The sequence below is a fragment of the Eulemur rufifrons genome, chromosome 16, assembly GCF_041146395.1.
Source record: "Eulemur rufifrons isolate Redbay chromosome 16, OSU_ERuf_1, whole genome shotgun sequence".
In the NCBI taxonomy this organism is placed as follows: domain Eukaryota; kingdom Metazoa; phylum Chordata; class Mammalia; order Primates; family Lemuridae; genus Eulemur; species Eulemur rufifrons.
The window spans coordinates 53,909,169-53,981,047 of NC_090998.1; the positions used below are offsets into that span (position 1 = coordinate 53,909,169).

At 41.2% G+C, this 71,879-nt stretch overlaps 1 protein-coding gene across 3 annotated transcripts; it reads right to left on the bottom strand.

Annotated features, from left to right (window-relative positions):
• Nucleotides 1-20,404: 20,404 nt before the first annotated feature.
• On the bottom strand, nt 20,405-58,376 carry BEST3 (bestrophin 3). Of its 3 annotated transcripts, XM_069490748.1 has the most exons (9): nt 56,518-56,669; nt 53,261-53,355; nt 52,566-52,799; nt 40,906-41,060; nt 39,747-39,824; nt 39,496-39,648; nt 36,385-36,465; nt 34,962-35,113; nt 20,405-21,311 (listed from the first exon to the last, which is right to left on the bottom strand). In XM_069490748.1, the coding sequence occupies exons 1-9, from the start codon at nt 56,667-56,669 to the stop codon at nt 20,405-20,407; spliced, it is 2,007 nt and encodes a 668-aa protein (XP_069346849.1). The 3 variants fall into 3 exon arrangements, with proteins under 3 accessions (XP_069346849.1, XP_069346850.1, XP_069346851.1); XM_069490749.1 differs by lacking the exons at nt 20,405-21,311; nt 34,962-35,113; nt 36,385-36,465; ... (2 more) ...; nt 40,906-41,060; nt 56,518-56,669 and adding exons at nt 44,684-45,461; nt 58,272-58,376; XM_069490750.1 differs by lacking the exons at nt 20,405-21,311; nt 34,962-35,113; nt 36,385-36,465; ... (3 more) ...; nt 53,261-53,355; nt 56,518-56,669 and adding exons at nt 44,684-45,461; nt 58,272-58,376.
• Nucleotides 58,377-71,879: the final 13,503 nt, after the last annotated feature.

Genomic DNA, 71,879 nt, shown 5'->3' on the forward strand with positions numbered 1-71,879 from the left:
TGCCACAGGAACGTCTGGTGTGTGCAGGATGGCACTTAGGTGACTCTAGGATGGAATTTTACTTCTACCATTTCCTGTCTGTTCTTGGAGAAGTCTTTGAAAGTCTAACCTCTTTGAAAGTCTTTCTATGTCTGTCAAATGGAGATACTAACAACATCACAGTGAGGACTGAATAACAGTAATGTACCTGGAATACAGCAGAAGCTTAATACATGTCCATTTCCCCCTCCCCCTCCCAGCTTTCTCTCCGGCCAGCTCAGTACTTGTTTGGCTTCACCGCACGTCTTTAAGGAATGTCAATATTTGCCCAAGTCTGGGGTCAGCTCCAGCCACATCAATAAAACTGCTGCCAAAGTAGAACCTCCTGGAACTGGTAGAGCAATCTCACAACTCTGGGAACCAGTGAGCCATCGACGAGCCTGGAAGTGGGGAGAGGCTGGTGAACGAGAACAGCGAAGCTGACCCAGGTGGCTCCGGTGAGCGTCCCGACTGCGGTGGGTGTGGGGGACGTGAGGGAATCTTGGCACAGCGTGATCTCCTTGGTTGTCACCTCTCATCTCCCACACACTGCTGAGCTGACAATGGAATGGGACGATCTGAAGCCGGGGATGGGGCCAACACCGTGAGCTCACTCATCCCTCTCTCTGCAGGGTTTCTTTGATCCAGTTTATGTTCCGCAGCCATCATCTCTGGGAAGCAGGGACCCTGGAGTAGCTCACGGAAGGCCACCAGCTGGATGTTTTTGCTTGGAGACATCTGTGATGCTTCCCTCAGGAAGTGTATTTATGTACGTGCCAGGACGACGAAAGAGCGCTGGTGTGACTATGTGAGTAGGTTGTATGAGTCGAATGAGGATGCCTGGACTCCCCAGAGGTCCAGGACGAGCAGGGTTTTTCTTTTGTTAGTTTTTCCCATTTACCTTTGGAGGGAGAAGGGGCCTCGGTTCAGTGTCGTCCCGTCTCCAGCGTCTTTGAGACGGTGGGGCTCAGTTTGAACCTTTCCTGGATCCTGCCCCGCTGGAGTCACACTGACAGGGTGGGAGTGGTGCTGTGGGAAGGGTCCCGCACTTGGACTCTGGAGATAAGTGTTTGAATTTTTTAAATTGCTGTGTGACCTTGAACGAATTGTTTAACTTCATGATCTCCTTTCCCTCATCTAGAAACAAGACGGTGGGACCCGATCGTCCCGAGGGACACCATTGAGCTTGGCAGCATGGATTACCCATTAGGTGACTTTGGTGTCACCAAACACGCTGCATCACTCAGCTGCAAGTGTAGGTTAGGGGTGGCGCAAATGGGGTGGGGATTGTGCTTGAGAAAAACATTGTTTCATTTTAGTTAACTGCTGGGCCACAAAGTTAAAGTTGGCAAAGACCTTGACTCAGCCTTCCTTTTGTGTAACCCCCAAGATGCTTAGAGGGGCCAGCATGACAAATGGAAAGAGCAAGCCTGGGCTTTGGAGCCAGAAAAATTTGAGTTTGGATGTCATCTCTGCCATTGACTAGGGCAAATGAACGTCTCTGCAAAACTGGAATAAGAACACTCATTGTGCGGAGTTGTCCTGAGGTCCCTAAGATAATGTGTTCAAAGGATTTTGCACACAGAAATTGCTTGCAAATGGGCTTGTATCATTGTCCTTTTCTTACTAGTGTTACAGTCGGGTTTTGGGCTGGGCTTATCCCAGGGAGTCCCGATGGATCCTCACATGAGCCGGACCTGGGCCAGCTCTGTGCTGTTTCTCTCAATTCCTGGGTCCTATCCGGCCTCCTGGTTTGGTGTCAGGAAGGCCTAAAGCTGGCTGGGCCAACTTTCAATTCACTATCCACTCCCTCAACTCCTCCTCCCACCATAACGTATAAAATATAAATTACTCCTATGATCTCTTGTGCAGATATTTGTTTCCTTTCAGCAAAACAGCATTTATGTTTTTTTGCGGCTGAGGACAGAGTCTCACTCTGCTGCTGGGGCTAGAGTGCCATGGCGTCAGCCTAGCTCACAGCAAGCTCAGACTCCTGGGCTCAAGCGATTCTCCTGCCTCAGCCTCCCGAGTAGCTGGGACTACAGGCACGCGCCACCATGCCCGGCTAATTTTCTTCTATATATTTTTAGTTGTCCATCTAATTTCTATTTTTTAGTAGGGATGGGGTCTCACTCTTGCTCAGGCTGGTCTCGAACGACTGAGCTCAAACGATCCACCTGCCTCGGCCTCCCAGAGTGCTGGGATTACAGGCGTGAGCCACCGTGCCGAGCCAAAACAGCATTTTATTGACTTGAATGGTATTCTTTGAAATATTAGCAAGATGCTATTGTTTCAGCAGTACCTGACAATGTCTCATGTCCCCCTTTCTGGGGCATAAAGTGTTCAGTAAGTCTTTTGGTTAAATGCTCTGGAAGGTGGTCCACTAACCTGCAGAAAATGAGCCCCAAGTGAGGTGAACGAGCGGAAGTGGCTTGATCTTCACTGGCTACGCCGTAAGATGGAGCCGGCTTGCTCCTTTGTCAGAAGCACAATCCCGAAAAGAATGCCTTTCTCTAAAAATAGGGCAGCTGGCAGCTAGAGAGGCTTCCCAGCGGCTTTGGGACAGGCCAGCTGATAAGCTTTCGGCTCCGGGTGCCCCAGATTACTCGCAGCTGTTTCCAGACCAAAGGGCCGTGGGGATGCTGGCCTCGCGCCACACGTCAGGTGCTTGTCATCAGACACCACATGGGAGGCCAGTCAGCCTCCAAGCCTCGCCTGAACTCCAGAATGATTAGGAAGTGTTGGCAACCCGAACTGGAACCATATTCCCAGCAGTCTCCGTGTCTCACTTTACATGTGTGTTTTTTTTCTTTTCAACTTTCAACTAAAGCCTGTTTTTGTTGTTGTTTTGTTTTAAATTAACAAACCATTTTTTTAAAGAGCCGTTTTCGGTTCACAGCCAAATTGAGCAGAAAGTACAGAGAGTTTCTGTATACCTACCCCTTGTCACCACACACACAGCCGTCCTCACTAGTAACATCCCCCAGCAGAGTGGTGTATTTGTTACAGCTGATGAACCTACATTGACAGGTCATTGTCACCCGAAGCCCATAGTTTACGTTAGGGTTCGCTCTTGGTGTTGTAGATTCTGTGGCTTTTGGCAAAGGTATATCGACACGTACCCATCACTGTAGTATCATACAGAGTATTTTTGCTGCTCTAAAAATCCTCCGTGCCCTGGCTATTCAACCCTCCCTCCCCCCAATCCCTGGAAACCACTGATCTTTTTACTGTCTCCATAGTTTTGTCTTTTTCAGAATGTCATAGAGTTGGAATCGTACAGCATGTAGCCTTTTCAGATTGGCTGCTTTCACATAGTAATATGCATTTAAGTTTCCTTAATGTCTTTTCATGGCTCGATAGCTCATTTCTTTTTAGCACTGAATGAGATTCCGTTGTCTGGCTGTACCACAGTTAATTATCCATCACCTACTGAAGGACATCTTGGTCCCTTCTAAGTTCTGGCAATTATGAAAAAGCTGCTAGAAACATCTGTGCAGGTTTTTGTGTGGACGTAAGTTTTAAACTCATTTGGGTAAATAACAAGGAGTGTGATTGCTAGATTGTATGGTCTGAGAGTAGGTTTAGTTTTGTAAGAAATCTCCAAACTCTCTCCCAAAGTGACTGTACCATTTTGCATTCCTACCAGCAACGAACGAGAGTTCCTATTGTTCCACATCATTGAGAGCACTTGGTATTGTCTGTGTTTTGGATTTTTTGAAGAAGCCTGTTTTTGTTACTTCTTAGCTTTTTATGACTTGAGGCAAATTATTAAGCCTCTCTGCCTCCGTTTCCTACTTTGTGAAACACAGAAAATAGCAGTACGTCCATGATTGGGTTGACATGAGGGTTAAATAAAGGAATTCATGTAAGGCATGTAGAATGGAGCTGGTGTTTGGATGTACATTCAATAGACATTAGCTATGATGTTTGGATTAGGCTGGATTTCTGTTCTAAGAAGCATCTGAGATTCCTGAGCACAAAGCAATGTTCAGGTTGGGGATGGATTCCATGAAGTTATTTCTAATAATAAGGGTTGACCTCATACCATCACCTCCCTGAGGACTTTATACTGTATCTCATTTGAGCATCACTACTGGGCTACAAAGTAGACACTAGCATATTCTCCACTTTCAGATGAAGGAGTAGGGGGTGACCCTGGGAGCCGGGGGCTTCCAGAACCCCGTTTCAGCACCACGGCGTCACATTGCATCAGTCTGAGTGCTTATATAATTGGGAATTGCCCCTGTATGGTCCTTCCTGTGTCCTTGGGAAATGGCACAGGGCGGAGGGGAGCGAGGCAGGGGATGCAGGAGGGGACTGGGGCAGTCTCCCTGTTCCCCTGGCGCTCGCACAGTACTGACAGGAGGCAAGAATCTGGCCCTTCCAGACGAGTGATGTGTTGTTTACATGCCCAGCTACCCACCGTACAGAAGCTGCTCCGCACATTCCTTCTTGAGCTGTCTATATGGAGAAAGTTTCTGGAAAACAGCCACCGTTTATTGAGCCCTCACTACATGCTCAGTACTCAGCAAAATGCCCATTTAACACTCTGTGAAGGAAAATTAAAAATCTCAGGACCCCCCCCCAAAACTCATTATGCCAAAAGGGAGACTTGAGCCTGAGAACTGAGTCACACGAGCACTGCCATCCTGTTCCCAATGAGGCATAGGGGTTCTCTTTTATGAAATGAAGGGGCTTAGACAACAATTAAACAGGGGTTCTTTTTTGGTGGACGGGGTGTGGGAGGGAGAAAGGAAGCCTGGTTGGACAGTGGTCTTGTTATGCAGATAAGCCTCATGATAACAGGCCTCTGGGAAATATTTTCTTTTTTTTTTTTTTTTTTTTAAGACAGAGTCTCACTCTGTTGCCCAGGCTAGAGTGAGTGCCGTGGCGTCAGCCTAGCTCACAGCAACCTCAAACTCCTGAGCTCAAGGGATCCTCCTGTCTCAGCCTCCCGAGTAGCTGGGACTACAGGCATGTGCCACCATGCCCGGCTAATTTTTTCTATATATATTTTTAGCTGTCCATATAATTTCTTTCTATTTTTAGTAGAGGTGGGGTCTCGCTCTTGCTCAGGCTGGTCTCGAACTCCTGAGCTCAAACGATCCGCCCACCTCGGCCTCCCAGAGTGCTAGGATTACAGGCGTGAGCCACCGCGCCCGGCCTTTGGGAAATATTTTCATCCAGCACTTTAAGGGTGTCAGACTCTCAGCAAATCTCTCCCAGACCAGTGTTGTCTAATCTACAGAGATTTGTTCTTTCTGAACTCTCTTAAGAACTCATGGTATGACCTTAGGCCAGCCACTTTCCAGCTCTGAGCCTTTGGGTCCTCATCTATAGAGAAGAAAATAGATTAGACATACTTTAAGTTCCCAATGCTAACATTTTGTAATCGATTCAGTGCACAAGATGATATCGATCTGCCTATTTTTTTCACCTAACATCCATCTTTCTGTTTATTTACCAAATGTCCTCACTGTTGGTGCAGAGTAAACTCTACCATCTGGAGCCACTGCTTAGGATTGCTGTCTCAGTGGAAAATCATTTATTTCCTTCTCCAGCCCTCTTTATTTTCTTTATTTTCCCTTTCTTAATTCCTCACCTTTGCTACAATCTAGAATTGCAAGAAAATAAATATTAGAATAAAATTTCACCAAATATCTGGGTACCACGGCCCAGTCAAGTTGACCACAGAAAGTTAGTCATCACCTAGTAACTAATACATTGGCTTTGCTTTTCTTAAAGTGTTTTATATGCTTATTTCGGTGAGTGCTCACAACTCTCTAAGATAAGAAACACTGCGGCAGGGAGGGATGGGAATGGCTTGCCCAAGTCACAATAAGTGACTCTGTGGGGCAAAGCCCCAAATCTTGTCGTCGTGCATTCTGCACTCTTGCTCCCGCATCCTGTTGCTTCTCCACAGTTGGCAATGTCCTCAGGAATGCGACATTCACGGTGATCTGGCACCTGGATGTGAAAGGCCCCTGGATCAGAGGCACAATGATCATCACTGATTTGGAATCTTTGGTCCCATGACATGAAACACAAATGGCCCTGGCTCATACGGATGGTCTTGAGAAGCTGGGAGTTTTTCTGCACCGAGTTTTTCCCATTGCATTTTCTTTCATCGTTGTAAGCAATTTGGCTTTCTGATACGTTTTTTTTCTTTTTCTTTTTTTTTTTTCATTTTTCAGGAATGGCAAGCTCATGATGGTGAGTTGCTTCCGGGAAGTATTAACCATTCCTTATACTCAGGATCCATCTACCGGGTGAAGATCACTGAAAGAAGTTACTGACAAGTTACTGTGAACAAGTACGAACAAAGCCACAGGAATAAAAATGCTTCTGGGTTTTTCCTGGGCTCTTTTACTTTATTTGCTTATTGAATTTTCAGCACCACCTCTTTCAGATGTGTCTAGGAAATGCCTTGTATATCTCCTTATTGCTAAGATTGGTCTAAACTATCAGCTGATAATGAATGTATGGTCCTGGGTTGTTGGGAATCTTCATGATTCAGTTTGAATTAAACCCTGCATTTGGTTCATGGGAGCCAATAAAATTTTTTTTTTTTTTTGAGACAGAGTCTCGCTTTGTTGCCCGGGCTAGAGTGAGTGCCGTGGCATCAGCCTAGCTCACAGCAACCTCAAACTCCTGGGCTTAAGCAATCCTACTGCCTCAGCCTCCCGGGTAGCTGGGACTACAGGCATGCGCCACCATGCCTGGCTAATTTTTCTATATATATTTTAGTTGGCCAGATAATTTCTTTCTAGTTTTAGTAGAGACAGAGTCTCGCTCTTGCTCAGGCTGGTCTCGAACTCCTGAGCTCAAACGATCTGCCTGCCTAGGCCTTCCAGAGTGCTAGGATTACAGGCGTGAGCCACTGCGCTCGGCCTGGAGCCAATAAAATTGAAACATGTAATGACTGGGTCTTAGCTGGACAAAGGGAAAAGCATTCATGTGATAATATTTATGAATGACTAGTACATGGAAGGCATACTATCATGCTAGGGCCTGGGCCTTGGCCTCTGTCTTCACAGAGCTCATGGTCTCAGAGGAGAGACAAATATTTATTAAGGTCCTACTGTGTACTAGGCACTGAATATCTTATTGGTGCTGTCACAGAACGTCGGTTCACTAGGGCATGTGTACTGTGATAGGGGACGCAGAGGCTACGGAATCCCATGGCAGGTCTCCTGCCCTGGGGAACTGGGAAGAGCTTTCTAGAGGAAGGGACATCAAAGCCTCATCCTCAGGGATGGGTGGGAGTTAACGAGATGGAGGCCACTTCGGGTCTGGTGGTTTCACTCAAAAGAAAAACAAATGCTTCTGTTGGAAGAGGCACAGGGCCATCAGTGGAAGTGAAACTGCAGACTGGCTGGAAAAGGCAAGCACAAAGTGAGGTTGGGGAAAGGTTGGGAGAAGGACGAGGGGCGTGGGGAGAAGCGAGGGTGAGGTGATGGGGCCAGGTGATGGGGCCATATTAAGGAATCTGGGCTTCACTTTGAGGTTAGTCCTTGGAAAGATCTAAAAAGTTATGAATAAAACGATGAGGTCTGTGGCTTTGCAAGTTCGCTCTCTCTGCAATTCCGTGTGCCATGTCCTCTAATATACACCACACAATCGTGCTTCCACAGCTTATTCGAGGATGTAGAAGCAAGATAAGGGGGTGTGGGCACAGGCAGGGCTGTGTCTGTTGGTGCCCAGCTCTTGGCTCCCTCTCTGGGGCTGTGGGATCCCTGCGGCGCTCCAGGCACCTTCTCTGATGTCTCTGTCTCATCAGATAGTCCTGTGCTCGGGGCCTTCAGGGTAGATGCTGTCACCACCACCCGTTTTTATCACAGTTTAAGTCCCTCCTGCAACCCTGAATTTCTGGCAAACTTTTCTTTCTTTTTTTTTTTTTTTTGAGACAGAGTCTCACTCTGTTGCCCAGGCTAGAGTGAGTGCCGTGGCGTCAGCCTAGCTCACAGCAACCTCAAACTCCTGAGCTCAAGGGATCCTCCTGTCTCAGCCTCCCGAGTAGCTGGGACTACAGGCATGCGCCACCATGCCCGGCTAATTTTTTCTATATATATTTTTAGCTGTCCATATAATTTCTTTCTATTTTTAGTAGAGATGGGGTCTCGCTCTTGCTCAGGCTGGTCTCGAACTCCTGAGCTCAAACGATCCGCCCACCTCGGCCTCCCAGAGTGCTAGGATTACAGGCGTGAGCCACCGCGCCCGGCCCAAACTTTTCTTTTGATGTGTGTGTACATGTTTCCCATGAGTATAAAAATGAAAGGACAGACTGAATTTTGTCGTGACGGTTGCGAAGCCACTGTGGGTGCAGCTACTTCCCTCCCTGCTGGCCCCTCTTTGCAAATCCAGCCGCTCCTGCCTTGGTGCCAACACCCACTGGAGGGTGAGTCCGGAGCCTCAGTGAGGAGACTCACGTCAAAGCCGAAAAGCAAGGCCGGGCGCGGTGGCTCACGCCTGTAATCCTAGCACTCTGGGAGGCCGAGGCGGGTGGATCGCTCGAGGTCAGGAGTTCGAGACCAGCCTGAGCAAGAGCGAGACCCCGTCTCTACCAAAAATAGAAAGAAATTATATGGACAACTAAAATATATATATACAAAAAATTAGCCGGGCATGGTGGCGCATGCCTGTAGTCCTAGCTACTTGGGAGGCTGAGGCAGTAGGATCGCTTAAGCCCAGGAGTTTGAGGTTGCTGTGAGCTAAGCTGACGCCACGGCACTCAATCTAGCCCGGGCAACAGAGCGAGACTCTGTCTCAAAAAAAAAAAAAAAAAAAAAAAAAGCCGAAAAGCACATGTTCTTTTTCTCCCCATTCCAGTTGTTACTGGCAAAGTCTTACCTCATGGGGTGGTGACAGGAACGTGCTCTCTGGAGACTGACTGGTTTGAGTTCTGGTTCCATTGCCTGATGGCTGTGTGGCTTTGAGAAAGCTGTGAACCTTCCTGACCCTCAGACTCTCGATCTGTAAAACGGAAATCACAGTGACAGACATTGCACGGTTGCTGCGAGACTGGTAGGCGCACCGCGGATAGGTTTAAAGGAAAACAATAGGATCAAGGGCAAAGCTGTCTCTGGTAGTGACCCTGAGGAGGAACTAAGCTGGCATCTCTGTCTTTATTTGATGTTTTCTTCTTATAATAATGCTTTTACTATTTTGATTAAATTCCATTTTTATATTTTTCAATTTTTGTCCAGATGTTTTTGCCTTGGAGTTTTTAGAGTGTTGAACATTGATTGAAAACAGTACATCTAAGGTTAGTCCTTGGAATTCTCATTGTTGCTCTGAGATCTTGTCGTCCTGGTGCCGTGGTAACAGGCCCTGGAATATTACTGAAAGGTAGCACGGGAGAGAAGGTTGATGCCGTGCAGAGTTCCTGAGATGAAATTCCAGGGCATGTTGTTTATTAGTTAGGGTACCAGCTAAAGTGCTGCAGTGAAGAGACCCCAAAATACGGTGCTCACACAAGATAGATGAGTTCTCATGGAACAGTTCGTGAGTCACGAAACAGGTCCAGGCAGGCAGGTGGCTCTGTCATCCTCAACACCTGGCTTCCAAGATCGCCCCAGTCACCCCATGTCCTGGTCGGCAGGAATGGGGCAGGGAGCCTCCAGGGTGGGAAGCGTCCTCAAGGAGATGGGAAGCCGAGCATCGTAACAAGGAGGCAGATTATGCTGCTCTACTGTGCATTGGTGAAAAAAAAAAAATCCAAAAAACCATAGGGAGTATTGTGCTTGCTTCTGGGTGCATATTTGAGGGGAGCCATTTATGAAGGTGTCAGCAGAAAGAGATCAGGACAGTGGAAGGACTCAAGAGCAGATGTAAAGAACAATTCGGTTCTCGGTTTGGCAAGGTTTGGTCTCAAGAACAGGTGTGTGTGTACACTGTGTGTGTGTTGGGGGCAGGTACAGAAGCATCATACTCTTCAGATGCTTGAGGCTGGGCCTGAGTGTGCAGAAGGATGGACTTCTCAGGTGCGGACCCAGGGGCGGAACGCGAACCAGTAGGAACTGCTTGTCAGGAACCAGCTTTCAGCTCAATGTGGAGAAGGCCATCTAACGAGCGTAATGTCCCAGCGCGCAGTGGGTCACCTTGGAAAGGTGACTTGTCTTTCCCTAAAGGCATTCTGGCTAGATGAATCTCGTCAGGGACATCGAAGACAATCCTATCACACAAAGGGGCACTGAGCTAGGTGACACCAAGATTTCCTTCCCACCCCAAGGTTCTAAGAGCTGGCAGATCAGTGCGGTGGAGACCCGACATGAATGCATTTATTCTAACCAGTCTGTGGCCAGTGGGTATCGTCAGCCCCTGAGGTCTGTTCCTTGATGACCTGCAGATGAAGAGAGGCTCCATCCCATAATTTCCCACTGCATTGAAAAGAGGACCAGCTAGATCTGAGGGGCCCTAAGATGTGCTGAGGGCTAGAGCTCCCCGTCTCTGCTCAGTGTTAGACTTTGACTAACAGCCTTGCCTTCTCTGTCCCATCCTGGTCCCCCTCCTCAACCTAACGTCCCCAGGTGCCGAACACACCTGGGAGGGAGCCGCTGTTCCTGACCTCAGATGACACACTCATCTTTGTTCCATCATTTCCCCCTCCTGAGAAGACCCTCAGCTGCCAATTTCTTGGATTCTGCCTTTGGCAAGCAATCCATTTGGAAGGGACTTTAAATGTTAACAAAAGTTTTAAGAACTAACTCAAGAGTATGTGCTTGGGCTGTCAGTCCCAATCTGATAACACCCGTGGATTTGCAGGGGTCGGTGGTATTTTGGCCTGCTGTCCGGAGTTCAGGGAGCGGGCAGGCCGCCCACCGCACCGGGTTACTGAGCGGGCGGGAGATGACGTGGAACACTCTAGCCATTTGCCCGTTCCCTTTCCTCCCACGCCACCCCAGGCTTCCTCCTTTCCCTTCCCCATAGCGCTTAGACCCAGCGATGCAGGACCCCTGCCCCTAAGGAGGCCCGTTCCTCCTCCCAAGACCCTCTGCACTTTGGAGCACTTTTCTCTAAAGTTTCTCATGTTCCAGTCCCTCCCTGGAGCCTGGGGCTGGTGGGGCTGGCAGTGCCATCCGGACAAGGCGCCCCAAGGCTGTCCCACGGGCCCTGGCTCCAGGAGGGACCTGGCTGGCTGATGTGTGGATCAGTGATCACTGTTAGGACTGGTGCAGCGTGTGTGTGTGTGTGTGTGTGTGTGTGCGCGCGCGCGCGCGCGCGCGTGCGTGAGATTGGGCCATCAGAAAGGTGCTGACATGCTGATTTGGGATGGCAGAAATTATTTACATAGACAGGAGTCCTGCACACCCTGGGGCAGCCCTGTCCATCCATGTCCCAAGCCTCCTTCCCCAGAAGCAATGTCAAGTGCATCTGAGAACCTCCCGTCACCCTCAGGGATGAACGTCGCTTTCACCCTCGATGTCAGACAGATTTAACCGGAGGGTCTGCGCTGGGGCTTTGTGAAGCGCAGCATGTAACATGCTGCCACCTGGCGGCAGGCTGGGGCTGGGCTTCTTGGGAACCTCCCACTTTGCTCCCCCTCTGGCCTTTGTCTCTGCTGAGTGGAGTTTGCTACAAGCTGTTTTATCAAATCAGGCCAAGGCAGGAAATTTAAGAAGTTATGTACGTAGATCTTTGACTCCACAAAATAGTCATTTATATACTTTCAGGGAAGAAACGTTAAAAATTCTCAAATCTTTTGCTCCAAAGTCAAGCCTATTTCATTAAGTAATAATAAAAATGTTTAACAATTATTGAGCCATAACTTTGCCTCAGACCCTGTGTTGATTGCTTCATCTTCACAATTTCATTTAGTTTTTAAAACAACCTGGTGAGGAAGATTCCAGCATTGATGCCGTTTTGTAGTTGATGAAATGGAGGCTAAGGGATGTCAGGTACTTGTTTGAGATCTCACAGCTAGTAAATGTCTGAGCTGAATGGATTGCAGTGCCTCGGCTCTTAGTCATACTACTTAGTAATATGATGTTATGAAAAGCAATAGAACACGTTTATTAAGTGTTTACTATATGACAAGCCATGTACTATGAGTTTTGCATTAACTCATTCAATACCCACAATAATAGGTAATACTATTATCCCCATTTTATCTATGAGGAAACCAAGTCACGGAAAGATTAAGTCACTTGTCACAAAGAGTGGTAGATCCAGGATGTAAACTCATGAAATCTGAGCCCAAAGCTTGTCTTCTTACCCTTATGTTCAAAGACCTCTCTTCTTGAAAAAGGTTGACGAGGCTACGTTTGCAGTTTGGTCTTATGCATGGAATGCAAAGTAAAAACAAGAGCTCCCTGGGCCTTCTGTGCCTTCTGTGGACTACACAAGACTGTGGAGTTTGTCTTACATACCTTCACCACGGATCGTGGGAAGTACATGCTGTCACTGAAAAATGTACAGGAAAGGTGCATGGCTGGTACCAAGCCAGCAGGGTGTCGTGGATGCAGGGTGGCAGTGATGCCCATGCCACCCTGTCTGCTCCTTTAGATTCTAGGAGGCCCTGAGGGATAGGATGGTACATATCGCCGGCTTTCAAGTTCTAGATGTCACCATCAACTCTGGACAGCTCCGGATCTTTGGAGCCATGCTTATGTTTGAATTTTACTACCTGTTTATTAATAACTGGAGTAACAACAGAGTGGGATTTGCAAAAGCTGTGCATGGGGGTGGCGTCGACCCCCTTAGCCTTGGGTACTGAAGGCGAGGCAGCTGCAGAGAACTGCCCCGGGTGGGGAAAGGGGCTAGGGAAAGACCCCGTAGACCTTGATGGGCTAGTGAAGGAGAGGATCATTTCTAATCTGACCTCAGGCTTTCTGCTGTTTGCTCTCAAACTCCTCCAAGCTCCTCCCAAGGGCTCTCTCTTGCAGTATTCAGCGACTCTGGACTTGGCGTTGCCTAAGACAAAGCCAGGGCCCATCAGGGAGAGAACTGAACGACTCAGGAGTGTTCTTGCCTCTCATATTTGGTCTTTCCCCTGACACCTACTCTCTTATCAACTTCTGGTCCCTTATGACTTTTAGAAGTTTTATTTCCCCAGCAATGAGCAGGTTTGATCTTCTTCTTAGCCGTCTCTTTCTCACACCACTAGGGTGTGCCAACTCTGGCTTTGCTGTTTCTTCTTCCTCCTTGTACTGGCTTGCCTTTTTCCTTAGGAGAGGAAAGCTGGCTTTGAAACATTCTACTTTCTTTCATCTCCCTCTCTGTGGAGCTGTCCCCATCTCTCGGCGCTCTGGGCCAGTTGCTGTGGGGCTGACCTCAGAGTGACTGATGGGTCTTGAGGTTGATGATGGAAATAGCGAGGGCTCCCGGATGCCCCTGCCCATGGCAAGAGACACCCAGCTTGCTGGGTACCGTGAATAGCAGCTGGGGCTACACGAACCTGAATGGAGAGGCTCGGGTTTCTCCAGTGGGAATGACACAGCAATGACAGGCTGTTCCTGAGTTGTCTGGGATCTGACATCTCTGCAAGGCCTGCTGCCAGCAGGGCTTGGTTGAGCAGGGTTGGCTGGTGCCAGGAGTCCTCGTGTCTCAGATGACTTGCACTGTCACCGAGCCAGGGGGAATACTAAGACTGTACATTTTACTCAGAAAGGCAGGTCAGAAAGAGAAAAGCGTACAGGCTTGACATGTCTGAGTGGTAGCAAGGGGCTGCTGGGAGTTTACAGTAATAAGTAGAAAGATGATCTGAGAACTTTCAGCTTCTGCATTTTCTTATTCTTTCCCTCTTTGCACATTTATGGAACCCATAGTGGTTGAGGTCTCCGTGGAGCTAGTGACGCTTTAGTAAAAGAATTGCAAACTAAAGATACCTACTAGGGTCAGGTGGGCAACAAATGAGTAAAGCAGGCCTAGTGTAGGACAATAGGGAGTGGTGGGGACTGTGGTAAATTGGAGAATGCTGGCCAAAAAAGAGCTATCTGAAAATCAGATTCAGACTACCAGCCACCAACTCCTCCACCGTCACTCCTCCGCCTCTGCTGACCACAGTGACTAAATATATTTACTAGTTTGATCATGGACTCCACCTCTCTGGATTCCATCCTGTTTTCTTTTGAGTGTTGAAGGATCCTGAGCTATCCTTGTAACAACATTTCTGTCTCTTCTTTAGCAACAGCTCCTTATGTATCAGGCTTTACTCTTACAGTTTAGTCCGATAAAAGAGATGGCCTATTTTTAGTAGGCTTTGGGGCAAATGAATGTTAAGAGAATTTACACTCCCCAAGTGCTGAAGGGGGAAAAATCACCAGTCAACAGATAACAGGAGAGAATGTAGTTTGGAGAAAATTTATATTTGGTGGGGAGGAGCTAGAGTTTTATGAGGTTAAAACTCATCTTTGTTTTTTTCCATTCATACCACCCTATCTTTATCTCTCTTGGATGGTGTTTTGTTTCATACCAGAGTATCTGATTTTCAAGAAATATGTGGAACTTATAAACTGGTCATTTAGTAGGAGGAGCTGGGGGGAAGACTGGCTCACTCTATGGAGAAAAATAAAACTGGTCCCTATATAACATTGTAAAGGGAATAGGACAAAAAAATGTAGGAAAATATCATGAGATAAGGACAGGGAAGTAGTTCTTATCTAAAACTTCAAAAGCATAAAACAAAAAATTGATGAACTTGATTATATCAAATTAAGGATTTCTATTCAACAAATGACACCATGGACACATTTAACAGACACACAAAGGACTGGAAAAGACCATTGCAATGTCCAAAACCAACAAGGGTCTGTTATCATTCTAGAAAATAAAAGGAATTCCTGAAAATCAACAAGAAAAATATAGAAACCCTGTTAGATAAAAGGGCAAAGAATTTGAAAAGGTTGATTTTCAGAAGAGGAGTCTCAAAAGAATTAACAAACATTTGAAGAGATGCTTAATGTCATTAGTAATCATATAAATGCCAATTAAACAATAATTAGGTGTCACTTTACATTTGTTAGACTGGAAAAATTAGAAATCGAGGTGATGTCAAGCTTGGGGCAGGGCATTAGAGAGGCCAGGACATGTACATGCTTCTGGGTCAAGGTTGGTCGGCTTGTGGGCCTATACCCCCCAAAAAGCTCTTTTATGGGTCCGTAAAAGAACTCCTATAAAGGTGCTTACTGTGGAGGGAGGTGCCGGCAATTGGGGGAGTAGGTTAGCAAGACAGAAGTCATCTCAGAGTACGCAGTAGTCAGAAGTAATGGGTGAGATATCCACAAGGGAATTTGGGAGGATCTTAAAAACACAATACTGAATAAAAAACAAAGAAACAGATGAGACCTATAATATAAATCATTTGCGCACACAACCGTAATATGCATTTTATAAGAATGCATACACACAAAGGGCTTTGCATTAAACAAACTACGATAGTTGGGGGGGCGGGGAACAGGATTGGGGATGAAGGAAACGAACAAACACAGCAGCGAACACGAGTGAACTTTAGAGGGCATTTTGTTATTCCCTAGACCTGCAGAAGAGAGGGACAGAGCTGTGAGGTGGGGCGGCAGGGTGGGCGCGCTTCATTTGAATGCCTGACACTCAATAGTTGCTTAATGCTTCATGAATGCTATGAATAAAAGTCCAACTGGTGACATCATCCAGGACTTCATCAATCCCCGGATGTTGCTGTCCCATCTGAGGAATCCATGAGGCAGACAATCCATGAGTTTGCTTGGCCCGTGGGAAGGAGGTCAACTGATCCTACCCATTGTAACTATTTTCTACTAAAAAGTGTCTCGTTTATATAAAATACAGTGCCAAATTATCTGTCTACAAGAGACAGTTTGTTCAGTCCTAAGAAAGATGTACGCAAAAGCTGAAGCTGGATCAGTTGTCTATCCATAGTCTAGCAGTTTGTTGGCACCAGTTTTTAAATAATATTTGGTGGAATATATTATTGTCACAACCTACAATCTCACAAAATTACAATCATGCCAGCAATGGCATTTCACTGCTCTCCTGGTAGGAGCCATCCGAGGAATTCTCTAAGAGTGAAGCTCAGGATTCAAATCCAGTTTCTCTGAGTTTGAGGTATCAGGTCCTCCAGCATCAGGGGAAAAATGGTGATTATTTGATAGCTGGTACACGGTATAGGAATTAGGTCATTGCTGGGTTCATCTGTTCTCTTCTAGTTCTATTTCTTTCTCTAGCTCATCCCTTGTTGTTAATCTCCTCGATGGCTGTCTCATTTTTACCTTCCTGTTGGCCTAAATCAGGTTTCTCAAACTTGCTATTTTGGGCAGAATGGTTGCGGGTGCCTGTTCTGTGCATTGGAGGATGTTTAGCAGCATTCCTTGTCTCTACCCCCTAGATGCCACAAACATTCCCTACTATGACAACTAAAATTGTCTCCAGACATGACCAAATATCTCCTGGGTGCAAAATCACCTCTGGTTGAGAAACAGGCTGGGTGCAGTGGCTCAAGCCTACAATCACAGTACTCTGGGAAGCCAACGTGGGAGGATGGGAGGATCACTTGAGCCCAGGAGTTCAAGTCTAGCCTGGGCAACATAGCGAGATCCCATCTCTATTAAAAAAAAGAAAGAAAGAAAGAAACGCTTCCTGAATGAAAGAGATTAGAATCCTGGAAAATAAGAGGATTTTGACAAACAAATATTTAAAGGGGACAAAGAGAAGGCCTTTTTTTTTGAAACTTCATGGTGAATCCATGGAGCCCCAATCTTGGGTCATGCCTATCATCCAACAGTGCTGCCTGGGGTCCCGGCCTTTTCTGAAGACACCTCACAATGGCCCAGTGAAACGATCCAAAGAAGAGCCCATTTACAGATGAAAATATGAAATTCAGAAGGAGGGGAACTTGGTCAAGTTTATAAAGCTGTTCAGAAGGAGTTCACAAACTGGTTTGTCAGTACTTCTTCCATCACACCACATGGGACCACCTGAGCTCAGCAGATGCTCAGAGTGTAGATTTTATGACAATAAGGTCTCAGGAAAATGATATAGGATTGAATCAATTTCTCTGAAGAAGGAGGAAGCTACAGAAGAAAACACTGAAAAAGAAGGGGTGTATGTTTAAATGAGTCTTTACACGAATGATAAATTTTGCATTTCTCTCTTCCTTTTAAAATATGTTTTCCATAGCTTGGCTGAACCAGGTTGAAAGTGGATGCCTGGCATGGTGGAAGTGATGTGCCCAGAAGCAGATGGGATGACGAGAGGAGAGAGAACAACCTTCTTTGTTTTGCCAGGGGCCAGTCATCCCCAAATTCTTAGATGACAGAGAAAAAGTTAGTGAGCCTTTATCTTACCGAAGGGCAGACCCCAGTGTTGGGGCAGAGTATCTGCAGAACAGGGAGAAAATGCAGCAAATATGACTTGGCCTCACCACACTCGCTGGTTTGTGGATGACATTTCATGCAGAGACAAGAAAAAGCCGAGCCTGTTCTTAGAATGGGCAAGCCAAACAGGCTAAGCCACCAGGCCACGTGACCCTTTATCCAGGTGGTTGAAGATTCCAGAGCTTGGGAGAAAATGGGCTAGGCAGGCAATGAAATCAGGCACATGAGAAGAAATCATTTTGTTTTTGCAAACTTAGTCTGCGTTGAGTAAAAACTCATTTTAGAATGAATAGAGAATTTCTTCATCTCCTCTGGGCAATTGCTGGCTTGAATTTATAGCTGAATTCAACCACATGGGTTCACCGAGTATGTCATAATTTAGTTTTCAGTGCAAGGAGAAAATGAGAGGCCATCTCAAAATTTGAAGAAATGTTGAGAAAACTAAATAATTCTCTTGATAAAGATACGTAAGGGATGGATGGAAGCAGAGATAAATGAACACCCTCCTAGCCCTCCATAAAATGTATTATTCTATTTGTGTATAATTTATCACCTTGGATATCGGAATGAAAACTGATTATATTGAAAAGTATCTAAGTGGCAACTTATTTGAATTTGAGCAACACATAGAATCAAAGAGAAGAGAAGAGAAGGACTGAAGTTGAGACCCCAAGAAAAGAGCACGACAAGGCTAGTGACTGAGAGGTTAGGATTCTGCCTTTTACAAGTGTGATATTGGGGCTTGATCCCACAGTCTGTACCTAATGCTTGGGGAATATCGGTGCTTTCCCAGGTGCTACCACTACCAACTAACATAGAGAACCATCACTGCGTGGCATTTTCTCTAATGTTATTTCCTTTTAGTCCTTTGAGAAAAGCCAGTTAAAGTAAATGTCATTGCTGTCATGCAGCTCAGGAGGCCTGGGGAGATTGGAGTTCTTGTGAAAATGTGCTAATCATTAATATGACATATCAGCAGGAGTTGGGGAGGGAAAAGGGGATCCTGCCAGCTTTCTTCTGTCACGAAAAATGAAGAGGACCCCGGCTGGGGCTCAGAGTTGGAGCATCGCCCTCCTCCATGAATGCGTAAAAGATGCAGTTAGACTCAAGCAGGGAGGACCCAGAGAGCCTCCAAGGCTGGAGAGATTTGGCCTGAACCTGGGATTCGGGCACGGCTCCTTTGGGGCATCCTCCAGAATTCTGGGCAAACCGCTGTGGATTCAGGACTTATAGACAACACAGGGCAGTGTGAAGTGTGGGCTCGCTTTGAGTCGGGGAAACCTGGGTTTCAATCTGAACGTGGCCACTTCTTGGCTATGTGATTTTAGGTAAATTACTTTTCCAAAGCCTCTATTTCCCTTATCTTTTCTTTTCTTTTCTTTTCTTTTTTCTTTCTCTCTTTCTTTCTTTCTTTTTTTAAAGAGAGAGGGTCTCACTCTGTTGTCTGGGCTGGAGTGAAGTGGTGAGATCAGAGCTCACTGCAACCTCAACTCCTGGGCTCAAGTGATCCTCCTGTCTCAGCCTCCTGAGTAGTGGGGACTTACAGGCACAGGCCATCACCCCCAGCTAACTTTTTGATTTTTTTTTTTGTAGTGATAAGGTCTTGCTATGTTGCTCAGGCTGATCTCAAACTCCTGGCCTCAAGCGATCCTCCCGACTTGGCCTCTCCAAGTGCTGGGAGTGAGCCACCACGCCTGGCCTTCCTCATCTTTAAAATGGAAATAATAATATATCAATCTCATAGGATTCCTATGAGGATTTGTGGGATCATCTGTGAACTCTACACGCTGCTGCCTGGAATAAATGGTAGCTATTAGGGTTATTTTATTTCTTCAGCCATCTGTAGTCAAGCTTCATCATACGACGAAGGGTGAGAGCAGCACTCATATGGCATGGCCTTCCAGACAGAGCTGGGAGCCCACAAAAAGCAGCCACCCTGAGAGCTCCTTGCAGGGAGCCAGGCAACATCCGATCCCCATTATGCCAGTCCTGGACCCCATTATCCACCCAGCTCCAGTGTCCTACCTCATTCCAAACAACCTGATAGACCCAGTAACTGGTCCCACATTGTGACACAATTGGGGTATTTGCTTAAGAGTTTGAGTTAAACAGATTTGAGCCATCTTATTCTTTGGTGCCACAGCATTTGGTTATGCAAGTTTCATATCCTCTTGTCTTCCATTTTCTCCAGTGTCCAAGACCAAAGAGTGGAAGCAGAAAGAAATGGCAGTGGCCATGAGGGGCTGGTGAGGTGCCGTCACCTCCCACAGCTCTTCCATTGAAGTGAGGCCAGAAGTGAGTCAGGCTGGATTTGTGGACATCTTTGATTATTCTGCAGGAGGCTTGGACAATGCCTCATATTTTGAAAACCCAGGCAAGAAGTAAGCAACAGAGCTGGCAAGAGAGAATATTATAACCCTAAAGGTGGGACAGATTAGGGTCACTAGAGAAAAAGCACAACTAGAGAGAAGGGAGGAAAGAAAGGATGAGAGAATAAGGGGTAAAGAGAGAAAAATGAAAACCTGAAAGTAGAAAAGGAAATTGAAGAGAGACGAAGCTTTTTGGTGCTGATAAAGCTTAAGAATCAGGAAATGATAATAATAATAATAATAGTTAGAGAAAGTGGGAGTGAGATGGTTAGAAAGACTCAAGCAAAGAATCATTAAGTGGGAACAGGCCTCTGTGATCCATCTCCTGTCCTCATAGTTAAAGAGAAGAAAGAGAAAGTGTCTGGGCCTTTGTGCCTAGAGGGGACTGGACTGTGATCTAGAAGGCCCTTTCCACAGGTAAATGTGTAAGTCATATATATTTTTAAGGTTCCTTATTTGATTAAGAGCCGTCACCGTGGCCTGTGTAACTTCCATGAAAGCCACGTTGTGATGGATGATATGGATGTGTTTGCTTTTCCCGGTTCTCACATAGTCAGAATCATAATGCCCTTCAAAGTTCTAAGTAGCTTATGCAGTATGCTTGTTTTTTTGTTTTTGTTTTTGTTTTTTTTTTTTTTTTTTAAACTGACCAGTTCCCAGATTTGTCCTGGGACTAATGCTGAACTTTCGGGAAAGTAAGAATCTCGGCTAGAACCAGGTCCTCGAACCCTGTGGCACTCCTCTGGGCGATTCCTCGGCTTGCTGGTTGTTCAGCTCTATGATATCTGTTTCCTTGGTGTCCAGGTTTTCCATTAAATATAGCACATCAGGAGAGACTCGAGAGCCAACCATAAAGTTGATTCCACTGGTCTCTGAGGATGTTTCTGTGTCGATTAGAAGGGCTGGCTGAGAGCTCACAGGGTCTGGACTCAGGTTTCCCGGGGAGGTGTGGCTGGACTCCAGGAACTCTGGGAGGCTCCACCTTTTTAGAAACCTGTCAGTATCACCAGGGTCTTCTTCATACTTGAATATGTTTCTCTCAGCGTTGGCTGGAATGGTCTGGGGACTGGGGCCCCTGGGAGCTTTCCCCTTCTCTGAGGGGGACAGGACTGACCCTACCGGGCCCTCCTGCTGCCCACTCCCACTTGGCTGAACCCCAGTAAACTCAAGGCTCAGGACGGAGGTAGTGGAGTCATGGTGGTCGCCGTCTGATGTGGGCACTGGTGCTTTGGCCGCTGTGATCAATACCTCGGGGACCTGTGGCATTTTGGTGGGGGAGGTCCTCACACTGGGCTGTGGGGTCAGGCTCGGTAAAGTGCTTGTCTGGCTCGTCTCCCGGATTGTGGACAGCTCTCCCACACCGGAGTGTGTGGGCGAGGCCCTGCTGGGGTTTCTGGAGGGCACATCCAGCAGATCCTTGGCAGGGCTGAGGTGGTCTCGGGGGAAGAACATGGAGCTGTCACTGGTCTGCCTCCTGTAGCTTCTCCTCCTGGGGGTGGAGGGGTGTTCGTGGGTGCTCAGGAACCGCTTGACGCGTCCAATCATGGAATGCCGATGGCCGTGTTTCTCATAATCCCACAGCCACTGCTCGTCAGGAAAGTTGTACTCAGACAGCCTGAAACACACAATGTCAACAGGTGGGCAGAGTAGCTTCAGGCGCCTACCTTTGGGGGCAGAAGCTCAAAGTTAAGAGGTGAGTTTGGTACTTTCACATCACAGGTTACATTTCACATGGGGGTAGAGGGACTTGAACTTGAGATAGTCTAGCAGAGCTTCTCATGCTTTTTGGTCTTAGGACCCTTTTAAATTCTTAAAAATTATTCAGTACCCCAGAGTTTTGTTTATGTGGTTTGTATCTCTCGTTCTTTACTGGATTTGAAATCATAACTGAGGATTGTCAAAAACAAGAATGTACAAGCACACATTCCATTAACTGTTAAGTGATGACATCATCACATATCTAGTAGCCTCTGGAAAATCCCACTATACACTCATGAAAGAATGAGAATGAAAAAGGCAAATAACATTTTAGTGTGTAAGAAGGAACTCAAAATCTCAAAGCCACAACCCTCCCCGCCAACTCCTTATGTAAAAGAGAAGGTAAAAAACTCAGGCATCTGTGAAGAGCTGGCCCCACGGATCATTCATTAAGGAAATTACGTGCTAACCTCCCATAAGCAAGGACATGCAAATTATACCTTTGCCTGGCACCTAAAACCAAAGCCTGTTTGATTCCGCACTAATAGTGAATTACGAGTTTATCCTACAGGTAACAGAACTGGAGACAAGACAGAATCAGGCATTTTTCCACCTACCCAGAGACATCTACATAATCAATGCTTCCTTCACTCCCTTACTTTATGTAAAATGTAGATTTTTTAGGTCTCACAAGAATGTAACCACTACCTCACCAGCACCCCCCACCTCCCTTCGCCTTTTTCCTTCTCTCCGTGTGCCTTTAAAATGCTGACGTTTCCAAAAACTTCCTCTTGGGAAAAACAGCCACAGCTTGTCTGTGGTTTGTGTTTTTCCCAAGTGCATCCTCAAAATCTTGGCTTAATAAGCCTCCATTGATTGAGATTTTTGCCTCAGTCATTTATTTGGGTCAACAAGTGTTATTATGAAAATAGGTTTGACCTTGAGGTCTCCCTAAAAGAGCCTTAGGGATCCCCAGATGTGCCCAGATCATACTTTGAGAATCACTGATCTAGAGACGTGGACATTGAAAAAATACACATGTAGTAGGTGTTCTTTCTTCCTTATTGCAGTTGACTAAGGTCAAGTTTTCCCCAGGACCCATAAAATCCCCCAAACAATGGATCATAAGTAAATTCAAGAGAGCGCGAATAATAGCTAACATTTATTGACTAGTACTAAGGGTCAGCTAAGCACCTCGCATGCATTAATTCATTTAATTACCACAATCATTGTGTGAATTGGTACTGTCATTATTATTCACACTTTACAGATGAGGAAACAGAGGCCCAGAGAGATTCATTAAGCCTGAGTAGTTAGTGGGCCAAACTAGGAAGTCTGACTCCGAAGCTTTTGTTCTTAATCACTTTGTTATAAAGTCTGCTACATGGATGTCAAGGGAAGAGCTAGAGCCCTCGACAGAATAACGAGGTATAGTCCTTGCCGAGAGGTAATTTGTAAACATTGTTGGTGAATGCTTTGCATTTCTGTCTGTTACAATTAAGGTTAAGGAAGGAGAAATGTGACCCTCGTGGAAAGAATATATTCATCTAGGTGGGGCGAACTCACATAGTGGTCGGGCTCCCCTTGTGATTAAGTTTGATAGATTTGCTATGGCTAACAATTTCCTATTGAATTTTTAGCATTTAAAAACTAAAGCCAATAATCCTACCATTTTTAATCTGCTTCAAGGCTGAAATAAAATGGCTAATTGAGATTAAAAAAAAAAAAAAGCCTGTTTGGTAGTGAGGTCTACTCCTGCCTCAGGTTACACAGTTACTTGTCTCACGTCTCACGTTTCTGTGGACTTACAGTCTTCATGGGGTTCAAAGACCGACTTAAAGCCTTGCCCTTAAACTGCAAATGCTCACACTGGTTCTGGGAGCAACAGTAATCAGGCCATCCCAGTCCACTGTTAGTATTGCCATCTCTGGTGACAAGATGCTTTAACTACGCCAGGTGCATTTTATGTGAAATGACGGGAAAAGTTGGGAGAGTATAATGGTGGTGTGCCTTGAAAGTGTAATGTGAACAGCCAGAGAAAATGTTGTTTCTCGTGTTTATGAATAAAAGATGGATGATCGAGACGATTATCTGGCTAAATGTCCCGGGATGGCGTTCGATTACAGCCTGGTGCTGTTATTCTGAAGCCCTAGCATGCCCTTGGCTACCAGATAGCCTTCTGACCCCTCTCCGCTGGGCAAGGCTCAGATCGTGTTACGGCGACTTGGGAAGTGCAGACTCACGCTTCAGCTGCCTGGTGACCCGCTCGCTCGCTCGCTCGCTGGGTCTCCAGTCACTCCTCACAGGAATCCATCTGGTCAGAGAGGTCACCAGAGGAGTGACAAGCACAGTGGTTCGCTAAGACTGCCACACCGGACGTGCTCTGGGGATCGAGGGCGGGCTGGCAACTTCTTTATAGGACAGCCATCTGCCCTCTATTGGGATCATGACTATTTATTTGGGATTTGTTTTCCTCAACTACTTCTAAAGCACACAACCTTGTAAGAATGACAGGATCTTCTAGGGGAAAAACTTCATATTTTCACTGCTTCAAACTTTGTGACTCAAAAGGAAAAAACTTTCATACCATACACTGGTGTGGGACATGTACATTCAACTGCAGCAAGAGGTATAAGCCTCTGGGTCATAGATTGGAGAAAAACGGACAAGTTGCAATAGAAAACCGCAAAAAGGCTAGTGCTCTTGCTAACATTCTAGTGGTTCACTGACTGGCATTGGGTAAATCTGCCAAGGAGACCCTACCACACCTTCCTGCCTCACAAGACTGCTGTGGACCCATGAGATTTATCTTGCTTATTCACTTGACCAAATTTATTGAGCATTCACCATGAACAATTTGTTGCATTAGGTACTTTATAATGTATCATTTAAAAGGAGGGAGGAGGCGTGCATATAAATGTCTACATTTGGGGCAAGTATGTTTTTGAGCTGGACTTTGATAGAGAATTGGGATTGGACAGACAGAGAAGGGGCAGAACATTCCAGGTGGAAGAAGTGACGGCAGAACATTCCAGGTGGAAGAAGTGACGTGAGCAAATAAGCAGCAGGAAAGTCGGGTGTTTGTGAGGAATGGGAGATGCTTGAGTTGGTGTGAAACGCACAGGAGAGTGTTGGGCAGAGGCTGGGAAGATAGTCTTGGACTGTGTTATGAAGAGTCATAGACCAGGTTGAGGGATTTGGACTTTATCACACAGTGTCTTTGGGAACGGAGGGCATGGCTGCAGTTGTGTGGTGCTGGCAGTAGCGTGCAAGTTGGAAAGGCTACACGAAAAGCAACATTGATGAATGCTTTGGAAAAGAATCGTGACTTGAGAACCTTCCACACCTTTAGTCTGAAACTGGGTCTTTGGAAGAACACTTGATGGTTTGTACCTGGGGGCGGGGGGCGGGGGGGGGGCAGCTTTTATGTATCTCACAGTGAAGTGATGAACGATGCCCTCCAGGTCTTTACGCCCTAAGAGAGCAGTCAGCAAACTCCACAGCCTGATGGGCCTAACGACCTTTCTTCTAAATGCTTCCATGGAAGGTCCCATTGCCAACACACGTGCCCATCTCTGCCTTTTTCTGATAGACATTGTTCACAATATGACAGCAGAAACTGGGCCTTAAGAACAAAATGGTTCAAAGCTTAGAGCTCACAGAATAGAAAACTCTAAAAGAGTCTTTATTTCCCAATCGGGAGGTTTGGGTGTACCTTTTAGTCCTTTTATGCTTTCTCCTCCTTCTTATTTGATTTTTAAAGTGTACCCTTGATATAGGGTTAGTACAATCCTGAGGACCAAATATGATACCACTTAAACAATTATAGCAGAAACATTATATGATAGAACGTAAGTGCCAGCATTATATTCCTATATATTAGAGACAGTCAGCTGAAAAAGCTAGGTTTTATGTTCTGGAACTCATTTGGACTGAACAGGCTGGTAATTAGAGATAGGACATTCATGGGAAGTGCCATGTAGCCATCAGTTTCCAGGGATGGAATTTGAGAATTGTCTTTGTGGTAGGAAAAATGATTTATTTTGAGAGCTGGCAGAGCCAGGATTGCTGCTGTCTAGGCTGACACTAACTAGCTGAATGACCTTGGGAAACTCATTTAACCTCTCGTGGCTTAGCATCATACTTGGTAAGCTGGCGATGATAATCCTTCACCTGACTTCCAGGTTGTTTGTGAGCTAAAAAGGGGTAACATATGTAGAACATCTCTGAAGAACAGAGATATAGAAAGGACTCTGTCAATGACTGGCAAATGTTCAGAGGTGGTTTCCAAGTCATCATTGACTTCTTATACAGGGTTGGAGGAAATGGCAGCTTCTGCCTGAAGGGCACTTCCTTTTTTCCTTAAAGATCATCCTTTAAAAAATGTTACTACACCTAAGAGCTGCCACCTAACAGTCAAAACCTTTGAAGGGATGACTTAGCCATTTAATGTGAGACAAGGGCAATGGCTGCGTGTGGAGCAAACGTAAGGACTGGAGGAAGCTCGGCTATTCGAGGGGAAGAAGATATGGTGGATCAAATGGCAGGTGTTGTGGAGAAGGCACTGTCCTGACTTTGCCTCTCAATGTTGTTTTTTGTGCTGTTTGCTAACCATCGCCAAACCCTGCAGGATACATTTACTGTACAATAGAAACCGTCAATACAGAAATACAGAAATCACGAGCACAAGAAAGGTGGTGTCATATATTGGGCTATTTTTGAAAGGGAGAAGAGGGGTAGAAGAAGGAGACTGAGAAAAGGTTATGTCAAGCTAGTTAGGCTAGTTAGTTACAGTTGAGTCTAGAGGGAGGTCGAGCATGCATTATCTCTACAGGTCGGATAGATGTCTGGATTGGAATTATTTTAATCTCAGGTGTTAAAAAACCCCTAATTTCAAAATGTCTATTGAGTACCTGCACAACCATCAGGCCCATGATCTCCCTTGCCAGTGACAAATGTCTGAGGGCATGAGCAGTTGTGATTTAATTAACGACTCTTTAAAAGATGCCTAGACTGGTCAGGGGGGCAGAAGCACACTTTTTGCCCTCTGTTGTGGTAACAAAGAAGAGCCAGGCAGAGGACGGCTGAAGACGATAGCAGACTTCCATACTTCTTGGGGTGTGTCTAAAATGGAAAGACCGAAATAGCTCCCATGACTTGAAGGATTTAATGCGTATTTTTCAAAGCAAGCTTTTCACAAAGCAACCCCCTTCTCATGAGGGTGATTAGGTAAACACAGAGCTTCAAAAAGATTGAAGGATAAAACTGAATGAGGCTTGCCTTTCTTTCTCTGTGCTATTATTAAAGTGGTATTTTTGACAATTTAAATTCAAATAATAAGAGGCCATTTTAACAGAACTGAAATGAGGAATTTAGGAAAATATTTAATATGATGAGTTCACTTCTCATGTCTGATTTATTGTTTTTAAATTGCTAGTGTACTCAAAGTAGGGCAACTACCTCAGAGGGAGCTGATAATTTGCCTGAGAATTTATCAGGGCAGAGACCGTGCATTTATTCATGGGCAAAGCAAAATGTACTCTTCAAACCCATTAGTGGAAAGTGCTGTTATTTTTAACCTTCTGTACTGCAGATCACCATCAAAACTGTAGCTAAGGATTTATAAAATGGACAAAGTAACCCTCACACTGAGCTGGGAGGTGGGGCAGAGGGTTATGAGGAAATTCTGATGGACAGAATGTTGTATCCACCCAGGCTCCCCTCTAGTCCCTTTCTGGGGGACAGTTTCAAGCTAGTGGAGCATCCTGGGAGATACTTTTGCCCTAGAAAGCTGCACTTAGAGCTGACAACGCTCCCACTGCCTCTCTGTTACCTATCTGATAGTCTGGGCCAAGGATTATGGCAAATCTGGTTGAAGAAGTGGCCTACTGCACCTTTAAAGACGCATATCCAGCTTCATGCTACCATGTCGGTTATGTTCTTTCAGCCCTTACTGGCTGACAAAAAAAGATATTGTGGCCAAAAGTGGGAGTTCATTTAAATTCTCACCCCTTTAGTACTATTATATTCCATAGGAGTTTTGTTAGAAGAGGAAATTAAGCCATGTATACTTCTGGTACTATTTAAAGGTGAAAATTGAGCCCCAGTGGTGGCCCCACGTCAGCATATGAAAGAATCCTTAAGTTCTAAAATTATGCACATTTTTAATGCACATTCATATCCTTGGGAGGTTTCATTTCTCCTTCCTTTTTGGTACATTAAGTGAAAAAAAATCAATGTTCCAAGAATACATTTTTGTTGAAGTTAGTGATTCAGAATTTGAGATAATTCAGTAGTTTATAGCATAAGCACGCAATAGTATATATCAGACTATGTATTTTCTTATAAAGCTAAAATATTTAAATATAGTTGGCTAAGAAAGGACTTCTAAATAACATCAATCAAGAAATACATTTAACCACACCTTAATAAGATCTTTGTTGCTGAAATATGTATTTGATATGTTTAAATTTACATCACTAAAAATACTTCTGATTTACTATACAATCCTAATTGTTTTGTGCACATTAAGTATATACGTGTATATGTATAATTACCAAAAAAGTAATTGTATTATTGCTATATATTCTTAGAACTTTTGGAATAAAGATAGATAAATAAAGGTCATTATTTCTGACAAAGTGGTTGTAAGTACTACACAAAGTCAGGTGAATTAAACAACCTGCTGCTGAATGATCCTTGGGTCAATGATATGGAAATCAAAAGATTCCTTGAACTGAATGACAAAGGAGATACAAGCTTTCAAAATCTATGGGATACAGAAAAAGCAGTCCTAAGGGGAAAATTCATACCCTTAAATGCCTACATAAAAAAGACAAAAAGACTACAAATTAGCAACCTAATGTCACATCTCAAGGAACTGGAAAAAGAAGAACAAACCAAACCCAAAGCCAGCAGGAAAAAAGAAATAACAGACCTCAGAGCAGAATTAAATGAAATAGAAACAAACAAACAAACAAAACAATATAAAGGATCAGTAAAACAAAAACTTGGTTCTTCGAAAAGATAAAAAAAAATCAATAGGCCACTTGTCAGATTAATCAGAAATAGAAGAGAAAGGACTCAAATAACCTCAATCAGAAATGAGAGACGAAATATTACAACTGATACTGCAGAAATACAAAATATCATCCATGAATAATATGAAAACCTCTACACAAGCAATCTAGAAAACCTAGAGAAAATGGACAAATTCCTGGAAACACACAGCCTCTCAAGCCCGAATCAGGAAGGAAAAAGTAGAAATCCTGAACAGAGCAATAATGAGCAGCAAGATTGAAATAGAAATAAAAAGTCTCCCAACAATAACAAAAAAAGTCCTGAACCAGACAGATTCACAGCTGAATTCTACCAGACCTACAAAGAAGAACTGGTACCTATCTTACAGAAACTATTCCATAACATTGAGAGGAAAGGAATCCTCCCTAACTCATTCTATGAAGCCAGTATCACCCTGATACCTAAGGAAAGGACACAACAAAAAAAGAAAACTACAGACCAATATCCGTTATGAACACAGATGCAAAAATCTTCAACAAAATACTAGCAAACTGAATTTAGCAGCACATCAAAAAGATAATCCATCAGGATCAAGTGAGTTGCATCCCAAGTATGCAAGGATGTTTTAATATATGTAAATCAATAAACGTGATTCACCACATAAACAAAAACAAAGACCATATGACCATCTTGATAGACATAGAAAAAGCATTCAGTAAAATCCAAGCACCCTTTCATGATAAAAACCCTCAACAAACTAGGCATAGAAGGAACATATCTCAAAATTATAAAAGCCATGTATGACAAACCCATAGCCAATATCATACTGATGGGAAAAAATTGAAAGAATTCCCCCTAAGAATTTGAACAGACAAGGGTGCCCACTGTCACCACTTCTATTCAACATAGTATTGGAAGTCCTAGCCGAGCAATGAGGCAAGAGAAAGAAATAAAGGGCATCCAAATTAGGAAAGAGGAGGTCAAACTCTATGTTTGCTGATGATATAATCTTTTATCTAGAAAACCCTAAAGATTCCACCAAAAGACTCCTGGAATTGATAAATAAATTCAGCAAAGTCTCAGGTTACAAAATCAATGTACATAAATCAGTAGCATTTCTATATATTAGTAACAGTCAAGCTGAGCATCAAATAAAGGAATCAATACCATTTATAATGGCTACAAATAAAATAAAATACCTAGGCATATACTTAACTAAGGAGGTGAAAAATCTACAAGGAGAACTATAAATCGCTGATGAAAGAAGTCACAGATGACACAAAGAAATGGAAAAACATCCCTTGATCATGGATTGGTAGAATCAACCTCATTAAAATGTTCATACTGCCCAAAATAATTTACAGATTCAATGTAATCTCCATCAAAATACTGATGTCATATTTCACAGATCTAGAAAAAATAATCCTAAGCTTCATTTGGAACCCAAAAAGAACCTGACTAGCTAAAGCAATCACAAATCTGGAGGCATCACATTACCAGACTTCAAATTATACTACAAGGCTATAGTAACCAAAGCAGCATGGTACTGGTATAAAAGAGACATAGACCAATGGAACAGAATACAGAACCCAGAAGTAAAACCATCTATCTACAACCAAATGATCTTTGACAAAACAGACAACAATACACACTGAAGAAAGAAAGCCCTATTCAATAAATGGTGTTGAGAAAATTGGATAGCCACATACAGAAGAATGAAACAGGACCCCTATATCTTGTCATATACAAAAATTAATTCAAGGCCGGGCGCGGTGGCTCACGCCCTGTAATCCTAGCACTCTGGGAGGCCGAGGCGGGTGGATCGCTCGAGGTCAGGAGTTCGAGACCAGCCTGAGCAAGAGTGAGACCCCGTCTCTACTAAAAATAGAAAGACATTATATGGACAACTAAAAATCTATATAGAAAAAATTAGCCGGGCATAGTGGCGCATGCCTGTAGTCCCAGCTACTCGGGAGGCTGAGGCAGTAGGATCGCTTAAGCCGAGGAGTCTGAGGTTGCTGTGAGCTAAGCTGACGCCACGGCACTCACTCTAGCCTGGGCAACAAAGTGAGACTTTGTCTCAAGAACAACAACAAAAAAAAAAAAAAAAAAAAAAAAAATTAATTCAAGATGGATAAAAGACTTAATGTAAGACATGAAACCATAAAAATTCTAGAAGAAAATGTAGGAAAAACTCTTCTAGGCATCAGTCTAGCCAAAGAATTTATGACTAAGACCCCAGTGGCAGATACAGCAACAACAAAAATAGATAATTGGGACTTAATTAAATTAAAAAAACTTCTGCACAGTAAAGGAAATAATCAATATAGAAAATAGATAACCTATAGAATGGTAGAAAATATTTGAAAACTATACATCTGACAAAGGTCTAATATCCAGAGTCTACAAGGAACTTAAACAAATCAGTAAGGAAAAACCAAACAACCCCATCAAAAAGTGGGAAAAGAACATGAACAGAAGTTTTTGAAAGATGATAGACAAATGGCCAACAAATATATGAAAAAATGCTCAACATAATCAATCATCAGGGAAATGCAAATTAAAACTGCAACGAGATACCACTTTACCCCTGTCAGAATGGCCATTATTAAATATTCAACAAACAACAGATGCTGGTGTTGATGCAGAGAGAAAGAAATGCATATACACTGTTGGTGGGACTGCAGATTAGTACAACCTCTGTGGAAAAAAGTATAGAGATTCCACAAAGAAATAAATGTAGACCTACCATTCAATTTAGCAATTCCATTGCTGGGTATCTACCCAAAGGAAATGAAGTCATTTTATAAAAAAGACACCTGCACTTGAATGTTTATTGCAGCATAATTTACAATTGCAAAGATGTGGAATCAACCTAACTGCCCATCAATTCATGAGAAGATAAAGAAAATGTAGTATATATATTATATACCATGGAGTATTACTCAGCCACAAAAAGAAATGAAATAATGTTGTTTGCAGCAGCTCGGATGGAACTGGAGACCATTATCCTAAGTAAAGTATCTCAGGAATGGAAAACCAAACACCATATGTTCTCACTAATAAGTGGGAACTAAACAGTGGGTACACATAGGCATGAAGCAATATAGAGGATGGGAGAAACTAAGAAAGGGGGAGGATGGATGGGAGTGTGTGGGATAAAACTTATCTACTGGGTACACTGAACACTATTCTGGTGACAGGCACACAAAAGCCCTTACTTAAACATTATACAGGGTATCCATGTAACAAAAACACTTGTACCCTTTTAATTAATATTTTGAAATTAAAAACATGTGGTTGTAGTTTCATAGTACCAAATAGTTAATAAATATTAAATAAATTCCCTACTCCTAACCAGAGCAACTACAAAAATTTGAATGTTTTCCCTCTTTACTAAAAGGATCCTTAATTGACTTCTCAGATCCCTTCCTTAAGATCACTATAAATGGGAGGAAGATTTTTAAAAAATGTTAAAATTTTTAATTATTATGGGTATATAAAAATTCTATATCTTTATGGGGTACATGTGATTTTTATACAGGCATACATCGTGAATTAATCAAATCAGAGTAATTGGGGTATCCATCACCTCAGGCATTTAACATTAAATGTGAGGAAGTTTTGACATGTTATTTGAATCATGGCAGAAACCCCCCCCAAAACAAAGCTCAAATGGGTTACATACAGTCAGCAGTTTATAGTTTACAGGCTGGAAACATGCCTTTAGATTCACAGGACAGTCAAAGCAAGCCCTCCTGACACACTTGAGTGATCTATTTCATAAGCAGCTACAGCCTCTCTTCTCCAGAATTTTGAATCCTTTAGCTGTAATGGATGGAGAGTTTGTTAGGGCTTTTCTAATTTTATTTAAGTGATGTATATTTAGTAAATATTCAGAAAACAGGGCCGTGCTTTGAACACGTTCCTTAATATAGAGAACAAAGCGATTGTCTCCAGGGGGGTTCCGTTTTATGTGGAAATGGGTAGTGTGCTGAATGTGTGGGACGTGGGGCAGAGTAACGTCTCAGGCCCCCTTTGCACTGTGCTTTTGCTCAGTCTGTGAAGGGCACTGCCTCGATTTCAGAATTTCTGGGTTATGGGAATTGTGACTACACACCTGAAATGTTGACACGAAAACATAAGGGAAATTTGATTTCTGATTTAAATACCCAAAACAGAATAAGGAAATAAAGAATTTACTCATCTAGGAAAGGATTTTAAATGCTCATCAAGCAGCAAGCACTTTTATGAAATGCTTACGTCTATAGTATCTTGACACCTGATCTTCACCTAACGCAAAGAGCTCACTGGCTCAGCCATCACCAAGAAAACCACCTGTGCTGCAATAAGACTTTCACTTTTGCCTTTCCCTTAGCCTCAGCTGGCTCACTTGATGGTGGCCTTGTATTTGGTGGGGGAACAACTCATTGCTTGGGGAATTATCTTCTACGATTTTAGAAGACGTCTATTGTTTTTGCCAGCTCAGCATAACCATTTGCCCTTCTCCTGTTATTAGAGCCCCGATTTTTCTTGAGACACCACATACTCCATACGGTTGGATAGGACTGACTATACCCTTGATTTAAAGGTGGACACTGGACCCAGCCTTAACTAATCAAAATATCGTGTCTCCCTGTCCACAGTGATTAGTTCAGGAATGGCTAGGTTAGCCAAGCCCAGCCAATCACAGCACATTTAGTACTTCAGTTTTAAGAGTTGGAAAATAAATGTGCTTTTCCACAGGTTTGCTGAGAAGATAGGTCGTGAGCCTGGGGCTGCTGGCGTCATTTTCCACTTGCCATCTGGAGGGGGGAGCCTGCCTGACGTCGGAGCCAGTGGAGAGAAAAGCAGAACTGAGAGGGACGGGGCCGGAGTGAGAACCGGCAACATTCATATTTCCTTGTTTTCTCTCAGTTGTTTTATTTTCTGTCCCAAATCTCCTGAGTTAGTTTAATATGAAAAATAGCTTAGATTTGTTTAGTCTTTCTGTGCCTTGGTTTGACATCCACAAATAAGGGAATTGGCTAGCTGATTATAATATGCTCTATAGAATATTTAGAGTGTTTTTATGTTCACAATCACATTTAACCTTCCCAGTAACATTTCTGGGGAAGGAATTCTCTCCAAGATCTTATCAATCCCTAATTCTATGTTTTCATGTTTAGAAATTGGAGAAACAGGTGTTTTAATATTTTCTAAAGAACATGGACATTTACTTAGGAACCCCCCAAATTATGATGATTAGGATGAATATGTAGATTAGGATAAAAACCTTGAGACCTGTAAAAATCATTTAACTATTGTGCAAAACAACTCAACGGACATTACAGATGCAGCCCACGCCGCACTTGCAGTCTAAATAAAATCATCACAGTGATTTCCTGACTCTATCAAGGGTACAGGTCTCTCTTCTTTTACAAGTTAGGCCTTCAGATAATTTAATCAGTGGTGGGACTGGGAGGAAGGATAAAGCATACTCAATTATCTGAAAACAAACTCACAGAAAAACACTGCTTATTAGTTTTCAAAAGTGAGAAGGTTGCCAAATGTCCATGAAACTCTGCCCCTGTGGAGGGCATTGCAAAGGCTGAGAAGGGCACACAGTGGGAAGTCACTATTTATGGGGACTAAGAATAGGCCGGGGTAGGGCTAAGTTTCCTGGCCTGGAAGGAGCCCTGGATGGGAGGGTCCAGTCTTAGAAGGCTGTCTAGAGGCAGAAGCAAGTCTAGTCTGGAGGAGGTGACTTTCTCTAAGGTGTCCTTTGAGGGCAACAAGGAAAATCTCCTGGCTCCTAACTCTTCCTCATGATCTGCCAGAACTCCTGAAATTCCACCTTCAGTCATCCCTTTCTTTGGGTCTTGAAAGGTTTTCAGCCTCAGAGGCCCCTTTGGAAGAGGAGTGCCAGAAATCACCATTTATGAGGATTAGGAGACATTCAGCTAAGGGTAAAGCTTCACAGGAATAGGACTGAAGCCAGGTGTCCCGAAAGCAGAGAAAGGGGAGGGCAGACCACCTCGGGGAGGAGGGGGAAGAAGGTCACAGGCGGCAAGTACAGGACATGAACCGGCTTCACAAATCTGCCCAGAGTTGGTCTCAGGGAACAATGAGCCACAGTTTTGTCTAAAGTTATGAGAAAAATTCCACAAAATTTTTCCCTTTTTCTATAGTTTTTTTGGGGGAAGGGGGGATTGGTTTTCACTTTCTAAATTTGTCCATGCTCTCCTCTTTAATTTACTTGGAAACTGTGGCATCTGCCTTCAGCAAATATACTTACACTCCCCCGCCCCCCAATTTACACATTTCTTCAAAATCACATACATTATTAGATGTAATAAAATTATTCTAGAACTGTGCCTGATTTACTTCAGGCCTCAACCCATTTATTTAAGGCTCCTAGTATATAGTGACAGATTGTTATGTTAAAACCACTCAACAGAGACTGACTTATTAAGTGCAATTAGAAAAAAAGCCAAAAAAGTAAATAGATCAAAACCGTGATCTACTTATTTCCTAAATATTGGAGATTTTTAAAAAACACACTTACCCCATTTGGACTGTTGACCCCAGAAATGAGGGTATGCAGTAGTCAGCAGCTGCCAGTGTGTATGGCGGTCGGGCGGCAGAATCGTCCCAGTAAATGTCCTTCTTCATCTTGGGTAGGCTCATGTGCATTTCATCCACAGCTAAAAGAGAGACCTAAAATCACCGTTATATTGTTAGAATAACTCAGATGCAAATTATATAAAAAAGAGAAGTTCCAGTGGGTGGCTGGGAGTTGGAGTGGGCTAGGACACAGTCTAAGTGAGTGAATATACAAACATCTGTACTTCACGTTTGCCACAACCACGGCTGCCACAGAGTTGTGTCCATCGTTTACTGCTCAAGAGCACTTGGCAATGAGAGTAAGTGGGGATTCACTCCTCCCATACTCCGTTCAACAAGCCACATGCCCAAGTGGAGCTGCATCTCACCTGGATACCGTGCTCAGGGCTACGGTATCGTCCTAGTGGCTTCCCTGACAGCACCCACTTAACCCCAGATAGTACAGGAGGTGAAGAGTCTCGGTATTTCAACTTGTTAACCCCATAACTTATATGCCCTGGTTTCTTGTTTGTTTGTTTGTTTGGAAAAGCATATCAACAAGTCTATACTGGTTGAAGCTATAGCAATCTTTCCTCTTGGCTTTGACAAAGTGATGCATGAATAAATTATTAATCCTCTGGGAATCCCATTTTGACAAAGAGTGAGTGACCAAGACATTACACTTCCTCCCCACACAGACCGACAATGAGATGTACTGTGAAATGTCTGTATCTATTTAAGAGCTGAGTAAGGGCTTAAAGAAATGAACCAGGTAAAGGCCTTTACTCCATCTGTGGTTCTCAGGGAAGAGAATGGTCTGAGGAGGGTCTTGCCTCAAAGGAAAATTCCCTCATGCTGGTTTTTCATGAGAAGCTCTCTGAACAGTGCTTCAGGGCAAGGCCCTTGGGGCCCGCCTGGTGCGTTTCAGGTAGATTTGAGACACAGGATTTGAGAACAGGATGGCAAGGCCCAGGCTCCCAGTGTCCAGCTGCCAGACATGTGGCTACCGGGATCTATGTGAGACAACTTTTACGTCGGATTGTGTCACTATGAACCTCTCTAGGTGGCAACAGAAAACAAATTTAAGAATAAATTAAATTATTGCTCTGTACTGAGATGGAAGTGGCTGGGTAAAGCTAAGAGAGACACTTTCAAACAAAATAGGCTTGAAATTCTACTTAAAAGGAACTAAATTTCAATGGGACGAGATCCAGGACGCGTGAGGTTCCAACAGGACTTGAGACAGCCTGCTGAATGGCCAAACCTCTTTCACTTGTGGCTGAAGCTCAGAGGTCCAGGGGCCCGTAGCCAGGATCTTCTTAGATTTGAAACATCGTTAGTGATTTATTAGTAATGTTTGTAAAGGAAAGAAAAGTTCTGCTAACCTGCAAATTTCTATCAATGCACCAGTTAGTTTCAAAATCATCATCATCCTCTCCAAAAGGGTTGATGAGTTGCTCAGCTACCTGTAGGTGAGAACATAAAAGAAATCCGTCATGATACCTGTGAGGACTGAGAACAGAGACTAAAACGATTTCCTGTTTTGCTCTCTGCTTCATTTTGCCACTTTCATAATATGAAGCCTAGAAGGAAGAGGATTGTTCTACAGACACAGATACTTATTAGCAAGGGAGGCTTGATTCTCAAACCGTGAATGATGCACCTTCATGGGCATGCTTGCCACATGGATCTGCCCATCCAACTGGAGACTATGCAGGCCCTATCCAGAGAGGCCAAACACTGGTAAGGAGCCAAATAAAACCCATGGATATTGAAGGAGCAACAGCTGTGTGCAAGGCACTGCGAGGGATACATAGCCCGTGCTTTGAAGGAATCTACAGGGCCCAGATGATAAGACAAAATGTAAACAAGGAGAAGATTGAATCGCAAAGAAAAACTTAAATCCCAGTTTAAAGAAAATAACATAAGGAGCTGTCACAATTATTGGACATAACTGCTAAGTGAATGAATCTGAGAGCCAGTAAGTTATAAAGCTGGAAATTGAGGCTTACTTAGTTTTACTCTAAAGGATTTACCCTTATCCAGTAAGTTAGTTTTTCTGCTGGGAAAAATTTAGGTAGCTTATCATCACATATATTCTAATATTTGGTCAATATGAGATACTCTTACCATGTTCCTGAATTGAATGGCCTTCTTGATGAGAGGTTTATATGTCAAATATAACGTACCCGTCATTCTCCTTTCTGAATAATTTCCTTTGATTTTTATCATCTGGATGTCTGTGCGTGTGTGTGCGTGTGCACGTGAATGTGTGTGGGGGGGGAAGAGAGAGACATGGAGATTTTGCATATATTGCATATATTGGGTCTAGATGAGAAAACACTTACAAGTATATAAAATAAAGGCACAATGCGATGAGTCTCCAGAGTCTAGATATTCTAGATTCTGGGACTATTCAGTAGAAAATCTACCTACTTATTTTTTAGGACTTAAGACAAATTACTTAAAGCAGTTGTTTTCAGCTTTGGCTACACATTAAAATTACTTGAGGAGCTCTTAAAAATAAACAACTGATGAATGAGTCCATCCCCCAGGGATTCGGATTAAACCAGTGTGAGGTTGAGCTCAGGCATTGGTATTGGGTAAGGCTCCCAGGAGATTTTAATGTGTGGCCTGGGTTAAGAACCTCCGATTTATCGAAGTGTATCTCCCTATTCTAAGGGACAGCCCTAGGCCAGGCTGTGCCCTGCCACAGTAAACCTCAGGGTGATATCCATATCAAAGTCCTTTATTATGAGTTGCAAGGGGCTAGGTACCATTTCTTGCCTGGGGTTCACTTAAATTAATTGGACCACTTGCTGGGTCTTGAAAATATTTTTGTTATATCCAGATTTTCACTTTTATGGGATGAGTTCTGCGTATATTATTATAGTTTACATTAAATTAACAAAATAGCACATATGTTTCTGAATAGACAATCTCACAAGATATCCTTTACTCCATTGGAGGCTCCATTTCCAGCAAGTAACTGAGTAATACGTTGTTCATAAAGTTAAGTTGGTTTTTCTGCACTTTGAAAAGATTTGTAAATATCTGGATTGTCAAGATAGAGCAGCTATTTATCTCTCAAGGCACAACCCATTGCTGGTTAGGTTTGCCTATCTCTTAACAGAGCTAGGATTGTGCCTTTTCATATTTTGCCTTTTAAAAAAGGAAGGAACCACTATCTACTCTTTACAGGTTGGTAGAGGACCTTACCTGGACACAAAGCAAAGAATAAAAAGCTCAGCACTAAGCAGGAGAAAGGACAAAAAAAGACCAGAATCATTGATCATTTGGGCCAATTGTGGTGATTTTATATTTATGAAGGTAAAGTCTACTTTTTTCCTCTAATGGAAAATGAAAGCCATTAGTCTCTCTTGCTCATTCTCGCTCTTAAACGGGTAAAAATAATTAAGAATCACTGTTACCTGGTCAAAAATGTTTTTACCATTTGTAAGGGACATGCCTTTACTCTTCAGAGTATAATTTGAAATGCCAATTCATTTATTTTTCCTGGTTAAAATTCAAACCAACGAAAGGAAAAGCTTCTGCCGGGAAAATTCTGCTGCAACCTGAAGACCTCGATGGTGCATGAGAACAAGTGGCTGTTTGGAAGGTCAAACATTTGAAAATTCTACCTTATTAACATCATCTTCATACTATCATCAGATTTCAGTTAACGTAATGAAATCATTGTCTTTGATTTTTTTTCCTATCACATATGTCCCTGTTAGAAGTTTGCAAAAGAGATGGAAGAATCAGGCCTCTGATACTCACACACATACATCTGGGGAAGTTTGAGAGGAGTGAGGGAGGGTGGTGGTGGTGGGGAACACATAATATTCTACGACGATAATTAGACAAGCTGTTCTCACTGCTTGGACCTGTTTTTAATTTCCTGGCAAACCAAATGTCATCATTAATTCTAGCGTTTCTGGTTTTGATTCTGATGAATTCTTTCCTGAGTTTCTGTTCTGTTTTGGAAAATGGGAAGCATTTAATATTATGGGATAGTTAGTAGGATTTCAGGGAATTGCAAGTAACTATTTACAGAGTTGAGCAGAGCCAAAATACCACTACAATATGAATGCTTAAGTCTGATAGACAAGGCTTCTTGTTTATTCTCTTTTACTCTGCCTAGTTGCTTATTGTGGTATAAAATATCAATGCAGACTTATTACTTTAGTTACATTATTGTAATTCTAATGGGAGCACACAGAGACTTAAAAAAAATCAATAGCCATAAAAGAGTGCTCTTCTCAACTATTTGCACAGATGAGCTGCTTCAGATTGCTGCAATACAAGTGTGGACTACAGCCCTGTCACTTTAATCCCTGGTGGAAAAGGAATCACATCGCTGAGCTAGTACATGTTAAATCTACCTTTGACTCACTCACGAATGATTTGCTGAAGACTCAGTAAAGGATCAGTGTGCAGAGTTTGGAACAGGACAGATTATAGAGTGGGTCTCAAGCATTGCGACTGTGGGCTACCTTGAGCCATCCTGCATAGAAGAAGAATTGTAGGAGAGTGAAGATTGGAATGTAAAGATCCAAGTCATGCCCCGCATAGCCTTTGGTGGGATCCAAAAACTGGCGTCCAATCAGGCACGTGAAGAAGAAGGTGTAGACAGCAAGAGTGACAACCTGCAATAGAGAGAGACTGGAGTGAGGACACCCACAGTGAGCTAGAGTGCCAAGGTGGGCACATGGAAGTAATGAATCACGTGCAAAGTATTTGGTACCTGGGTGTAAACCAGTGGAATCCCAACCCAGTCATAACCGAATAAGAGGCTGCACCAAGAGCGGTATCGATTCATTTCCTAAACCAGAAACAAACCGAAAATAACTTACTAAAATGATGGGTGTGGGCCTGACTTGGTAAGGCTAGTAAATTGGTTTCCAAGACTACTCTAAAAGGAAAGCTGTAAAAATGACAAGCAATGAACATCATTGAAAATTGTGCAAAAAGGACGAGGACATTGGGACTTTTTTAAATATTAAAATAAGTCAGGACTTTGTAGAAATATACCCTATGTGTATATTGGCCCAAAGTGGTGATGAGAAGGCAATAGTTAATATTTTAAATAAATAATTTTTAGCTATTTTGGTAAATAATGTGGAAAGAAAATTCTTTTTGTTTCACTTCTTTAAAAACAGGCTTTATAGATCTTAGAAAAGAGATATAAATACATCCCAAATCTTTCCCCCAACAAGTGAGGACTGTAGAACACTCAGATTGACAGAAAATCTCTCTCAGAAGCAGGAGGGATGGGATCTTTTGATTTTTTTCCCTTCTATTGCACATAAGTTATTATCTAGGACTGGGAAGAAAAGTTCATATTAACATGGGAACTTTTTAAAAATCATTCATTCCTTTTAGACTAAACCAGGCAGGAGACTGTCATGGCACAAATATATCCAGCCCTTACATAAATTTTTCAGATGAATTCAGCATTATTTCGTTTAGAAAGAACACTGTTTTGTTCACTGCAGCATCTGAAAAGGTGGCTTACCCTCAGAATATTCCAATTTGGGGGAAATGGCTGGGGAGCTTTATTTCTCCTCTAGATTTTATTCTAGGATCCTGGAGTTAGGGATGGGAAATATGCCACGTGGGCACCAAATCCTTCAGAGCCCTTGGTGGCCCTTGGCTAATCAATCAAGGAATGCTTTCTTACAGAGACTAGTACAGCTTCTTGGCAACCACTGCCAAGCTACCTGAGTTCAACCTGTATACTCTCTGCTTCCTGAGCGTTGAGGGTTCTGATACTAGCCCAATCTTTCCAGTTCCTTTGGAACCAGGATTAAACAAAGCAGATTCTCTCAGGTCTGACTTGTTATATTCGGATCTCTCTTGGTCCCTAATTAGCATCTTTTACTGATGGTTTATGATGTACTTACAGTCATCAACGATTGCAGATCAACACTGTCTCTGATTCTACCTTCATTCCGGGCTTTAGTTGCAAGATTTCCAAACCAGATGAATGGAACCCAGTATTTCAGATGAGGAGATTTGAGGTGGTTGAATAATTTCCTTTCATCTGCTGTCATAAAACCTTTACACAAAATAAAAATGGCTAGGATGTACACACTTAGTTTAGCATTAACACATTACCGTATTTCAGTGTCTACTGTGTAAGCACATAACGGGGGGATATTAAAGGGATATGAAAAAAAGGTTCTTGTCTCAAGTAGTTTGTACTTGTATGAGAGATAAGAAATGTGGGCATATGAGCGTGCAAGCACAGACACACATGCAAGGATACACACAAGTTATATACCAAATATATGAGGCGATGCATAGTTACGTGCCAAAATACACGTCGGCAATCCCTGATAGAGAAGGCTAACAGGAAGTAAGGAGACATTAAATGTGGACCAGAACATCTGGAGAAATTTCTTCTTTAAATTTTGGTTTATTCTTCTAAAATTGGGAGCAATAACACTTAGAATTGTTGGATGAAAAGAATAAAATATAATGTACACAAGCACTTCACATAGTGCTGAACACATGATTCACATGACTTTTCCTCCTGACCTCTCCTTTCAAAGTCTTACTTAATCATTCCTTCTTTTGTGAAGCCTTCTTTGATGCCTTCCTTCTCTTTCCCCTGGGATTTCTCCCCTTTAAAGCTTCCCTTATAGTAATATTCTACTTAAATGTTTTCCCTGCGATGATGCTTTTGAAAGGCATAGAGCATATTAATCTTCAAAGTCCCCACAGCATTTTGCACACGCTTTTAAAGTGCTTCTTTAATTGTTTTGGTGTGTGTATAAAATGCAATTTGTTTGAGCTTGCAGTGATCTTTCTGAGTCTCAGTTTTCTCATCTGTAAAAGAGAGCTGATACTATCTACTTCACAGGGATGTTGTAGACTTACCTGGGATGATGAACATTTGTCAAGATGCTAGAATCATGCTTAACATACACTTAGCACTCAATAAGTGCTGAGGCATCATGAATTACATAAAACTTCCGCTATCTCCTGCCTCCTCCCCCCTCCCTGAACACCAAGGAGAGAAGAGATTTGAATAATAGAAGAGGAATAAGGTAGCAGGTTTATTTAATAAGCAAACATTTACTGAATGTCTACTATACACGAGGGTTTGTTCACCCAAAGATGTATTAATACTTTAAAAGGTTAAAGTTTACAGGCTGGGTGCAGTGGCTCATGCCTATAATCCTAGCATTCCAGGACGCCAAGGCAGAAGGACTGCTTGAGGCCAGGAGTTTGAGACCCAGCCTAAACAAGAGCAAGACCCCATCTCTACAAAAAATAGGAAAATTAGCTGAGTTTGGTGGCACTTGCCTGTAGTCCCAGCTACTCTGGAGGCTGAGGCAGGAGGATTACTCAAGCCCAGGAGTTTGAGGCTGCAGTGAGCTATGATCACACCACTGCACTCCAGCCTGGGTGACAGAGTTGAGACTTTGTCTCAAAAAAAAAAAAAAAAAAAGAAAAGAAAAGCTTAAAGTTTACATTTGATCTTTTAATTTTTAAACTTTTAGGAATGCACCACCATGCCTGGCTAATTGTTTAATTTTTTGTAGACACTGTGTCTTGCTATGTTGCCTAGGCTGGTCTTGAACTTCTGGCCTTAAGTGATCTTCCTGCCTTGGCCTCCCAAAGCACTGGGATTACATGGGAGAGCCACTAAACTGGTCTTATTTTTAAAAATTTGATTGAGTAATTTAAGTGAATCAAAAAGCCAAAAAGGCCAAAGGTATATTAATGGAGACGTCTCTTTTCCGGACCACACAGTTTCCCTCCCTGGAGGAAATCACTATAATCAATTTAGTGTGTATCTTTCCAGACAAATGTCATAGATTTTCATACAGGCCTATTCTTTTTTAAACACAAATGATTTTATACTACATACGTATCTGCCATTTGCTTCTACTTTTCAATTACATCTTGAGGATGTAAAAAAATTAATATAGAAAGAGCAGCAGCATTCTTTTAAATGGCTGCTCTCTATATATTAATCAACATGTTAATTAATAGTTAATTGTACACAATATTTTATTTAACTGCTTCCCTTTTGCATAGACAGTTAAGCTGTTTTTAATTTTTTGCTACTAAAAATAATGCTGCAATGACTCTCCTTGTACCTGCCCCTTTGGCTCTTTATTTTAAAGAGCTTTTAAATCGTAATTATGATTTAATATAAGTAGTGTTTTCTGAATTAAAGCTTATCTCTAAAACTGATTTTTGTTAGATATTAATTTTGAGTTATTTTTCTCTCAGAAATGCAAATATTAGCTTATGAAATTCTGATAATACATTCAGATGAAAATCAACTTTTGTCCTAATGTAACACATGTTATATCTCTAACCATCTGTAATCAGTTTACAAATCTGATTGTCCTGTTGAAAGTAATTCTCCCTCCTTACCATGTAGAATTTTATTTAAGAGATGTTGTTGTAATAGAAAAGATGTCAAAGGAAAAGTGAGATGTGACCATTTTGAAAGTCATTGGTTCAAAGAGCTTTGGAGTTACCTTGATCTTTGACCTGACCTAGGCCCTTGTTTTTAAGAATAAGGTCCACAGACCATGGGTCTGAATCACTTGTGATCCCTATAAACATGGAGAGGGCTGGCCCCACCCTGACCTACTAAATCAGAATCAATAGGGCAGGAGTTCTCAACCCAAGTCTATACCTTAGACTCTCACATGGGTACTTTTAGAAAATACCAATACCTGGGTCTTATCCTTGGAAAATTCTGATCCAGTTGGTCTGGGATGAGGTCAGGCATCAGCATTTTAAAAAATCTTCCTGGGTGATTTAATAGAATTGGATCCAGGCAGGTGCATGTTTACCAGGCTCTGCAGAAAATTCTGACATATGGCAGTATTTGCAAATCACTGTCCCACTGAATGAAGTTTCTGTTCATTTAAGATTTGAAATAAACAAAGTAACAACTACAAAGCCAATATTTACCAACAGGAGTCTAGTTATAGATAACACTCAGGTTATTTATACTAGCTTAGAAGGGTTCTGCCCCTGACTGGAGAATGGTACTTTCTCTGGAGGTAAAAAATAAAAATGAGCCTGGTAATTCTCTTCTTAGTTCTCAGTGCATCTCAAAGTTGTTTCATGATCCAGATAATCTGCTGTTTTTTTAAAAAAGACTTGCAGAGCATGATTAAATCTTATTACAAGAAGTTAATAGATAAACTTGACCTGTCTTGGCTTTATGCTTAAAGACTTGCTGTAGCCTATTTTCACATATTCCATATCAATTGTCTAACAGTTACATTCTTGAGATCTATGGTACAATTTTCAAAAGTAACCCCACTTATATACTGGCTGCAATCTTTGTCATTTGACCAAAGAATAACTTTGTCTTTGCGGATTTTTCATTGAGGAGTGTGGATCAAATTGTGCTAGCAAGTCTTTTCTTGGCTTCTAAGCAGAAAGCAAATATGCAGAGTAAGGGTTTATTTAGTGTAAACACTAAAGCAAGAGTTAGGCTCTTCCCTCCATGTAGGACATCTACTGATTGGAAGGGGACACATAGACTGAGGAAAGCTTGTAATTTTAAGTTTTCAGCCCAAATTTGTCAAGTACTTTGCTAGGTGCTGAGATGAATGATGAGTCAATCAGACATTAACGTATCCTCCAAGAGTGCCCGGGCAGAATGATTTTCGTTACTCCCTTCAGGGTCACACATCTTACCCAAAGTGACCCCATCTTTGGAAATCAAGTTTTTGGTCAATTGAAAGAAAATCTCTAGGTTGTTGGCCAAATCCATTCAAAGAGTATCTATTATAAAATGGACTGTTACTTCCATCAGCACTTCAAGCCATTTTAACCAATGACCTATGATCTTCTTGAGAATATGGTCATTATCCTCATCTCTAAGTCTATGTTAATTACAGTTATTGAATCGCTCCAGTTTGGCAACATGCTCAGTTGGCTGGTCCTCCCACCACCCTGTCTCCTTCACATGTCTGTCTCCATGCCATGCTCCTTCAGGCCCCATCGACACTCCAGGCATGGCTATTATATTCTGCCATTGAATCTGCCTGGAGTTTCTCTTTATCTCTTTTCCATCTCTTTCCCTCAGCCCTGCTCAGCAATTTTCATACTGCTTATCCCCAAAAACCCTCCTTCATATTTCTAATCAGAGTAAAATATCTATATTGAGAGATACAGATTCATGTTTGCATTTACTTGCAACTCGAGCTGTGGTTTGATGGAATAGAATCTGCCACTTTAAGACAAAATTTTGCTGCCCTCAAGCCAAAGGACTAATTAAATCCATTGATAAACAAGATTCCAGTCATCATAGATGTTGCCTGCTGTACAGTTGGTCTATTTTTCCTTGATTGAAGCTGAGGCAGATGTCTTTTGCCTTTAACGTACAGTATTCAAATGAGGCTCTATTAGCAGAAGAACTAAAAGCTCTGCATCTCAAAATTTGCAGGCAGAATCTGTTTGATGCCAGTTCTTGCTGAAAGAGAAAGTTGTGCATTCAGCATCAGAGTCCTCAGAGGGATGACTTTTTCAGGAAGAGTGCAAGGTGCCCGGCTCTTTTTTATCTCTGTGTTTTCCAAATGAATGGAATGACGCCACCAGCTTCAGTTATAGCTGTGCTTTAAATTCAATGGAAGAGGTTTGGAAATCTTGGCCAACTGGGAAAATCAAGGGAGGCAAAATGAGATTGAGAAAGGGACGAAGTCCCATTGTGACAATATTGTGTAGGGCAGTAGGTCAAACATTCTTTACCATAAACCACAGGAAGATACATGTAGTTCACAAAACAATTATTGGCCTTTCTTCATGATGTGCTCTCTGATAGTTTCTATTCTATTCCATTCTATTCTATCCTATCCTAGTCTAGTGTTATCTATTCTATTCCATTACAAATGCTGGTTACAAGCCATTTAAATGATTTAAGAACCCAATAATTTTACAACCCATAGTCTGAAAAGCCTGAAATAGGATGTGGTGAAGTAAAATCAGTTTCTGGGGTAGCAATGAGGAATGAAGACAGAGATACTTCTCTATTTTATTGCTATGAGCAAATCTCTAATCAGCCATATCCCTGCCCCTAAATTAGTATTCCATTTGGTAGCTCAATGTACAGAAAATCAGTGCTCTTGTTTCCTCATCTGCACAGGTGGTCCAGAATTTCATTTGCCCTGGGTGAATAGATCTGAGGTGATATGCAATTAAAACTGGATGAATTAATCGATATGCCCTAGTGTGATGGTTCCTAAACTTTGTTGTACATTAGAATGGTCTGGGTAGCTTTAGAAACTCTTGATGCCCAGGTTGTACCACATACCTATTTAACCCTAATGTCTGAGAATAGGAGCCAGATATTAGCATTTAAAAAAGATCCCCCTCCTTGTTTTGTGCTCCCAGAGGATATAAAAAAAAAAAAAAAAAAAACAAAAAAACAAAACAAAACAAAAAAAACAAGTAAAAAAGATCCCCAGTGATTCCAACTTACAGAGACATTCAGGAACAAGTGCCCTAGTGCTGGTCCTTTCAGCATTCCCAGACTTGGTCAAACGCTCTGCAGTGCTTCTAGGGAGCTTGTTTAAAATGTGGATTCCTAGATCCTGAGCCCCAGAGATTCTCTAGGCTACCTAGGAACCTGCAATTTAAATAAACACCCTTGATAATTCAATGAATGTGGTCTACAATCATACTTTGAGAAACATTGAGGGGATAGTCTTTCTCTAACTCCTAAAACAGAACTGTGGGGGAACCTTCAAACAGTGACCGCCTGAGCCGGCCAGTCCATGGCATCAGTTCAAGGAGGGGTAGTTCTGCCACGCACTTTCTTTCCTTGTACAGCAAGTGTGCATAGGTGAGTCAAGTTTCACTCACAGGATGACATTCTGTCTGCTCCGGGCTCATCATGTGAGAATATAGGGGTGACTGACTCAGCCTCTAAAAGTTCAGCCAACAGAGGGAAAACTGGCACAGCCGTGAATACCACTGTCCCCTTGGTCCTCTGTTCTGTAACACAGGGTGGTAGGAGATTTCAGAGACCAGGAAGCCCCAGAGCCACAGAATGCATCAGGAAAAACAAAAGCATACCCACGGCAGAAATGTTAGACAAAATTCAATTGATTTTATGAACGTTACTAAAATGTTATACAAAATTCATTTGATTTTACAAAGAGAACATCACAGCATAAATGATCTATGTGTGCCAGAAACTCAAATGGGGCTAGCCTTACAGCCAATGCATCTAAAGTTAAAATTTTTTTTTTTTTTTTTTTTTGAGACAGAGTCTCACTCTGTTGCCCGGGCTAGAGTGAGTGCCGTGGCGTCAGCCTAGCTCACAGCAACCTCAAACTCCTGAGCTCAAGCGATCCTCCTGTCTCAGCCTCCCGAGTAGCTGGGACTACAGGCATGTGCCACCATGCCCGGCTAATTTTTTCTATATATATTTTTAGCTGTCCATATAATTTCTTTCTATTTTTAGTAGAGATGGGGTCTCGCTCTTGCTCAGGCTGGTCTTGAACTCCTGAGCTCAAACGATCCGCCCACCTCGGCCTCCCAGAGTGCTAGGATTACAGGCGTGAGCCACCGCGCCCGGCCTAAAGTTAAAATTTTTATCTCAACATTCTCTTGACAACTGGGGGCTTGCTTAGTTGTATCAATGTCTGTTACCCTTACGTGCCACTAAGTATTCCAAAGGAGCTTCTCTAGTCGTAGAAGCCCAAGAACATTCATGTTAAGATTCCAGAGCTTTGAGAAAATTAAAGGATACCTTTTCCTCCCTCAGTTTACTGTCTTCTAACCACTCTTATGAATTACCAAACATAGAAATTATCTACTTTAGAGAGATAGAAATGCAATGCAGAGATGTGAAATTTAACTGTAAATATTAATATATTTGTGCTTGTCTCTGACAATGATTAACATAAGAAAAGATTTGTGTATTTTTTTACTGATCCTTGAGGACACGGACCACACCTGTTCTTGCATCTAGCTGTATTCCCAGTGTCCAGCACAGTGTGCACACAATAAATCTGTAGAATAAGCAAAGGCATGCTAGATCTAGCATCAGTTTGGTAATGTTTCTTTTGGAGGAATGTATATAATTTACTATTACTTATCTTTGTGCTTCTGGTGAGAAGAGAGAACTATTTTCTTCTCCTGATGTCTGTGACACATTAAATAAGATGTTTTGATTCAATCTGAAACATAAGCACTCATTTAAGGTCATAATATAAGCACTCATCTAAGGTCATTTCTTGAATCAGCAAAGATCTGGAATTGTGCTCCTGACTTGACTTGGAATGAATGACATCTTCCAGGGCAGGTGATTGAAATGACTAGCATTTTCCAGGACAGGTTTGTACCCAATAAGTAAAATAACAGAGACTATATTGCAGACCCTCTGGTAAATAACTGATAACAGACCGGTTCAGGGACTTTTCAGTATAACAGACATTATTCTGAATTTGTTGGTTGTATTTCTATTTTCGTATGAGCAGAAATAAAAAGCTTTTTATTTTTGAGAAATTCAACCCATAACATCAATCATATATATTTCCTTGGCAACATGCATTTTGGTCTTTTTATTTCTCAGAATAATGTAACTTGATTGTCCAACTTAAAAGCAAGAAACCTTCAGGGACACCCAGGTAAGTGACCTGGCTTGTCCAGCTCCAGTCAAGGAATTGCCAGACGCTTCAGACGGAGGTGTTGATCTTCACCTTCTCAGCCCTCTCACTAATTTCCTCCTGGCCAGCCCTGAACCCTCCCTGAAACAAAAGAGAGCAGGAATCGCAGGGAAACTTCCATTGCCTTAAAGTCTCCACCTGCCTCAGAGTCTCCAGGAGTATGTTAAATACACTGATTCCTGGATCCTACTCCAGACCTACTGAATCAGAATCTTTGAGGGTGGTATCTTGGGATCTGAATTTTTAGCAATATTGATTTTAGCAATATTTAATGCATGCTGAAGTTTGAGAACATGTATTTTTCCTTACAGGCGATTTAACATAAGGGATTCAACTGACAAGAAGGCCTTTTGTACCCTTGGCATTGCCCCCTTCTTTTGTCCCCAGCCCTTTGGGGCCGTCCCCCAGCTTTACTGACCAGTCCTCACTGCCCTCAGGCAGGAGCAGGTGCCCTGGCTCTGGACTCAGGGGATCTGCCAGACATTTTCCGCCATCCCTGAGCTTCCTGTTCTTCCCAGAAACCTTGGCACAGGCAAAGGACAGTCAGGGAGTGGCGGAGGCATGTGCCCAGTTAGGAGAACTTGGAAGCAGACTCGTGCAGACTCTGAGTCAGCGCTCTCCACTGGGGACAGGAGCTGGAAGTTCGGTGAGTCAGCGCTGCCGTGACAGAGGGTGCTGGCCACGTGGCAGCCAGGAGGAATGGGCCTCTGAAGTGTTTCTCTCACCTGAGAGGATAGTGGCTTAGAACCTTTGCCCTGCTGCCTAACACAAACTTATTCTTGTGGGCACAAGCTGTGCCCACTATCCTTTGCCTGCCTTTGGGAAAACACTTAGGAGTTAACAAGAGCAATAGGGGCCTTTTTACTCAAGATGACCAGTGTTTGTCTCATGGGACGCTTGGAAAGGCGTTAGCCTCATCATATCTCCCTCAGTTCTCTTCCTCCTTCAGTCACTCCAAACAAACCAACCAAAAATTAAGTCAGAACGATGCTTGTTAAGTCCAAGCAAGTCTAATTCCAATTCCCTAGACCTGTGGTGCCCAATCCCCGGGCTACAGATCAGTACCGTCTGTGGCCTGTTAGGAACCCGGCCGCACAGCAGGAGGTACGTGGCAGGCCAGCGAGCAAAGCTTCCAGCAAAGCTTCGTCTGTGTTTACAGCTGCTCCCCATAGCTCCCATCACTGCATAAGCTCCGCCTTCTGTCAGACCAGCGGCAGCATCAGATTCTCGTAGGAGCACGAACCCTGTGGATCTACAGGTCACATCTAGAGATACACTAGTTTAGATGCACATCAAGGAGTGAATGACTCTTAAGATTTCCTTGGAATGGTAGGGCTATTGATGGTTGGGGAGAGAAGTATTCCAATATTTCAGATACCTTCAAAAGGGAAAAAGTCGGATGCGAGTACATGACAGACATTTGTACAAGCTTGACAAAGAGTAGGACTTGGTATTTTGAAAAATACACCCAAAGGAGATAGAATCACATCATTCTCCTTCTTTGCCTCCTCACATCTACTTGCTGGTCAGACCTGAGCACGAGTCTGACCTCCAAGCGCTAGTCTGACCTCTAAGTGCGAGTCTGACCAGAGGCCCCAAAGGGCCGTCCGTCACCAGCCAACCTGGCTTCTTCTCGATGTGCTTTTAATATGAAGGTGACGCTGGGAAGATAAGATTTGCTTTGAGGATTGGGCCTGGCATCTGATTCCTGTCAGAATGCACTCTCTTCATTCCAAGGGTGCGTCAGATTTAGAGAAATATCACCTCTGTTATTCAAGTAAACTTTACCTCATCAATTTGGAATGGGCCAAAGCTTTCTTGTTTGTTTTTAAGTCTTTTTTCAGAGGTGGTAATTCTTACTGCATTTGATCCTGTAGACATTAGCGTAAGAAAATTAAGTTGTCAAGAAGCATTTTCAAACATGGTCATTCTGAAGCAGTATTCTACTTTTGCATTTGGAGGAGGACTGGCAGCTAATGGTTTTTTTAAGTTCCCACTGGTTTTATATAATAATACACCTGTGCATTTGCCAGGCCGGTCAGATCCTCCACGTGAATCCTTAGCCAACCCCTTGCACCCCATTACTTTCTCACAACTTACTCTGTATCCCTGACAACACCATCTATACCCCTCCTTCCTTATTGCCACCTTGGCTTTTATAACCTCGTCCAAATAGGTCAAGACGACCTACTTGATGTCCTATCAACCAACCATGAGTCTTCTAAAGTGACCAAAATGCTGTGATGTTGTTCCAGATGATTTCGTTATAATAGTAAGAAATCATGTAGCACTTATCATATGCCAGAAATGCTCTAAACACTTTGAAAATATTAACTTAATATTCCTCATAAAAAATACCTATGAGGTATATGAGGTAGGCATTATTATAAGTTACTATAAGCCCATTTTATGGATGAGGAAACTGAGGCACACAAAGGTTTACTAACTCAGACAAAGTCATATAGCCAGGAAGTGGTAGAGTAAGGATTCAAACCCTGGCTCTGTGCTCTTAGTCACTGTGAAATTTGATCATACGAATTGGGCCATTCTCATTATATACAAATAAAATGGAGTCGAGAATCCAGTGGGAAAAAGCACTCAGGACACACAATGCTGCTCTAAGAATGTAATTCACTGCAAGCCTGGCTGCGGACACTGCCTGCTATACCTGAAACCAGTTTTATCTAATAGTTTCAGAAAGGACCTGCTGCAACTCTAAGAGTAATTTTACCCACTGGCATCACCCACCAGTCAAAACTTGCCCGCTCCCCAGAACCATACTAGTGCCAACGAACCTTCTCAAACAGCAATATGTAACATTTCTCTTTTTAATAAAACCACCAACCTTCTCTTTGTTCTTCGAACATACTGAAGACCACCCATTGGGAGTGTAGGTCCCAAGTTGCAATTCTTCCCAAATAAAACATTACATTTAGAGATTCATATCTATATTTTTATTTTGACTTTGACAGTCACTATCTATATTGCCTATCTAAGAATTCAAAACAAAAACAAAAAAGCCAACAAAAACTCCAAAACCAAACAAAAAATATCATACTTAAAAAATCCATTTTCAAGGACATTTCAGAAAAGTCGACTAGACACTGCAACCTAATGTGAGACTCGATATACTCAATGTACTCAGTGTGCTCAATGTAAAGGCAGAATCATCTCATGGTTCTTATATTGTCTACATGTGCCCAAAATCATCTCATTTAATGAAGGCCAATTTAACAGCTTCTTTGCTGAATATTTACACACCAAAGAGAACCATCCTTCAGACATGATTGTTCTCAGTACACTGTATCCAGAAGCCCAGAATAACTGCGTCTACCTGGAGGCATAGGAGAGACAGCAGATCCACACTGAAGCAGCCTTTTACTACCACCTCTCCTGGGCTGCCCTGGAGAAAACTGATATTGCTGGTTCCTACCAGAATCTAGTATGTTTTAGGGAAAGCATTAACGTAGGAGTTCCAAGACTGGCTCTTTAATTCTGGCTCCATTAATCAGCTGTGCAATTCAGGGCAGGCTGTAACCTCTCTGAATCTATTTTCTTCCTTTTTCATGTTTTCCTGAGGTCCAAATGAAATAGTTACAAAAGGAGGTAGAAGATAAAGTGCTAGAAAACTGTAAGATGATATAAAAGATTGTTTTAATAAAAATGATAACTATTATATTTTCTTAAGGCAATGTGACTATCGGCCGCTTCCCCTCCCCCACTACCCAAGTCAACTTCTAGAGGGCAGGAACCTCGTCTTCTTCTTCTTTGCCTCTTAAGACTGTTTCTGGCACACAGTAGGCAATCAATAAATGCTTCCTGAGTGAATGAATAAATATAAGGAATTTTAGAGGTCCCTATCTGGGTTGAGAGGCGCCGATGGAAGGAAAAGCCATTCACAGTACCTGCCTCAACCACGTGGTCCATCGTTGGGAACCTTTTGTACACTGCGGTGCTCACGGAGCGGAAGATGAGCAGGGAGGTGAGATTCACGTAGCGCATCAGCGTCCTTCTGAGCAGGCGCCCGTGCTCGTCGCTTCCGTGGACACTGCTGGAGATGAGGAACATCAGCCTGTCCGGCCAGGGCAGATTCACAAACTGGTTCCACCATCGGTTCACTACCAGAGTAACATAAAACCCTGTGGAACAACAGAGAATTATAGAGCAATGTCTTACAGCAGACACGTGGGTGACACTGATGCTTTTAGCAGAATTTTAGCCTTTAGAGGGGCTGGGGTATAAACATATGTTGTTATCCATACCTTATGATTTTTGCCCTTCAGAAAAAATGTCATTTGTGCCTGACAATGCCAGAGCACCCAGTAAGTGGGTATTAGATGTCAAATATTGACTGCAAAAATGGAGAGTTAGTGAAGAAAAAGCTTAATTGTCCAATAGCGGATTATTACCTCAAACGTGTTTGGTGTTAATTTAGCGAAAGCAGCCCTGAAGGCAAACCTTATGGATGATTCTGGTTCTATCGCAAGCGGCGGCTTTTCAGGCATGCCTCTCAGCTTGGAAACACTCCCATGCAGAGTCATCGGTGTCATCCTAATGGAGACAGCTGTGTGGCTGCATTCTGCGTGTGACCTATACTTACCAAGCACAAAGGTTACTGGAATTTGTTCAGCATATCTGTCACAGTAAATTGATAATTTTTCAAAGTAACGTTTTTGGGCTCCTGTAAGTAACAATCTGGAGCAAAAATAAAATGCACAGCCCTTTATGATATTATACTTCTGCACCTGCTCTGCAAGTGACATTAAGTGCAAACAGTTAAGCACAAATAATCCGCTTTATTTTTAAAGGAGCAATAACTTTTTCCTTTTTCCTAGGCTGATGTGTCTCAAAAGCTTTTTAATTGCTTAAAAGTACTAAAGTTTTTAGTACACAAATGTTATTGGCCATCAAATAGTGGGATTTATTAACCATTTTATTTTAAAAACTTTATATTTGTAAAATTTTATGATTGATTCACTGGATTTGAAGCAAGATATGTTTATTTTTCAGTTATTCATCACTTAAAAAAGAGTGTATTAAGGGTGGATTAGCATTATTAATTGTTAAATAGTAACCCTGATTTTGACATCTTGATCTTGCTTTCTCCTGAATATGCTACTTAGTACATTCTTGATTACCTGTGTTATACTTCAAGGGATATTATAACTTAATTTTAAAGCCCAGAATTATTTGAAATATAAAATAAAACAGATTTAACAACGAGAAGTGAAAATTTTTATTATTAAATTTAGTCAGTGTCTCAAAATTTATATTATAGATCTGACCCAACCTGTCCAAATCCATTTTTTGGTATTGTTAAACATAAGTGCATTTAACAAGATTATTATTGATATTTACACTGTAGGAAGGGAATTCAGAGTCAGAAGAAATGTTTTAAGACCAATTAATATGATCAAAATATGGAAAGGAAAGCCGAACAGATGAATGTGCATAAATCAATGAGTGTAGCTGTTCCAAAGGAGGAAGGGACCCAAGGAGAGATCCATTATAACAAGCGGCAAAGGTCTATTTGGGTCAGTAGAACTTTGAGAAAGGAAGTGGACAGATAATGAAATAGCAGTGAGCAGCTAATCAGATTGCAGATGGAGAACCTTTGGGAGCTGGTACTGACAAAGAAGATGTATGGGGTGCAGGGTGAGCTTGCAGTTCATGTGCCAGTTTTGGAAAGAGGTGTCTGCATTACAGAAGTCAGGGAAAGCTGACAAGAGAGGGACCAAAGGGTTGCACGGGCCTATCAGGGTCATACTGATGACAAGTTCCAGCCAGAATGGTTTCTGATACTCAAATGGAAATGGTCAAAGAGGATTTAGATGTGAAAAGCATGAACCTTAGGGTCAGAGGAAGCCAGATTTTTAATACCATGCCTACGACTTACAGATTTAGACTTTGAGTATATTTTTAAATCTCTCTGAGTCTGTTTTCTTGTTTGTAAATGAGGATAATAATACTTTATATCGGGGTGCTATAAAGATTAAATAATATTATATATATAACCACTTAACATACGGCTTCATACTTTGTTAATAATAAAATGTTTGGTATTAATTGACCAAAGAAAACATATACAGCTAATAGACACATAGAAATTTTAATAGCTAGAAAATACTACACAGAATATTTTGTCAAATTCCTCCAAAAATAGAAAGAAGTACAATCAAATTAATGAATTCTGGTTCTGCCTTATGATTTTTGTTAAGTATAATTATTTGTTTATAATAGGATTAATTTAAAAAACCCACTTAGGACCATTAGTAGACATGAGAATGAAACTATGTTTGTATTTTTCCAAAGGTATGTTGACTTCCTTGACAAATTCTTCCTGTAGTTCTTGGTATACTTTTGATGAAGATGTAAAGATCTATTTTAACAAGTTTTACAGTTGAGCTTTAAAAAATGAAGGATGGCTTGAACTAATCATTATTGTTATAAATGTAAGCACTCTTTGGTTTTCAGAAAAAATATATACATACAATTTTGTGGGGTATAAGTATGATATTGAAGCAAAAGTTGAGGCCCCAAGGAGCATTTCTGGCTACATTGCAACTGTTCTAAAGGGCTATTCTATTCTAAGCAGCAGTAGCAGCAATAAACTCACATTAGTAAAAATAAACTAATGAGATAATTATCAGGAAACACCATTATGTCTTCCACCATTTCATATTCTGAAGGTTTAGGTGACGCATAAATAGTCAAAAATAATATCATATGGCATATTTGAAAAATTATTAGAGGTTTTAATAAGACTTTCCCTCTAAAAATATTTTCTCAAAATGTATACCAATATATACACTTGTTTGGAATGGTAGTTCTGATGGATAGCAAACTAGCTCTTCCTATTTTACTTTTGATAATTATCAGCCAGCTGAGTTAATATCCTTCTTTTCCAAATAGGTTCCTGTTGCTGCAAGGAAGAATGTAGGTGAGAGCAGTGATACACAAATTTGTTCATCTGTATGCAGAAGAATAACAAACTGATGAACATAGAAAAGGTGAAAATACAGCCTCAAAAACCTTTAGTTTTTCTGTTTTAAATTTTCTGTTTCAAATTGCCTGCAGATAAGAAATGTATGCATTCAATTTTAATCAAAAAACCCCTAAAGTTTCCCTTTTATCATACTGATAAAATTTTATTGACTATAATATTTAGTCATAAAAGTTTTTCTTGGACTTGATATTGCTAAAATTTCCTGTTAATCTGACTGGCATATGTCGTGATGTTATAAAGTATAAGCACCTCCCTTTGTGAACATAACATGCCCCGAACTCAGAAGATATTAGTCTCCAGGCCTTTTCTTCAGTTGAGGTATAGGTAAGAGTGGCAGACACCATCCTGGATATGACCTTGTCATTCCAGGCAGAAGGAAGGAAAGTTGCCTGATATATACCATTCACAACTATGTTAATTACATATGCAGTAGTTGCTACAAGCTGTCAAATCACAAATTCAAAGGGTGAATGACATAGTGGAGAGAAGCACATGTAATTATTTGTCTGTGGACTTTGCCCATTCAAAATCATCCCCTAGTCAGGAACTAAGTATATATCTTCCAATTGATGCCAGTTGCAACATTCTTGAAATACAGCTAAACCTCATCATGATCAATTAATGTGGGGCTGGATTGAGAGCCACCTGAGACTGACAGTGTCTATTGATCATCTTAAAAATGGTTAGGTGTGGGTTAAAATACTCTGTCCTGAGGAGAAGAAGACAAAAGAGAGGATCATGCAAAGGAGGAGGTGACATAAGTCAGTGGCAACCAAAGGGTTCAGATTTTTGAGACTGTATTCTTACATGATATTTCATGGCCATTTAAGGAGACATGCAAAGGAAAGTACCTGTACACCAAACTTATTGCTGTGTAAAGAACAGCAAAAACAATAAATTCCCTGTACAGTAGTTTGTAGATGCTGCCTCTCCACTTGAAGAGTAACCTATGAAATCCAAAAAAAGTCGCATTTGCTACTTTACTGGAGTAAGTGACAGTCATCTTGGGTAGTTTTTTCTAGAGGAGCTAGAAGACAAAACACAAGTAAAAAGTAATGTTTAAGATAGGATGTATATCTGTATATAAAAGGAAACTCAAACTAGCAACAGGTCAGCCATATCCCCTTTTTGTCTTTCTCAGTTTGTATAATTTGGAACTTGTGGATAACCACGATCTCAGTGCTAGATCTTTTAGCAGAAAAAAGGAAGAAAGGAGTCTCTGGAAAGAGTGATACTAGAAACCTTAGACTTGCCTTAATTGCTAAGTATTATTTTTAGATTATATGGCCATTGTTTAATAAATAATTGAATGAATAAATGAATTACATGAGATATATTATAATGTCACCTGCCATATATTTTCTTAATCCATGGGAGGATTTAGGGTATTGATATGCTATATTAATTGACACTTTCAAAAGCAGTGGCCAAACTTATTTGGGCCTCTATTTGCCTAAGTATGTAAAGAGGTATTTATTTTACCCTTAAACTTCCTAAGGGGCCGTTTTGGCTCTCTTCTTAGAAATCAGGAGATACTGTTAGCAAGAAGCAAGGCCCTGTTGGGAATTTAATTGATGGGTTACTTTTGGTGGGTTTAGGTGGATGTTGGTGTCTCTCTAGTGGAGCTCTGAATGCATAGTTAGCACACTATGCATTCAAAAGGTAGCCGAAAAGTTGGGTCACAGTGATAAGAAAGGCGCACTTTTCTGATGAAAAGTCTTGAATAATATGCTTAGGGATGGTTCACTTTCTGTCTGGAGCTGAACAAAATGAGGTCATTAGTTGGGACTCTCTCTACTGGGATCTGTTTCATGGATGTGGTTAGGAAGTGCGCCGGGCCCCAAAGCCTCCTTTTCAGTGAGTTTTTCACAACTCCATCACTTTTCACCAAAACATTAACGATTCAGGTTTTGAGATAGATGGCCCAAAGCTAAGCTTTATTTGAAAATTCTGCTCAACTACTAATATGGAGCATATGCAGATAAAATGAGATTTCCTTGAAATTTTGTTTTTTTTCAAGAGGATCTGAGAGTCTTATAGAGCTATACAGACTGAAATCATGGAGCTTCTAGATAGAATTGTACTAGACACAAAAAATAAATGATATAGCAGATTTCTTATGTGAAGTAACCTACATCACACATTTTATCATAAACAAGAAAATTGTCTTTATTTAGCACTGGGAAAACAATCCAACTCTGATTTGCCCATTTTCCCTAAGGAAACGAAACTCTGGAGCTACATTACAGCATTTTTTAAAAATCACAAACTTAGCCTTCAACATCACTGATTTTAATAAAGAAACCAGGGCCTTTTGGCATAAGTAAGTGACATTACAAACGGATGGGACTTATGCCACCAAACTGGTTTCATTTTTCCATCTTTAGCTTGTCTATTTGTCTAATGTGAATACAGCCAAAATGGGGAGAGGAGCATAATAAATTATCCCATTTCATAATTTGTTCTCATGGGCATAGTAGTTTTAAATAACAGTCCTCAAATAAGTTTCCTTTCTTTCATTTAATAGTTCACTCTTTCAGGACAACTAAAATCTAATAGAGTAGAGGTCAGAATTAAAATGCATAGGTTCACTCTGTGCACTAACCTATATGTTTGGTTTGGAGTCTCCCACAGGAAAGAGAATCTTCAAATTTCGGGTTCCCCCTGAAGAGGTGCCTTCAGGTCGGTGCGGCGCTGCACTCTCGGTTTCACCCTTCGCTCGTGCACGGATAGATTTTCTTTCTGTTCTCTGGCTACTGAGAGGGCCCAGAATGTGGCAAGCACAGGGGTTAAATGTTTTTCCACTTGTGGAGGCCTGTTTATGCCAGTTTGCCCACTGATGACAGTTATATCCGGGAACAAACAGAAGCAACAGCTGCTGATGTTGCTGTTTTATAATCTATAATTATAACTCCACCTGCCGTCCAAAGTACCTCTTTGAATGAGAAGTCAACAGTGACATGAAGGATGTTGGGCCGTGTAAGTCTATTAGATTTATTCTGACTCCACTCTGGGATCAAGGAGGAAAAGTCCATTTGCCCCTAAAGAGTTCTCAAAAGTTCAAGGAGGAGACTCCACCAGCCAAAAAAAAGGGAATTAGGACAGACTTTTTGTGTTTGAAATGAAGAATAAATTCTTACAAAGCCATAAACTGGAGCAGACAAGAATACAAACAGGATTTCTGTTCATTTGAGAGGTATTGAGAATGCTCTTCAATTAAAAGTAACAAGCATGTGTTGTGTGTTTTTTTTTTTTTTTTGGTGTGTGTTTGTGTTTTAGAAGAGCATAGAGAATTGTGATATATGATGGCTTAGTGTAGTGGAAAATGATAATGCACTGATTCATTACATTTGTTATCCTTCCATGGTCAGCTAGGAAAAAATTTAAATTATTAAAAATGTTTTCTCTTAGGTTGATTATGCCTACATATATTCATTCTTAAAAGAGTGAGTTCATCAGAATTCTTTAAATAATGGAATAAATAATTTCAGGGCCAATTCCTGGGACCTTTCCAACCTTCTAAAGTAACTTGTGCATCAAGTATTGCACCGTAAGCTTAAAGACAATGACTACCAAAAAAGTGTGTTTTTGTGGGGAAATATATAGAAAAAATGCTTATTCTAAAATTGAGAATATATATAGTTAAATATTTTTTCTAACATATTTTTAAATTTTATATGCTTTATCAAACTATAAGTACCTTAGAGCAAAGCCAGAGTTGTAGGTGTCTTTAATTGCTTGCCCCGACTCCTGCTCATAGTTTCAGCCCTATGGAATAATGTATATTCAATATATATTTGACGTTTGAGTATCACCTTCATTACTATACTTCATTACTATACTATACTGTTAGTATTTGGGGGAATTTGTTAACATTTAAAATGATATATAATGTTGCACATCTTATATTTGGGTTGCCATGAAAAGTGGTCAGATAGATCTGATGTTGCATTTATAAAGGTTTGCAAACCTTTGATCAATGTTGTTGCATTTGAGCAAATCTAAACCCAAGTGCTTATGAAATAGAAACATTGGAGGTATTTTGTAAAATTCTCACTCTTGCATCTTCTGTTGGAAGTGTAGTGGTCCTGAAACGTGGCATAATTTCCAGTAGTCACAACCACATAACCAGAGGATCTGCCGCCTCTGGGGGTACTGTAAGCACTATTGGTCGGTCTCGTTTTTAAATGGGGGTAATTATGTTCATCTCTCCCATTGGATTGTTGTGGAGAATTATTGATTAATGGTTGGTGGCAGGATTCTAAATGCAAATTAATCAATAATGATTAGATTGAATGAACACACTCCTATTGTTGAGCTCTGAGTCTGGTGGCTATTTCTAACAGGCACTGAAGGAAGCCCTGTAGAAATTAACTCTTTAGAGAAGATAAGCCACTACAGCTAATTTCAAAATACCCAACAAACAACAGATTGCAAAGTGTTCATATGACTTTTTCAAGTAAACTTTAAAGTTTCTTGTTTAAAATAGACAATGTTTTTCCTGATTCTAAAAGTAACACAACATATAAAGAACAGAGTAGTACCCTACCATGCCACACTATAGGGGTGTTATCATTTGGCACAAAATTTACCTTTCTAGACTTTTGTAGAAAATATGTTAACTAACAATATAATAGATGCTTAAGCAAATTCAGGGCTTTATGAAATAACTATACCAGTCATATTTTCTCCTGACAGCAAACATCAAGTTATGCTGATTTTCAACAGTCCAGATAAGCACATTTGTTGTTGGTTTCAGTAGACCTTCAGTGACACGGACAATTCATAAAAAAGAACATGTGATCATTTCGAAGCAAAGGAATACCGATGTTCATCCATAGATGTCAGGATAAATCACCCTTTGTTCCTAAGGAAACAGAAAATAGTAACAGCAATAATAAATTTAGGTAGCCACTACTACCTCCTAGGTGAGAACCAGCTATTTAAAAATCCCCACATTCATTTGAAACTGATTTATCACTCCATTGATGTAGGAAATCTCTTGCCAAATTTCTTTTGAGTGCTTAATTTAACATAGTCATATGTAGATAAAACTTTGCATTCAAATATTAACCAAAGACAAGACATTGTTGTATTTTGGAGGATTTGACTCTGAATCTAAGACTTTTGGACATCATTAAATGGGGAATAAGAAATCAGTAAATGTTTTTGAACAGGCAAAGGGTTTGAAAAAAATCTTTATTGCATAAAGGTGAGTCTATGAGAAGAGTGTGTGATGGATTGTAGGAAGAGAATCCATTTGAAGGTTTTTACAGTTGTTCCAGCACGAACTGGGATGGTGGGTGAGAGGAATGCAGAGGAAGGATGGTGAGAGACAGCGCAGAGGAAAACTACCACTGGAAGGAGGAGAAACAGAAGAGGTGGGGACTGAGAGGAGAAGAAGTAAAGAGAAGTCTGATAGGACTCTTGTGTAGTCTTTTGAGCCTGTTTGCTCATGAACAACAAACACTACAAAACATGATTCTCAAATTTGTTCAGGTGTACTGTTCTTCGTGGGGCGCCATGAAATTTTGATATGTTTTATTTGATCCTGTAAATAGGAATAATTTACCAGCAAAAATCACAAGTGGGAGCTCACAGTCCCATAAAAAAGCGAGTTGTTGAATTAAATATGATTTGCTGGTGCTCGGTTTTGCTGTTAATACTTGTTTCTGGCACACATTTTGATATGTGCGAGATCTGTCTGGAAAGAAAGGCAGTATTTAGTGCCAAAAGTTCAAGAAAAATCATAGAGTAAAACATAGAGAACAGTCATTAATTATTTTTTTCTCCACAGCAGAATATGTTGGCTCAGTTGGTTTGAGAACCACTTACAGTGATTTTTTTTTTTCCTACAGGTAAATTTTTACTGGTCCAGTTGGATGATAAGTTTCTTGAGAACTCATGAAAACAAGAAAGAGTTTTTTTTCTATTTACTCGTTGCCATGATGGATACAACAGCTACATAACAAGCAGCTACTTGGAATAAGTCATGGGGCACTCCAGGTATACGGAGGTTTCTGCTACATGTCGTTGGATGTAGAACTCTGCCAAAAATCAAACCAAAGAGGGTGGGAAACCTCTCCAATTAAGTTTTTCTCTTTTATTTCAGGGTAGAAATGGCCAACTCCTTGGACTAGAAAGGCTATTGAGTTTTATTATAGCTGAAGCGCTAAACTCCTAAGAGACTGGATATTTGAGGAGTCATCATTACTTTCCTCGCATAGAGTAATTGCCAACTCAACAAAACAGAAATGCATTAGCTCAAATTTTGAAGGTTATCTTTTTCTAATGGAAGGTATGGAAACTTTGTTCTATTTTAGAGATGAAAGCTTAGAGTCTAGAGAATTATTACTATGGTGCTGAAAGTATATCCTGTACCCTATAATCAATGACATTTCTTAAATGGATGATATCATTCAGCTTAAATACATTCCAGATCACTAAAGAAAAAAAATTGCAATATAGAACCAATTAAAACAATTAAAAATCAGTTTAATTTCATAAAAAAGACATGCAAATCCAAGTATATGGTTTATTCCAAGCAGCTGTGAAATTGTTTCTTTATCACCATAATGGTAGAAATTATTACTATATTATTGTGTGGGTAAAGGGAAGATATAGGTAAATAGAAAAATGTTATGCATAATTATGTAGATGACTGTAAAACACCTGTTCTTATGTGGTAAAACGCATGTGGAAATGAAAATTGTTGGTCTGCTTCTCTAATAAGGTGTATTGAGCATTCTTTGAACATCTTTTTAGTTCTTTAACACATAACACCTCCTTAATTGTGATTACTACTAGGGAGAGTAATAGGTTTGAAGTAAGAGGATAAAGGAAAAACTTCAGTTTGTGCTCCATGTAATTTTTTATTATTAAGATAACACCCATATTTTCATATTTCATCATATGTAATAAAAAATATGATTTGATACCACTCCCACATTTATACCTCCAGCCCAGATTTTTCACCCAACTCCAGACTTACATTTGATATTTCCATAAACATCGCAAACCCAACATGCCCCAAACTGAACTTCTGATCTCTTCCCTCAAACATGTTCCATCTGCAACCTTTTCCATCTCAGTTGATGAACATTCCTTCCCTCCAAAAGGCCAAAACCATGGAGTCATCCTCAGCTCCTCTCTTTCTCTCACACTGCAATCCAATCTTTCAGCAAATCTTATTAGCTCCACCTTCAAAATGTACTCAGCATCTGTCATCTCGCTGTCTCAGCTCACTGCCCTGTCTCCACTGCCCCTACTGCTCCAGAGCCACCTTTGTGGTTCTCCTGGCCTACTCAGCAGCTTCCCACAGGTCTTCCTGCATCTGCACTTGCTCCCTGCAGTCTGCTCTAACACACAGGCAGAATGATCTCATTAAAAGGTAAGTCAGGTAAGCCATGCCACTCCTCTGCACAAAACTCCAAAATGGCTCCCTGTTTCTCTCAGGGTAAAAGCCTAAGTCCTTCCATGGCCTGCAAGGTCTTACAGGACTTGCGCTCATTTCCTTACTGGTCTCATATTATTCTCACTTGTGGACCCATCTCCAGCCACCCTTGTCTCTTTTCTGTCCTTCAATGCACCAGGCATGTCTCCAGCTTAAAGTCTTAGTAATGGTGACTCTTCCCACCTGGAATGTTCTTCCTCCAGATACCTGAGGTGCTGTCTCCCTCGCCTCTTTTGAGTCTTTGCTCATACATCTTCTGAAGGAGCTGATCATGGGCTTAAAACTACATACTGCCCTGCACACTTCCTCCCCACAACACTAATTATCCCCTTACCTGGCTCTGTTTTTGCTTTTTATCTACACCACTTACCTCCTTTGAGTATACCATGTAATTGACACACTTGTGTTTATTTTCCATTGCTTCCCACTAGAATGGAAGTTCCATGAAGGCAGGCAGCTGTTTTGTTCACTGATAAAAATTGCCTCAAATAACACCTAATTCAACAAATATTTATTGAATGAATTTAAAAGATCCTAGAGGGGCTTCCACCATTTCTCATGAATGTCAATTTCATGAGGACAGGGTCCTTTTTAAAATTTTGTTAATTGCTTTGTAGCCAATGCCTAGTGTCGTATCTGGCATCTAGTCGGTACTCAATAAATATTTGTGGAATGAATAAGTGAACATATATATATATATATGTATACACGCAAACACACACACACACACACACACACACATATATTTTTTGAGACAGAGTCTTGCTCTATTGCCTGGGCTGTAGTGTCGTGGCATCAGCCTAGCTCACACAGCAGCAACCTCAAACTCCTGGGCTCAAGCGATCCTCCTGCTTCAGCCTCCCGAGTAGCTGGGACTACAGGCATGTGCCACTATACCCAGCTAATTTTTTCTATTTTTTTTTTTTTTTTTTTTAGTATAGATGTGGTCTCTCTGTTGCTCAGGCTGGTCTTGAACTCCTGAGCTCAAGTGATCCTCCCACGTCGGCCTCCCAGAGTGCTAGGATTATAGGTGTGAGTCACCATGCCTGGCCAATATATTTTTATTCAGATGTTTAGCCCATCTTTTTCATACAAATGGTTTTTATTTAATAATTTTAAAAAGACTCAAAGACTCAACATTTTTCCAGCAGAGGTATAAGCTTTACAGCTCTCCAGAAAGCTAAAGACAGATATTAATCAGGGGCCCCTGAGAACTGAGTTTGCATTCTCTGTGTCCTGTGGAATGCTTTATCTGCGTCCTGTGTGGTTACCTCTCTTCTGAGTTTCTGCATCCTTAGCTAATTAAATCAGGAACTTTGAGTAGGGATGTGAGTGGCTTCTTCCAGCTAATCCATCTAAAACACTGTCTCTTACCTTCTTCTTTTTTTTTTTTTTAACTGACCTCAAGGAGATTCAGACTGGAGACTACAGCACACTAAATAGCAATATAATATGTGAATGGAGAGAGGCAGAATCAAATTGATTCCTCCCACTTCCTGTTGTCTACTGCATAGTGTCACTATGGCATAGGACTGAGCACTCACATGGCGAGTGACAAATGCATTGCACACTCCTTAAGATAACAGTAAATAACTATGAAAGGATGAACACAGTACATGTTCTCTGATGAAAGACGGTGATGGTGATATCATTCTGTGGCTCATAAGGCGCCTCAGGGTTCTTGACCTCTAATGCCCTTCTGGGTTAGGGGATATGAGTCTTGGTGAAGAATAAATTGTAAAGGTCCTTTAATGGAATTTTAATGACTAAATTCCAACAGCATAGTAACAGTATAAAGGAGATGTGGATACTCAGATCCACTATTAAAGTGGTATCTCAGAGCACATTCTGATATATTTTAATATTTCTGTGAGAGAAAAATGCAAGTAAATTGGGAATTAAGTGTACTTTCTCTCTTCACTCCTTACCACTCCCTTCATACCCTGGTAGTTTTGGAATCATTCATGTTCTCCCTTACCCTGTTTTTCTCACTGATACATAATCAGATTAAATTTAAAACACAAAAATGAGTTGCATAAGCACAATTCACAATAGCAAAGATGTGGAATCAACCTAAGTGTCTGTCAATGGATGAGTGGATAAAGAAAATGTGATATATATGTATATGTGTATATATAAATGTATACATACCATGGAATACTACTCAGCCATAAAAAGGAATGAAATAATATCTTTTGCAGCAACTTGGATAGAACTGGAGGCCATCATCCTAAGTGAAGTAACTCAGGAATGGAAAAATCAAATACTACATGTTCTCACTTATAAGTGGGAGCTAAAGAATGGGTATGCATGGCCAGACAGAGTGGAATAATAGACACTGGAGACTCAAAAGTGGGGATGGAGAAAAAATTTCCTCTTGGGTACAATGTGCACTATTCAAGTGATGGGTACACCAAAGCCCAGACTCTACCACTATACACTGTATCCATGTAGCAAAACTGGCCTTGTATCTCCTAAATCTATAAAAATAAAAGTAAGTAAGTTGCATAAAGGACACTTATTGAACTTAGCTTCTACTAGATCTCATGGCATCCTACCAAAACTTTAATCCTGCCTTTAGGAACATAAGGTATATTTGAGTGCTAATAAGACTACTTTCCTTGGCATAGCTTTATCTTCTTATAAGAAGAAAAAAGAAAAAGGTAAATGTTATACAAATTTCCATTCCCTCATGGTAAAAAACTGAGTGGTTGTTTCTTCCTCTTGGGCTTCCTTTCTGAAAACTCTTTTAGGATATGCTTATTTTTTGTATTTATCATAAGAGAACAAGGATTGTTCCTTGCTGATTTGTTAATACCTAATAAAATTACATTCAAATTTATGAACTTACCTTTTGACCTAGAAATCCCATTTCCAGGAATCTATACAAATTTCTCCTCAACAATAAAGAAATGCATATGTACCAAGTTGTTAATTGTAGCATTGTTTATGATTGCAAAATGTTGGAAAAAAACTAAATGCCCACACGTATGAGAGTGGTTGAATAAACATAGTATATCCACAAAATGGAGTACTATGCAGCTGCAAAAAGGAACAAGAAAAATCTTTATGAATTGATATGGAATGATTTGCAAGGTATACTGAAGTGTGAAAAAAGGTGTAAAAGAGTACCTATAGACAGCCTGTAATCCTAGCACTTTGAGAGGCAGAGGTGTGAAGATTACCTGACGCCAGGAGTTCAAGACCAGCCTGGGCAACATAGCAAGACCCTGTCTCTACAAAAAAATTTTTTAAAAAAATTAGCCAGGTACAGTGGCATATGCCTGTAGTCCGAGCTCCCAGGGAAATTTGGAACAAACTGAGCTAAATAGTAAATAATGATAGTAATGAATTATAACCCAGAAAATAAAATAAATATTCCCAAGTCCTTTCTGATATAAATAAATAATAGAATATATAAATAAATAGAGAGAAGGGCCAGCTCTTCTATAATAAATATAGAAGGAATGATGGAAATAGAAAATCAGCATTAGGAAAAGAGAGGAATCATTAATAAACACCAACAGTAGTAAGGGAACATTACACTGAGAACAGGATATCTGCATAGGGTCAAAGTATCTCCCCAAAGATACTTTAAGTTATTGAAGGAAAAAGTAGTAACCTCATAGAGATGAAACCTAGTCAACTACCACATAATCAAGTGACCAAAGTTAACTAACTTCACCAGTTATATGTCAGATTGACATCACGGGCCCTGAATATGTTGTACCGAGAAGGGCACAAACGCCACTTCTGTGACATTTTTGCCCAAAATGAACAACCTCAATCTAATCACAAGGAAACATCAAATGAACATAAATTGAGAGATATTCTACAAAATAATGGACCAGTACTCTTTAAAGGTGCCAAGGCAACAAAAGACCAAAAAAGACTGAGGAACTGTCACAGATTGGAGAAGACTAAGAAGATAAGGAGACACGACATCTGGATCTTAGACCAGTTAGGACATTAGTGGGACAACTGGTAAAATTTGGACAAGGTCTGCAGATAGTTAATAGTGTTGTACCAATACTAACTTCCTGGTTTTTATCATTGTACTGTGGTTTACCTAAGATGGTCACACTGAAGGAAGACGAATGAAGGGTATATGGGAACTTTGTACTATTTTTGCAACTTTTCTCTATGACTAAAATTTTTCAAAATAAAAAGTTAAAAACATAAAAAGTTCTTTTTCACTTAAATTTTTTTTGTTTATTTTACTTGCTTTGATGTTTAAGTGGGCCTAAATTTTAAAAATATATTTAGAGTGACATCATTAACTTTTATTTTCAAAAAAATTTTAAAGGATTAAGGAAATTGAGAACGTTGAGTTGCTGCAATTTAAACAGGGAAATGATGGGGCAGGATGTGGATGGGAGGATTCAGTGTGGATCCCCTGGGATGGAAGTATCTGGAAAAATGATACCAACCCTATGCCCGAATGGGAGGAAAGAGGGAGAAGTTACTAGAACCCAGAGAAGGTAGCTGAATGAAAAGAATACCGGACAGGATCTGTGGCCTTCAGGTGCAGGACACAAGCAACCCACAGTAACCAAGCGAGGCAGCGAGATGAATGAGCCCTTTCTGCCTTCCAAGCTCTTGCCAGGGCCTTACATTGACTGCATCCAGTCTGCACCCAGAGGACAAGGGAGCCCATTGATGTAATTGAAACAAATGCACCTCTAGTGGCCCAGAGCAGGGTGGAGAAGGTTGGAGGGTAGATCCGGAGGAATAAATATAAGGTATCAGCATGGAGATCATTTAGTCTGCCTCTCTCATTTTTCAGATGAGAAAAATAAGCCTCAAAGAAGTGAAAAGATTTATCCAAGGTCACAATAAAAGGCAGTATGGTAGAGTTAAAACCTATTGGTCTGCAAGTTGGCACACTTAGGTTCTAGTCTTGGCTGGGCCACTGCACTGGGCTTTAGTTTTCCTATCTATGAATATGTGGGGGTAGACTAAAGCAATGGTTTTCAAACTGGGGTACACATACCCTTGGGCATACAGAAGAGTTTCTAGGATGCGTATAGCTATGAATAATTTTAAGTGAATCATTTTCAAGACCCATAATTTCCTTATTCTCTCCTAAAATGAATCTTCCTTTCTCTTTAATAATTATCCTTTTCCCACTTGACACAAGAAAAGCATGCCTCTCATCCATCATGAGTATTACTAAAGTGCATCACTCCAGGGAGTGAAAACTTCTGGGGCACCAAACAAAGGAACATTTTGAAAATGCATAGCTTTTGAGGCATATTCCTGTGACAGCACACCAGAGAGCTTCAATTAACAAATATTGAAAGGCACAGCACTTACTCATGACAAGTGTGCATTGGCACATTGTCTTTCTGAGAAGGGTTTGAATCTCACAAATGAACGTTTCACATTTCAAACATAAGACCCTAAATGGGTCTTTGTCCCTTTAGGAGGAAAGAAGATTCTAATCTGATTCAGATGATGAGCAGCTTGAGCTCTTCCCGGAACTGGTTGTGCCACATACCAGGCTGACTGGTGCAACCATGAGTGACAATGTGCATTTATCTCCACTTCTTACACATGGTTTTATCCTCCTTACAGAGCTCTGTCGTCACAGAAAAACAAGCTCACAACGAGCTAGCTGGAGCCAGGAGCTTCCAAGACCAGTCGTCACTTCCCTTTGAACATGTTTAAACTAGGACATAGAACTGCCCACGCTGGGTCAGCCTTACTTATGATTCATTCCTCTCTGTTAGCTATTTGGAGAGCAGTCAGTAGTGGTCGCCTTAGTGCCAACCTTAAGGTTAATAATTTTCAAGTTTCTATTACTTAACAATTGGTTCTGCCTTCCTTACATTTCTCCACGATAACCCCTCCAAATCTTAAAAATACTATTATTGTTTTGTTAAAATGACAACATGCTCACTGTAAAGATTCAAAAAAATTAGAAACTGTAAACAGGAAGGACAATAACATCCCAAATTTTACCATTTGTCAATAGCTGTTAACATTTGATGATTGTCTTTCTGTGCCTAGACACATTCTATGCCTAGATATACATCGGTATTATTTTCATAAATGAGACCATACTACACATGCTGTGCAGTAACCTCCTATTTCACTCAAAAATGTGTCATGATCTGTGTGCTGCATATCATACATGGTTTATATATGTGCTCAACACTCCCTTATTGAAATCCATTTGGATCATTTCCAATTTTCCACTCTCTTAATGCTGTGGTGAACATCCTTACGCTATTTCTTTTTATATTTCTGCAAATATCTCTTGAAGTAATAGATTACATTATTGTTGAATCATAGGCCCCTTAGAGATTCTAATGAGATGTATGGATTACCTCCCTTCCAAAATGCACGTATTCATATATCTAACTTTTTCTTTTGTGTGTGTGTGTGTGTGTGTGTGTGTGTGTGTGGTTCATAGATATGCCTCCTGAAGTTCATCCTTGAACTTGCTAAGGATCCATGGACCCTAAATTAAGATACATGGCTTTAGGGTTAATTCCAAGACATGAATTTTTAGTAACTTTTAAGTTAATTCATATTAATTTATCACTTATATGTTCCTCTACCTCTTTTAATTGGTAGACCCATCCTCCAGTCTGTGTCCAGCTGTGAAGTTTTGGTGACATCATAATCAGATTACATAAATTTCCATGGACTATCTCAGGGGCTGAGGGATTTTGAGCACAAAACAATGCATTCTACTTTACAGTATACCCTTTAAGAAAGGTTCGTAAGTCAGAAAGTTTTGTTAGGTAAAAAGTTTCATAAGGTAAAAGAAAAAGGAAAAAAATATATTTTAGCATTTGGTTTCTTCATTCAACAAAAAGATAATAGCTATGTGCCAGTCCTAGAAGCAGGGGATATACAAGTGAATAAGACTTACTCCCTGCCTTCAAGGAATTCACTGTCAAGATGGGGAGACAGACATACCAACGAATCATTGTCAGCTGGGGAGATATTACAGTCTGCCCATTGTCTATCTCCACCCTCCTGAATCTTCCCTTCTCTCTATACAGTATTTATTTCACTTTTCAGGGAGACTCAATACTAACTTGAAACTCAATGATCTCTAGGGTGGCTGACGTGAATCTAGGGAGGTAAAGGGCACAAGAAATATGCAGGCTGTTCGATGATAACATTCCTTCTGCAGATTTGCCCCTATAGACGCCCTAGTGATTGAATCACTCCAGTAGATTAAAAGCCAGAGCAATCGCAGGTCAGGTTTACTTACGTAGATAAGTAGATTGCTTGCTGTCCGGTGGAATGTGTACTTATCATAATCTACTACAGGCTATCTAAGAAGCTTTTGGTTTTACATACCTTTTCACTCAGACTTACTCAATAGTTGAGTGTCCTTAGAAAAAGCTGTTTTATTTATTTCCACCACAGCCCCGGGATCTCTTCAGTAGCTTGATCTCTTTTTGAAATAGGTGAATCTAACCTATCTGCTGTGACTTTCATGCCATTTTGGTTCTCTGTCTATATCCACTCCTCCCATTGTTTACCATACCTGTATGTTTCCTCTTTCCTCACTGACCATCACATCCCTTTCTCCAAGCCTCTCACATTTGAATTACCATTCACTGGCAAATTCTAGATTCTTCTAGGTCTTCACATTTGTGACAATCTTCAGCCCTCTCCACTTACATGCCTCTCTGAGCCAAGCCCTGGGGTTCCTCCGCCACAGCAGGGGACATCCTCAGTTACGGTCCCCTTTATCTGGGAAAGAGGAGGAAGAAGGTGGGCATAAGTATTCCTCCCGATGTCTTATTTCTTAAGGACAGTACTCATCAAAATTTTAGTTATAGTGACTTCCCCTAGGATTTTGATGCATGGTTGTTCCCAATAAAGATTGATATATTTTTTCAAGAAAAGCGTTCGGTGTATGTACACGTTTCATTCAAAATGAAAGTATAGAGTGATGCATAAAATATTTTTTTAATACATGTATTAATTATTTACAAATATGAGTCACAGGCATCTGAAACCAAGCATTTAAGCCCATCGAGAATAGGATAAGTGGTATTTAAACAGTGCAAAGGAGGATGAATGTAACATCTGTCAGCATCCCATTACTCCTCTAGGTTAGAGGCAGTTTTTTTCCAAGTCTTCTTTATGATACAAATAAAACAATTTTAAAATCTCTATAATATTTCTTGCACAGTGTTGACACAAAGCTTTATGTTAGTGTCAATGTTGTTTAATTTTGGTTTTGATGCAAAATGTGACTTATTTTCCTTAACTTTTTATATTTCGTTGATATATTGTTTTTCAAATCTAGTTCACACCTACAGCTAGAGATTCTTTTTTTTTTTTTTTTAGGTTTGAATAGTGTCTTATGTTATGTTTTTATAATTAGTATAACTTCTATTTTCTCTTGAGTAAAAGGGGGATCATAGTAGGGTTGTCATAGGGTCCATAGGGTTGTCATGAGGGTAAATGAATTAATACATATAACGACAGTAACAACAATTAACATTACTCAGATGCTTTCTACCTGCCAGGCAGCACTTCATGTGTTTTGCATGTATTAACTCATTTACTCTTCTCTATAACTCTATGTGTGCTAAGTATTATTATTATTATTGTCATCCTCTTCTTGTTACAGATGAGGAAACTGAGAGCACACAGCCTTTGAGTAATATACTAGTTTACACAGGTGGCAAATGGCAAAACTGGGCTTAAAATTTTGGCAGATGTATTTCAGAGCCTGTATAGCACTTACCCACTGTGCTATACTGCCTCTCAGGTAAAATAATA

Excerpts from the sequence above, each read along its gene's own strand:
- BEST3 (XM_069490748.1), bottom strand. The coding sequence starts at position 56,669 with ATGACTGTCACTTACTCCAGTAAAGTAGCAAATGCGACTTTTTTTGGA. Across the intron at positions 52,800-53,260 it reads TCCAGTAACCTTTGTGCTTG|GGTTTTATGTTACTCTGGTA; the intron begins GTAAGTATAGGT and ends GTTGTTCCACAG. Across the intron at positions 39,825-40,905 it reads ATCTGCAATCGTTGATGACT|GAAATGAATCGATACCGCTC; the intron begins GTAAGTACATCA and ends TTTCTGGTTTAG.